The following is a 52,151-nucleotide window of genomic DNA, read 5'->3' as shown; positions in this document are numbered from 1 at the left end:
TCCCACGCTCTGGAGATGACAAGGGGGACAGCAGCCAAGCAGTCTGGGATGAAGAAGGGCAGCAACTGAGTGACAATAGGTTATCTATGCCATGTGTACAGTCCTGCATGGAGAAATCAGGGATAATTTTGCTGGCCCTGGGCAAGAAGGGATCATAATGAACATGTTATAATTTTTGTGCAAGATAAAGCCTCATATGACAGCAAAAGTCTCTTTCCCCTCCAGTTCTGCCAGTTGCCTCCCTCACCTTCCCTGCCAGAATAAGAGGCAGCTCCTGGCTCCTCCACTTTTAGTTCTCTCCTATTTCAACTTGTCTCTCAGCCCTGTCAGGAGCTCCTTGCTGTAGTCAGCTGCATGGCTGCTGTTGCCATTCTTAGTGAAGTGTCTGACTTGATGCTTATGTAACCGCCACCGGACGGGTTTGAATCTGGGACATTGGGAGCTGACTTTAGGAGCCTCTGCCCTCTGAGCTAAAAGCCAGCTGGCTGCCAGCCCATGCTGAAGCGTCTCTTGATCTCAACTGTTGTTGTGGTCTAGGTGCCACTTGCATTGCTCAGTAACCACAGTAGGTGTATGGGTTACATACTTCCCCTAGGTGAGGAAGCACATCCAGAGCTTCCAAGACCCAGTTGAGATCCCGGACGAGCCCCCACTCATAACCGCCACCAAGGCAGATTTGAACCTGGGACCTCAGGGAGTTCGAAGTAAACCCCTTAACTAGAATTAGCTGTTAAATGTCATTCCACTAAGAGTCACAGCTAATTCGAGTTAGGGGTTTACTTCAAACTCCCGTTTCACTGCCGCATGTAGACGTGGGCAGTTATTCCGGGCTAGTCAGTTTCCAAAATAGCGACCGTCCGGGAACATGCTAATGAAGCACGGGATAGTTAAATCCTGTGCTTCATTTGCAATTTCGGTCGCCCTCATTAGCCTCCCTAGTGCGAACTAGGGGGCTAGTGTAGACGTACCCTTTAGTCTTTAGGGTGCCACAGGACTCCAACTTCTCTGCAATTACTCTTTATTCTGTGCTTCTGCTTGATGCATGAAACACAGGCATATGCATTATTAGACACTGAACTGTACCACTGCTACCACAAGCTAGGGCAGAGAAAATTAAATAATGACAAAGAGGCCTCAGTACAGTTCCTAATGGGAATGTGTCCACATACCATAGTTTGCAATATCATTTAGATATAATATCAGAGAGAATGTTCATTCAAAGTCCAAAATTCCTGTTGGCCCATAGCTGATAAGAGATACATATTGCATTATGAGGCAATAAGAAACCAAAGAGACAGACAGTGCTAGTACACATTAATAAAACAATAGCAAGAAGTCAACATTTTTTGCATTTATTTTCCATAGAATTTTTTTCTTTTTAGTTATTATTATGATAAATTCAATGTCAGCATCAAGGAGTTTTATACCTAGTAACAATAAAACCCACCTAACAAGGCACATCAAACAGGTAAGAGGAAAAAAGCAATTGTGAGGTAGAGAGCTCAAAAATGGAACTTTTCTCTAATACACACTAGAGTCAAATCCAGTTCCCATTGAAGTCAAGAGGAGTTTCACGATTGTTTTTAATGGAAGGTTTAGCCCTCATTGACAGGGGAAAATATTCATTTATTAATCTACCTGTTTAAAATGCACATATATTTATATGGCTACAGAACATTCAGTTATCACAGGGGTGGGCAATAATTTTTGAGCGGGGTCATGTCCAAATTTTTTGAAGTGGTCATGGACCACCCTGGAAGGGGCAGGGCCTCAAATGGAAGGGGAGTTGTTGGATGTCTGGTAATTGGTGATGGGAGAGATCACATGAGGATTACCTGTTGTGTTCACTCCCTCTGGGGCATCTAGTATTGGCCATTGTCAGCAGACAGGATACTGGGCTAGATGGACCTTTGGTCTGACCCAGTGTGGCTATTCTTATGTTCTTATGAGTTAATTGAAAATAACTCCCTAGTGTAGGCATGCTCTAAGTGCACATTCTTTCTGATGCCATAGGTGGGCTTTGTTACCACTCAAGATATGAACATGACACTAGAGTAGCTGGCAAATGGTTTTCTTATTCAAAGAACATTTTTCAAGATTTTAAAATATTTTCACATTCTGAATTGGGACAAAAAGTAAAAAAAAAATCTCAAAAACTGTGAATCAACAAACTGCAAAAAAAGTTTTGGTTTGGGCCAGTTTAAATGTTTTGTTTTAATTTTGACCTTTGCATGTATTTTTATTATAATTAACGTATATTGCTAAATGAAAAGTTGGTCTGAACAGACAAAACCCAGATTGTTTTCATTTTGAAAATGTCACAATGTCCCTTTTTGAACAGTTTCAGAACTTCGTTTTCCAAAATAGGAAATTCATTGAAATTAATCCTTTCCCACAAATAGTTTTTGGGGGTGAGTCTACACAGTGCCATAACTTGAAATAAGATACACAATTTGAGCTATGCAAATTGCGTATCTTATTTTGATGCTATTTTGAAATAGCTTATTTAGTCATTTGGTGCTGTATATACGGTGACGAATTTCAAAATAAAGTGCTATTCTGAAATATCCCTTACTCCTCGTAGAAAGAGGCTTACAGGAATGTTGCAATAGCGAGCCTGAAATAACAGGCTTGCTGCGAAGATGCGGTATGCCAAAATAGCATTGCAATGTAGGCATAGCCCTAGTGACCCAAATGCAAATCTCTTTCTTTTCAGATAACTATATTGGGGAGAGAAGTCCTAAATTGCAAGAGTGTTTTCCATCAAATTATAGAGCAAATGATAAGCCTAATAAGGAATATCCAGCAAAGTGCTTCATTATGAAGGTCAAACGGTAATAAGGACATTTTTTTCCCTACTGATGTGATGGGCAGTTCCAATAAAAAATTCTGTTTTGCAATTTCAGTACTTCTAGTGACATTGCTGAAGACCAGAACCAAATGATTTATAGTCTCCTAATCCCCAGTCCAGATGCATCCATGGAAAACAGAGTACTAGAACTGTGCCACCTGAACAGGTTCTGAAGTCCTAAGGTCTGTACATATTCTAAGGGACAAAATTTTGTCCTCGTAGATGGTTCTATACAGCTCCTTAACCTGTTCCCTTGCCTAGGGAGATAGACACAAACTCTGTCCTGCGCATATGCACTAAAACACACAGACTATGTCTAGACTGGCATAATTTTCCGCAAATGCTTTTAACAGAAAAGTTTTCCGTTAAAAGCATTTTCCGAACAGAGCGTCTAGATTGGCACGGACACTTTTCCGCAAAAGGACTTTTTGCGGAAAAGCGTCCGTGCCGATCTAGATGCGCTTTTCCACAAAAAAGCCCCGATCACCATTTTTGCGATCGGGGCTTTTTTGCGCAAAACAAATCTGAGCTGTCTACACTGGCCCTTTTTGCGCAAAAGCTTTGCACAAAAGGAACTTTTGCCCAAAAGGGAGCAGCATAGTATTTCCGCAAGAAGCACTGATTTCAGACAGTAGGAAGTCAGTGTTCTTGCGGAAGTTCAAATGGCCAGTGTAGACAGCTGGCAAGTTTTTCCGCAATAGCAGCTGCTTTTGCGGAAAAACTTGCCAGTCTAGACACAGCCACAGGGTATGTCTACACTGCACAGTTATTTCCGAATAAGCTATTCCGGAATAGTTATTCTGAAATAGATTTTTTTGAAATAGCATGTCAACTCTGAAGGGAAGCTTCAAAATTCATCCGAGGCAGGCTTCCCTAATATAGACGTGCTATCTTGATTTAGAGCCCCAGAGGAATAACTTAGAATGGCCCTGGTGAGGGGCTATTTTGAAATAGCAGCAGTAGAGCATCTACAGATGCCTTATTTTGAAATAGCTATTTCAGAATAGTAGATGCTCATACAGTTATTTCAGAATAACAGCCATTTTTCCTAAATAACTTTGTTGTGTAGACACACCCACAGTGTCTTCCTGACTCAACATAGAGGAACATTCTTTCCCAGAGGAAAGGCAGTTAGCCAGCGAGACTGAAAGGAGCTGTTAAGCCAGAGCTGTCATCTAGGAGAAGAGTCCAGGGCCGCCTAGGCCAGACCTTCAATGTGATCAAGTGAGACATAACCATAAAGAAATTCCTCCAACATCTACTATGATTATTTGGAGTCATAGTGGGGAGTCCATTTTTGAGCACATCTTTACCTCACAGTAAATGTGAAGAGATGAAGGTACTAGAGTTATAATTCTTTTAACCATCACTGGTGAAGACTGATGGACCGGGATCCAGGGGAGGTCTGATTGTTGCAGATAACATAATACTGTGAGGGAACAAAGGTGTCTCATTGGCACAAACACATTTCCCTCTATATGGCTTTGTACCTTGTTCAAGAGAGCAAGAGCAAACTCCTTCACTCCCCTACATGTACAAGGCCTCAGGATAGGTCGAGACCAGTGGAGAATCATTATAAACTGTGGTAAAGGGTTAGTACAAACTCCCACTCAAATCAATGGCAAAATTCCCTGAGTAAGCATTTCCAATATTTGGTCCCTAGTTTACACTTTTGCTTTTAACCATAACATTTATGTTTAATTTAAAAGTAAAGAATGTGTCTGCAGGGCTGGCCTTGCCATGAAGCAAACTGAGGCAGCTGCCTCAGGTGCCAGACAGTGGGGAGGGGGGACATGACTAGGATCCAGAGTGTAGAAAATTGTGTCTGCTGCTGGTGGATATGTATTCTCTCTGCTCTAGATGCACAGAGTTGGTGGCGTGCTGTGCTGGAGGAAGGAGGGCACAAGAGACATAACAGGCATGCAGGAGAAAAGGGGGTCCGGGGGTGTCATTTGAGCTCCCTGCCTCAGGTGCCAAAATGTTGTGGGCCGGCCCTGTGTGTCTGGTGCTGCACTCACTGTTCTGTACAGATTTAACCAGCAAATGTGAATAGTGTCAAAATGAGGTAGTTCTCTAATTCAGGGGCAGATAGTTCAAAGTTCTCAATGCTCTTCTCTGAACATTCTGAAAAGTTCTGAATGGCAGCGTAAACTGACAGCTCAAAGTTATATTTTGCACTAGTTTTAACCCATAGGCATCAACATTCTCTCTATTAGCTGAGCAGAAGCCCATCTGCATTGTACTTTCTGAAATTGTGGCCAACTGGACTTAGAGTTACTGATCAACCCTGATCACACTTTGCTCTCTATAGAGCATTTCTGAATTTTATATGTGCTTCATTTAATTGTATTTTAGTGCATATATCTGGAGTTTAGGTAGTGATCTGTAGCCTCTAATCAAGCTTTGGTCAGAAAAGCCAAATTCTCCTCCCAGTCACACCGGTTTTACCCCATTCATACCTCATGACACTGCACTGATGTAGCTGAGAGCAGAATTGTCTCAGTGTCTTTAAGGAAGTGATGTAAGTAAGGCAAATTGCCTTTCATTTCACTACCTAAATAATTCCATTCTATGGCAGGTTGCTTGAAGAAAAAACAACAGCTGCAAACAGGCAAAGGTCATATCAGATAGTTGGGCCCGCTTCTCAGCTGGTGTAAATCAGTATCGTGCCATTAGTGGTGTTTAAAGGGTAGAGCTCACCAAGTTGAACTCTTTGTTTTCTACAAAAACAATGAGGAATCCTGTCACACATTAAAGACTCACAGATTTATTAGGGCATAAACTTTAATGGGAAAAACCCACTTCATCAGATGGATTCAAAATAATGGCTTGCTGTATAGACACACTTAGTTATTTCAGAATAATGTCAGGTATTCTGAAATAATGCTGCTGTGTAGACATAGGCTAGGTCTAGACTGAAGTCCTTTGTTGGAAAAGCTACACAAATTGCACTTCACAATTTGCATTGCTTTTTTCGATCTCTTTTCTGGAAGAGGCTTTTCTACCATTTGGCCCCATCTAAATGGGACCAAATGAAGGAAAAGCCTCCTCTTTCAGAGGAGCCCTTATTCCTCATAGAATGAGGTATACAGGGCTCCTCAAAAGAGCATGTTGCTCTTCTACAAAAAATGTGGAAAAACAAACACATTCTTTGGACGCGGCAGAGTTTTTCCAGTCTAGACGTAGCCATAGCCTAAGTAAATTTCACCCAGACTGTATAACTGCCTCTTTTCATGAGCATTTCCCATTTGCTCTTGTGCTAATATGCCATTTCCCAAAGGGCCACATCACAGATGTCGCAGTTCCAGTTATTCAGCACAGATCACATCATAGTTCACTCCTAGCGATACAGAGCACGGCACCTATGAAGGCAGCCAGCTACCCACGTAGGCAACAAAATAATACTAGGCTTAATCCTTAATTCTTAAAATAAGCCAATGCCTGAGTTAAGGACCTCGGGATGGGGGCAGGTAATATTTTGTACTTCTGCATCTTCTATCCAAAGATCTCAAAGTGGTCTTCTAATTCAGATGAACTAAACCTAGCAGCATCCCCGTGACACACAGAGATGATCATTCATTTCCATTTTTTAAATTTGTTTATTTTTTCAATCTCTTGCCCAAGCTTATCCTAGGACCCTCACGGCACATAGTAAAGGCACAGTCCTTGCCCTAAAGAGCTTACAGTCTAAATGGATGTGACATATAACAGATGTGGGAAGCAAGCAGAGATACAAGCAAAACTGAGGCCATCCTAGGCATATGTCTTGTTAGGGCCATGATTTTAATTGTATTAATTGCCTTCTTCCTTCCTTCACTCTTCTCCTGTGTCTCAATGCCCCATTTTCCTTGTTATGCCCATTGTTCCCTCTATCTTCTACCTTTCTCAGCCCATGCCTAAGATTTAGGGATGAGAGGGTGAGACCAAAAAGGAAAACAGTCATTGAAGATGGTGTTAGGCTCCTGGAGTCAAGGACCCACAGAGCCAGTCCAGACCTTGGAGTCCTTGCCAGCTCTTACCACTTTACATCAGCTCCTGTTGTAGATAAAGAGTTTGAAAATATGTTGTGAAACACTGGTACTTAATAATGGTTTAAATGTTCTTTTGAAATGAGAAATGATAATTGTAGTGACACTGGCCAAATTCTATCCTCAAGTGTAACTGTGTTTCACAAAGGAGTTGTGAGGGTGGGACAGGATATTGAAGAAGGCAGATGTTTATGCAGTCATGTAGATATAATTCTTCAGCTTAACATACTCAGAGCTTCTTTTAACTATATCATTCTACTCTGCTTAGGGCCCAATTCTTTTCCACTAAAATCAATGGGATCTTTACTATGGATTTCTATGGGAGCAGGTTAAAGTCCTTAATATTGATGTCTGCCATGGATTATGTGTGAATTGCTCCAAGTAAAGTCATTCAAGGGCAGAATTTACGGCTTAATGCGCTGAGGCCCCCTCAACTCCCATTCATGTCAATGGGAGATTCAGAAATATGAATTGTTCATAAGCAGGGACAATTATGATGATCTAGTCCAGGGCTATTCAACTTTGGGAGCCCCGGGGGCCACAGTGATACTCACAGCACATGCCAAGGGCCACAACTTACGTGGGGTTGCGTGTACATGCAAATATATATGCAAATAGATTCTTTCACACTGATGGGTATGAATACAAAGATTAAGGCAAGACTACACAGCACGCAGGCCCCATTTAAGTCAGTTCTGTTGTAATTAATAAAATGCAATATTTACCTGATTTCCACCCATATCACAGCACTTTCAATGAGCAATGACAGCCCAGGAATGTAACTACTAAAATGCATATCCACAGAAGACCATTATATTGACTTGCCATTGTGGAGCATGTTCCCTGTTGAGGCCATGTTCAAAGGATCCCACCCACGGACTGTGTGTTGAGCCCCGTGTAAACCCAAACCACACTGAGGGCCATGGACCACATGTTGAGTAGCCCTGATCTAGTCTGATATCCTGCATAACATCAGTAAATGAAAACACCTCATATGAATTTCAAGGCACACTGCATTTCTGCATGCTGAGTCCATTTGCAGGGAAATATTAATCTCTAAGATGAGCGCCAGCAAAATGTGTGTAACCCCCAAGGAGATTACTTGGATTCCCGGGGCCTTGTCTGCTGGCAGCTCAGGGAGAGGCACTCTGAGTTTGCCTTGGCTCCCCCTCCCTACCAGGGCCAGAGTCTGCCCGGCAACCCATGGGGAGTGAGATGCCCTTCCCAGGGGGAAGGAGAGACCATTGTTGAGGGGAGTCTGGAGCCAGCCAGGAAAAGGGGAGGACTGAGTGTGTGGGAGCTAGTAAGCCCCAGGCCTGCAGGCAGGGTTCCCCCTGAGAACTGGCCTCTAGGGACCTGAAGGCAGGATCCCTCAGCTGGGTTTATGTCTCCACTGTTGATTCCCAGTTGTGGAGTTTGCTGGGAGGCTTCCCCAGCCAGGCGGAGTTGGCTCCAGCTCCCTGGGTGAGGGAGTCACTGCATGGTCAGCTGGGCTCTAGCAGCAAGTTCAGGGCTGCTGCCTGCTGTGTGGGTCTGGAGGCTGGGCTGGGAGGCTATAGTTTTGAATTTTGGTGCAGTTGTGTGGTCTGCATCTTGAGCCCTGCACCCCTTTGCGGTGAGGGGAAATTCTGGGACCGAAGCAGCCTGGTTCCTGCTTAAAGAGGATCCCTGTAAGAAGAGAGCAGCCCCTCTGCAGTGACTGAGTCATCTCTCAACCTGAGGTTCATTCATGGAGTGTGTGAGTGCACCAATTTTTAGTTAGTCAGGCAGGGAATTTGTTTGGGGATTTTATTACCTGCAGCCTATTAAACTGTGGAGGGATTTACTGCCTTCTCCCATTTGTGAGTCCTTTGGGCTGTACTGGACCTAGTCAGCCCCACTGCTAAACCACTGCAGAGAAGGATTGTGTGGTCAACAGTCATCAAGGGCCCCAACAAAGTACGCGTACCAACGGGACACTAACCTCACAGTTGCTGGGCACCGGTGACCCTAAAAATAGTGTTTTACCCTGTTCTGTTATAATTGTCTCTTGTTTAATATAATTGTGTTTATTATAGAGTATGTGTTTGTGTTATTTTCTGGGAGTCTCCAACTATCTGGCAAATACGTGGGGATTGTCCTGGGCTAGAATTTTCCTCCCAAGCTGCCCTGGTGACCCTGCTAGGAAGGAGTGAGGGGGGTGGAGGCACCGCCAAGTACATCAATCAGAAAGAATAAAATTGAGTAGGTGGCGGGATCCAGAAGAACCCAGACCTATCCATCCGAACCTGAAAGGAGATTGGCTTTAAAAGAAGGTAACCAGGTGGAGAGGGGGCGCTACATGTGGTAGTGACAAATGCTCTCATGGAACACTTATAAATAATTTGATTCACATTTATTACAGTAATAGAAAAGAGAGGGTTATTCATCCTGTGCAGTAACTGAAGTTCTTTGTGATGTGTGTCCCTATAGGTACTCTATTGTAGGTGCGGCAGCATCTCTTGTGCCTGGGATTCGTGATTTTCTTCAGCAGTGGATCGCATATGCACACCTTCTCCTTTTGCACAGTGAGAGGGATGTATATATTGCAGTGCGGTCCGACCACCCCCTTTCCTTCTCTGCCAGAGAGCTTACGGGTTTGGCTCTGAAGCAAAGGGGGAGATGACAAGTACCAGAGCACCCATAAGGGAACACATCTCAAAGAACCTCAGTTACTGCACAGGGTTAGTAACCCTCTCTTCTTTGAGTCATGTCCCTATTGGTGCTCTACTGTGGATGACTTTAAAGCAGGGCTCCTGGATGGGGCTTTGGAAGGACATGTATTGCCAAGGAGAGGACAGCATGACCTAGGAGTGGGTCTGTTGAGGCATAGTGTGTAATACCATAGTGCCAGGCAAAAAGTGTCTTTTGTGAGGGTGTCCATGTGACAGCCTTACAAATGTCATCAATGGGGACATTGTTAGGAAAGACAATTGAGGAAGCTAATAAACATGGAATGTGTTCTTATAGAGGTGGAAAGTTGTCTATCATAGACTTTGTAAGATACAGAATAGTGATAGAAATGTAGCCGTGTTAGTCTGGTGTAGCTGAAACAAAAAACAGGACTATGTAGCACTTTAAAGACTAACAAGATGGTTTAATAGGTGATGAGCTTTCATGGGCCAGACCTACTTCCTCAGATCAAATAGTGGAAGAAAATTGTCACAACCATATATACCAAAGGATACAATTAAAAACTTTCATATGTGTTCCTTTTTTTAAATTGTATCCCTTGGTATATATGGTTGTGACAATTTTCTTCCACTATCTGATCTGAGGAAGTGTGTCTGGCCTTCGAAAGCTCATCACCTAATAAACCATCTTGTTAGTCGTTAAAGTGCTACATAGTCCTATTTTTTGTAAGATACACTGTGAGATCCTCTTACCGAAGCATTGGTTAGATATGGCAGAGCCTCTGGATCATTGGTGGTGGACAGGAATAATTGTGGCGATTTCTAGAAGGGCTTAGTACTGTCCAAGTAGAAGGCAAGTGCATGCCTCATGTCGAGGGTATGAAGAGCTGCCTCCCGTTCATTACTGTGCGACTTTAGGAAGAAGCAATGGTGGTGAAACGAGAGATTGAGATGAAAAGATGTTGGGACCTCAGGTAAGAATCTTGGGTGTGGGCACAGTGAAACTTTATCTTTTATAAAGATAAAGTTTGGCGGATCCACTGTGTTTGGTGGATCCGTGCTATGAGGGCCGCAGTTTTATCCACCTGCCTAGCAGAAGTGATGGAGACAAAAAAGATTGTTTCCATTGATGGGGTACATGAGAATAGGTTGTCATTGGTTCAAATGGGGATAGCCTGGGATCCCAGACTGGAGTAGGGTTTCATATATATGGACAAAGATTTTGAATACCTCTCAAGAAGCACTTTGTGAGGGGATGTGCAAAAACAGAGTGGTCATTGATGGGGAAGTGAAAGGTAATGATTGCTGCCAAGTGTACCCTTGCAGAGCTAACTGTTCCAGGTATAGAATCTAGTGAAGAATAAGTGGCAATGCAGCATGTGCTGTGTCAACCTGCTGTGAGGTGCACCAGCAGTGAAATCTGGTCCATTTGTGAATGTAAGTGTGTCTGGTCATGTCCTGCCTGCCATTCAAATGTATCTGTCTGACCATGTCTGAGCAGATTATTTCCAGACCCCAGAACCATCGAAGAGCCAGGCTTTGTGGTAGAGCTTCTGTGGATTGGGACGGAGAATGTGTCTTATGAGAGAAACCACGGAGTTAGATGGAGAGAGATCAGTCAGCATACCATCATGCATAGAAGGTAAACAAACCAGAGCTGTCATGGCCATGATGGAGCTATTAATATGACATGGGCTTGGTCCTCTGAATTTTGTAAAGTACTCAGAGGAAGAAGGGAAAAGGAGGGGAGGCACAAAGGAATGGTGCATCCCAGGTTATGAGGAATGTATCTCCTTGTAATCCATACCCAGTCCTCCTCTGGATTGGAACTGAAAGCAATGGGCATTATGTTGAGTGGTAAAGAGCTCTATGGTGGGAAGATCCCATTAGTTGAATATAGGTTGAACGGCTCTCATATCCAGCCCACTTTGGTAAGAGCCTGCCCTGCTCAATGTATCCATGGTGGTCTTCTGGTGTCCTAAGAGGTATGCGGCTGAAATGGAAATACTGCACTGGATAGACCAGTTCCACAATTTGATCACCTCTGTGCTTAAAGAGCAGGATCTCTGTCTGCTCTGCCTATTAATGTAATACATGCAGGTGAGATTGTCCGGCATCACTCTCGTGTTATGATGTTTGAGAAGAGGAAGGAAATGTTGGCAGGCACTGAGAACAGCTTGTAGTTCTAGGATGTTGATGTGTAAGGTGGATTGGTTCATGTAGATTGGTGGAGTGTTCATGTAGATGCGACCCCCCCCCCAACTGTTTAGGGAGGCACTGATGGTTAGGATCACAGCTAATGATGGTTGCAGGAAAGGAACTCTAACACAGATGTTGCTGAGCTGCATCCACCACAGAAATAAGTCCTTGACTCACCGCCGCATGGATAAAAGTTGGGGAATAGTGTGTTTGTGGGGTCAGTATACAGTAAAGAGCTATGCTTGAGGACACAGCATGTGTAGTCTTGTGTGCCTGACCTCAAACAGGACCACGACCACATGGCCTACAACAGGGGTGGACAGCCTAACCCTGAGAAGGAGCCAGAATTTATCAATACACATTGCCAAAGAGCCACAGTTCTATGTTTCCAGCCCTGATATCTCCCCACCACCACTGTCAGCCCATCCCGTCCATCCCGTCCACTGGTGCAGCCCCACCAGTGAGCACCTCCTTTGCCTCTTCCTCCCGCCCACTGATAATCTCTTTCTCAGTGGGAGACACTGGAGGCGTGAAGCATGGGTGTGATAGACTCAGTGGAGAGAGCAGGAAGTGGCAGGATCCTAGGGGGAAAGGCTGGAGGGGGCAGTGCCTAAGGCAGAGCTGGGGGTTGAATAGTGACCACCCTTCAGCCCAGTGAAAAGTTGGCACCTTAGCTCCAGCCCTGGATTTGGTGCCTATGTAAGGAGCCGCATATTAACTTCTGAAGAGCTGCATGTGGCCTAGAGGGTAGAGGTAAATTCATGCACACATCTAGGGGCAGACACATGCAGCAGATACCAGATCCATTATAGCTGAGAACCTGGGAGATGGTAGAAAGTGTCTGGCTTGCATGGCATATAACTGCCCATCAATGAATTCTACCTGTGTACTGGCATTAGAGTGGACTTTTCTAGATTTACAAAGAGGCCGAGATTTGTGAACAGGTCCATTGTTACGTGGGTGGTTTGGAGAGAATCAATTTTGGATGGGTATCTTGAGGACACAGTCATCCGAGTATGGAAAAAATGATGATTGCTCTTCTCTTTAGTAGTTTACAACTATTGTGAGGACCTTGGAGGACTCCCAAGGTCCTGTGTGCACTGATAGTGGTCTATGTCTGTGGCAAAGCAGAGGAATCAGACATGGGCAGTATGACTAGAAATAAGAAAGCATGGCTGTGTCTAGACTGGCAAGTTTTTCTGCAAAAGCAATTGCTTTTGTGGAAAAATTTGCCAGCTGTCTACACTGGCCGCTTGAATTTCCGCAAGAACACTGACGATCTCATGTAAGAAATCAGTGCTTCTTGCAGAAATATTATGCTGCTCCTGTTCGGGCAAAAGTCCTTTTACGCAAAAGGGCCAGTGTAGACAGCTCAGATCGGGGCTTTGTTGCGCAAAAGCGCGTCTAGATTGGCTCGGACGCTTTTCCGCTAAAAGTGCTTTTGCAGAAAAGCGTCTGTGCCAATCTAGACGCTCTTTTCTGCAAATGCTTTTAACGGGAAACTTTTCTGTTAAAAGCATTTGTGGAAAATCATACCAGTCTAAACTGTGTTTCGGAGGTGGAGGGCAGAGCACCTCTCCTGCTTTTCCAGTGCTGGGATAATAGTGGAGAGAATATCCATCTTGAAACACTACAGTTTGATGATTTTTTTTTTTTAGATTGTAAAGGTCTAAAACAGGATACCCATCTCTGGTCTTCTTCTGAATCAGAAAACAGTGGGAGAATAAACCCTGTCCCATGTATTGGGAAGGGACCAGTTACAGAAGGGGATTTATTTCTCTCCATGGAATGGACTCATAAGAGGGGTCCTTCAGAAGGGTGAGGAAGGGGTGATGGTGGGACCAGGTAGGAAAAGGAAGAAGTATCTTTCATTGACTATCTGTAGAATTCACTTATCTGAGGCAATGAGACTCCAAGATGGGAAAAATGGAGCTAGTTGGTTGCCAGATTGTTGGAACATCAGAGATGATATGGGTGAATGGAACAAGGGAAGGCTTCTGGGGCCTTGACCATACTTTCAAAAATTGTTGCTTTGGTACCAGTACATGAGAGGTAGCCTCTTGAGAAGTGAGCAGTCTACATTTAGTTTGAGGCCTTTGTTATTAGGATTGGGTGTTGCAGTGCCATTGAAAGGCGTATTGCTGTTTGGGATTGCGGGGGTTGTTGATAATTCCCCAAGCATCTCTATGGTGCTTGTGAGCATATCCTGAGAAAATGAACTATAGCTTGGGAATCTTTAAGGCAATGCAAAGAGTTACATGTGCACTGAGCGAATTGTGACTTTCATAGGAAAGCCTGAGAAGTGGAACCATGATGTGCGCCTCATCGCCATAACAGAAACGAGGGATGAAGCAGCAGTGTCTGCAGAGTCTAAAAAGGCTTGTAGAGCTATACTGGCTAGGAACTGTCCCACTGAAATTAAGAACTGGAATTGCTACTTTTTAGTTGCTGGCAGATCATGGCAAAGTTTCTCCCATTTGGACTTGTTCAAATAATTAGACTTGGCCATTAGAGTGTCATAATTTGAAACCCCAGTTTGGAGTGTTGCTGAAGACTAGGTTCAGGCATTTCCAGTCCCTATCTGGATAACTATATTAAGATTGGTACTGATGGCCCCTCTCTTGGAAGGCACCATCAAAGAATCTGAGATTAGGTGCAAAAATAAAAATTCAGTATCCTTTGCCAGAATATAATATTTTCTGTTGGCACATTTGCAGGTAGGAAAGATGGACACCATGATATGCCACAGAACTTTTGCAGATTCAAGAAGAGCCTTGTTGATTGGTCGTGCAGTCTTTGAGGAAGAGGATGTGTGGAAGACCCCCAGCAGTTTGTATTGTTTGTTTTTAACTTCCTCCAAAGGGATCTGTAGGAAGTCTGCAATTCTTTGAATAAATCTTGGAAGTGCCTAAGTGTCTGAAGTCATCGGCAGATATAGGGGATGGAAGCATAATCACCCCATCAGGTGAAGAAAAGGAAAAATTAAAGTTGGGGGGAGCCTCCTGTTCCTCATGAATTGGTATCCCTGGTGGTTTGACTCCCTGAGGGTGAGACCCTGATGGAGGTCTTTGATATCTGAGATGGTTCCCAGATTGTGCCCTGTACTTGGCCCAAGAGTCCTGATATGGTTAGCTTGGTGGGAGTGGCACATTGGGCTGCATCCACAGTGGTCCCTATCTTCATCTACAGTGGTCTGGGGGCCAGACGTAGTTTGCATATAGTGAAGATAAGCTGGTGCAAACTGTTCAGTCATCAATGGCCCAAGAGAGCCCTCGTTCTCCTTTGGCTCTTTCTCACTGGGGAATGGAGGTGCTGTCCTTGGCAGAGAGGAAAAGGAATGTCATGAATCCAAAGGGGAGGGCAGAAATGGGGGGGAAGTCCCATCAAAGAAGCAGAGACTTGGGCGTGTCAGATACCAGAAGATCTTTGGGTTATCTGAAGTCTTGTGGATGGGGGAGAAAGCATCATTGGTGTCATTGTATCACATGGTGATGGAGAGAGAATATGTTCCTGAAGTTTCAGAAGACGGCACCAGAGATTTGGCTGGTGATAGTGACTTGCCCAGTACCAAAGACTTATCTCATGTCGAAGATTTTGACGTTGATGAATCAATTGGTGCTGGTGACTTGGCTAATGGAACAATTTTGATGGTGAAAAGGACTTAGTTGGTGCCAACAGCTTCATGGTTGCCAGAAATGGCATTGGTGCTGTAGTTCCTGCAAATGGGCCCAGAGCTGGGAAATGCCACTGAGGGTTGAAGGTGCCCGGATAAGGTGTTTAAATTGTTTATTTGTGTGAGTACTAGAGGTACCTGGATGAGCTCTGCAGCTATGGTTGAAGCCATAGACTTAGCCAGTGATAATGATCTGGAGGGCTGAGCTTCAGCGAGTGAGGAGGAAGAAGATCATTTCATGTCATCTGCATGATCACAGAATGATTTTCTCTTTATAGGACAATGAGAGTGGGGATCAGCAGGCAATCTGGCAGAGCATTAACATCTCTCTGAGCAAGAGTCTGGACCTGGGTACGGTTCTGAATATAACAATTTTTCCATGAGGAAATGTTTCAGTCTAATGTGCCAATCCTTTCTGCTCTTGGCTCCAGGCTGGGGCAGTGAGAACACTTCTGAGGGATGCGTTGCGCTCCCAAACAATAGCTACACTGTGTGTGGAAGTCCCTTGTGCTACGTCTATACGGCACCCGTCTTCCGCAAAGGCTTATGCAAATGAAGCATGGAGTAGAATATCACTGCACTTCATTTGCATAATTAATTAGGAGCTGTTTTTGTGCAAGAGGCTTTTGCACAAAAAGGAGCTGTGTAGTCGGCTCCTTTTTGCACAAAAAACCCCTCTTGCGCAAGAGCTGTTCTTCCTCATTTTTTCAGTATAGACGTAGCTTTACTGAGAAGGTGGCCTCACATAAATGCACCTCTTAAACCTGGGAGAGCTTTGTGAAGGAGAAAAGGCTTCCCAGTTGGGAAGGGCAGGAAATGGGAGAAACGGAAACCTGAGCTGTGAGAATAGTTTTAAAGTTAAAACAAAAATAAATATTCTAGATAGGAAGAAGTAGAAGAGGAAAATACTAACTACACTATCAGTTAAAGCTCTCTCTGTGAGAGAACAGGAGCAACAGGCTCTGCTACTGGCTACTGGCTTCCGGACCAGACCAAAGGAAGAGAGAAGGAACTGGGGCAGTTGGACAAAACCCCAGCACTATACATGTATCCTGTGCACAGTGTGACAGATGCAAGGTGTGCATGTGCATTCCTATTGACCTGTCTGGTGAAGAACTCTGATCCCAGGTACAGGGAACACTGCTGCACCTACAATTGAGCACCCACGAGGATGTCATAATTAATCATAATGATGTCTTTAAATAATCATTAATAACTAATATCTATTGTAAGACAGGCTTCAACCCCATTCCACCTCACACTTCTTGTAAATGTTTAATGAACAACAATTGCATGGATGTCATCACATTTGCTTTAGCTTTGTAATACCAATTTGTGTGTTTGTGTTTTATCAAGGAAAGTTTCTCTCAAGGAAAAATAACTGACAAGTCAAATTTTTCTTGCCTTGAGGTTTGATATTCATCAGTCATGACTAGATAAAAATTGTCACAGTTTCTCCTCAAGAAGCCAAAAAGAAACTGTAACATTTTATAATGGTGTGAACCGTTCATCATCTGCTGTATAGACTCCGTTGATCCGGCCTGTTTTTAAATCTAGTATATCACAGGGAATTCCATTTTCTGTAGTCACTGGTGTGTCACATTTGTCTTCTAAATCTCCGTTCTCTGCAGACTCATTATTATTTCTAAAAAGGAATAACAAAATTACATTACTGCAATAAAAGTGCACCATTCAGCAAAGACTGGACATAATAAAGGAGTTTAGCATGCACTTTTATAAAGAAGTTCACAATACATTATACACAGAGAGGCATAGTCTAGTGGTCTGAAGGGAGACAGAAACTCTTGAGTGAATTCTAATATCACTTTATGATACTGGTTCCTTTCTGTTGCCTCAATTAACTTCTATACTTCAATTTCCTCTTCTGGAAAATGGCTTGGATATGGTGCAAAATAGAAAAGACAACAAAGAATAAAATATACACTCATATATTTAATAGACCTAAGGCTATAAGAGCCCACCATTTTCATTTAGTCTGACCAACTGCATAATTTAGGGCATAGATTTCACTCAGTGATTCCTGCATCTAGTCCAATAACTTGTGTTTGAACTAGAATAGTTCTTAGCATCCAGCTATGACTGAAAACCCAAATATTTGAAAATCTATGCACCACATCTCTTTGTAATCTGCTCCAATGGCAAGTTTCTTTCACCGTTCAAAACTTTTATCTTATGTGCACTTCAAACTTCTGATTTATGGTGACCTTGAGATCTGCTGATTCATAGTTGAACCTGCTGTACTTCACAAACTACAGCATCAGCAACTTAGAATGATAAAGAACTCACAGGTTCGCTACAGTATTTCTTCCAGTATTATAATACATTCTGACAATATGACTCAGTACTTGTATATCAATAATATTAACAATAATAAAACTTTACTGGCCTGCAACAGATACTTGGACTTACAGACTTGCTAAAAATAAATGAGCATGAGCAATAAAATCCTCTCCTTGTGACTATGACAAGCTTTTAAAGGGAGAAGATGTCTCTACAGAACCACATCTTCTGGGGATCTCTCCTCTAATTTGGAAATGAGACAAGTCCGTTAGCAAAGAAGGAGATGACATGGTGATAGAGCTAACACACTGGAAACCAAATTTATGAAGATTCCAACAGAGAGGAACTGGAAATTATAATAAGAGGACCAGAAGCTAGAATTGGATAGTTCTTGAAGGTTATATGAGAGTAGTAGAGCTTGAATGTTCTTCCCTAAGGGCTTGATCAAGACAAGCATCCTTATTTGGGACAACATTGAAGCATGAGCTTTATTTCAGTGATATTTAATAAGTCCTACATAAGTTAGACACATGCATATATGCTGTCCTGAACATGGATGGATTTAACACATGCTTATATGCTTTACTGAATCAGGGTCTTACATTGCTCACTCTGTAAGGGCCTGATCCAAAGCCCATTGAAGTAAAAAAGGGCTGGACTTTCAAACTTTCCACACCTATCATGGAGACTAAGTTTTTAAAGTACTCAAAAGGAAGTAACTCCCAGTGTGACAGCTATGGCCTTTTTGTCAAAAGCACCCAACAACCTGAGCTCTTTTGAAAATCTGGTCCCAGGTATCTGTCTGGGTATGTCTACACTACCCCGCTAGTTCGAACTAGCGGGGTAATGTAGGCATACCGCACTTGCAAATGAAGCCCGGGATTTGAATTTCCCGGGCTTCATTTGCATAAACTGTGCACCACCATTTTTAAATCCCTGCTCGTTCGAACCCCGTGCCGCGCGGCTACACGCGGCACGAACTAGGTAGTTCGGACTAGGCTTCCTAGTTCGAACTACTATTACTCCTCATTCCATGAGGAGTAACGGTAGTTCGGACTAGGAAGCCTAGTCCAAACTACCTAGTTCATGCCGCGTGTAGCCGTGCGGCACGGGGTTCGAACGAGCAGGGATTTAAAAATGGCGGCGCCCAGTTTATGCAAATGAAGCCCGGGAAATTCAAATCCCGGGCTTCATTTGCAAGTGCGGTATGCCTACATTACCCTCCTAGTTCGAAGTAGGAGGGTAGTGTAGACATACCCTCTCTTCCTTTGGGAAGCAAAGTTGCCCAGAGCTTTCCTGTAACCTTCATACCCTCCAGCAGTAGACTGGAACAAAAAAAATTGTTTCCCCTTATTTTCAACTCCCTTCAATCACTGTTGGCTAGAAAGCATGAGAGAATTCAAACATGAGCCGAGTTTGTATTCTGCTAAAAAAAGTAGTAGGTGAAAGAAGAAAAGGTTAGCAGAGTGAAAAAGAATGTAATGAAAACACAAGGCCAAGAAATGGAGCAGAGACTGGGCAGGAGGAATAACAAATTTAGAGAGGCTAACAGGAGGAAGAAGCAGAGAAGAGAAAAATATTCTAAATTAGGGATATGAATAGGTACCTGAGTGCCCAGTAAGCTTCACCCTTACTGGGTGATGCTTATAGTAACTGGTTAACTGGCACCCAAGAGCTGAATCCAAAAAATAATTTAAAAGCCTCACCAAACCTCCAACTCTGCAAGGTGCACTCAACCCTAGCAGTGAATGCTATTTTTATTCAGTTGTTTTAACCTTTTCAATTAAAATGAGACATTTATTTTTCTGGGACAATCTCTGCACACAAAAATCCATTTACAATGGATTAGTTGTCTATTTTTCTTGCCACTGGACATTTGCTAATTGTTCAGGATCCAGCTGTCAACAAGAGTTTGTGCTTTCCCAATGCATCTCTGATTCCTGTTTGAGCCTGCAATGAAATCATAATGCTTGTGACAATATATCAATACCCATGATGATCAAAATCAAATAAGATATTCTCTCTCTTCATGGCATGATCAAACAGGTGAGTCTCAGAGGAGCTAAGAGATGTCCTTATTTAAGCTCAACTATCTGCAATAACACCAAGTAGTCCCCACCATCTCACTGGTTCACAGCAGTAAGTATCAAGCAGCCTCTACTGTGTCTACTATGCACTACACATTCAAGACTATGGCTGGTGCTGCAACATGAGCAGGATAGTAAGGACAGGAGAGACAACTGCTCCTTACTCTACTACTGCATAACTATGATGATAATCTAGTCTCACGATGAATCCAATCTGTAAGAGTATGTCTACACTACCCCGCTAGTTCGAACTAGGAGGGTAATGTATGCATACCGCACTTGCAAATGAAGCCCGGGATTTGAATTTCCTGGGCTTCATTTGCATAAGCGGGGAAATTCCTGGGCTTCATTTGCATAAGCGGGGAAATTCAAATCCCAGGCTTCATTTGCAAGTGCGGTATGCCTACATTACCCTCCTAGTTCGAACTAGCGGGGTAGTGTAGACATACCCAAACTGACCAGATAAGATGATGAGCTCCTAGACCTCCTCATGAAGTGAATGGGAGCTGAGGCCATACACTAACTTACAGGATAAGGCCCTTTAAAAAAATCAGTCAAATAGCCCTTTGGTCGTTGATCTGGTCTTCATGCAGTTTCTGAATCTGCACAATCAGGAGCACTGTTTTAAATATGCCAGTCTTAAAAATCAGTAGCTACAATCATTGCCAGCTTTTTCTCCTCTGACATGCCTTATGCCTGACAGGAGACATACCTTACAGTGCACTAAACTTCGAAGAGACTGGCAGGAAGTAATCTCCTTGTAAAGCAATCATCTTTATTAACAGGGCCACTAAGATCACATTCCTATCCTGAGTTAACAACACCTGCCCTCTGAAAGGACATAGATATCCTCAGCTGGGGAGCAAAGACTACTATTGTTTCTTTGTAGCCAACGTGAACTAGAGTGATCCAACTGTAGCACATTGAATTCACTTAATTCACTAACAGCTGGTGAAAACAAAACCACAACTTACTTTCTGCGTTGCCGGATTCCTGACAAAACAAGGAAAAGAATTCCCGCCCCAACGAGGCAAAGAACAACACTGAACACGATAAGCCAGACAGGCACAGTGGGTTCAATGGGTGGTGATAAAGTAGAAGAAATCTTCAAGAACTGCAGCGTGTTGTCTGTCAGTAGGAAGGCACTGTTGATTCTGTTTCTGTTCATCCTTTAAAAAAATACAAAAAGCAACACAAATTATATATATAAAATGATACAGGTAGTAGAGTGCATCTGCCTGTCTATCTATCTGCAAGTCCGTTTGTTCAAGAACTCCTAAACAGTAAAAGCTAGGGCCACTTGATTTGGTACACAGCATCCTCTTATCCTAATATAAAGCAAGGTCAGGGTTTAGTTGTGCCAGGAGAACCAGATGCCCCGGGAAAAGAACAGTTTTCCCTAACATACAAGGGAGTGGCCAGGAGGGCTGGGCTCTGCCCTCTTGCCTGCCAGCACAATAAGTAAGTAGCCCCCTTTCCCCAAACCCTTCCCCCCCCCCCCCCCACTCTTGGCTGCAGCCATCGGAGGAGGGAGGAGAAAAAAGGCCCCTGGCATCTGGGAGAGGGCTAGGAGTAGACAGAAAAAGGCCCCTGGAGGCTGGGGGCTGGGTAGGAGAGAAAAGGGCCCCTGGTGGACAGAGAGAAAGGGGGGAAGAGAAAATTGCCTCTGTGAGCTAGGGGCACCTGGGGGAGAGAAAAGGTCCCCTGGTAACTTGGGGGGCTGTGAGGAAGAGAAAGGGGGCCCCTTGTGGCTGCAGGGTCTGAAGGGGAGAGAAAAGGCTAATGCTGGATGGGACCTCCCACCCGGAACCCTCCTCACCCCCAACCCTCACTGCTCCCCTGGGCTCCTGCACTCCCCCCCCCCATCCTCAAGACCCTGCTCTGAGTCTAGCACCCTTCCCCCCCCCACACACACACTGCCTGCCCCCTGCCCTGAAGGACATAGGCAATGCCGGGTCAGTCTGCTAGTATATTTATAAACAAAAAGACAATGAGGAAAATAGAGCCCTGCTGTGGGCAGTACAATGTTGGCAGGGCAGAATGTGGCCCAGTATGATGTTTTTAGGCTGCATACATTGCATAGCCACTGCCACTAATCCCTCTGTAACCATTACAGGGGGTTAGTTACAAGACTCCGATGTGCAACTGTTTAGGAGCATTGGGGATAAAGATGCAACATTGCTATTGTCATAGTTTATATATTTATTATATTATTAATTGTTTCTTCTTTAGGCATGAGATGGAATATGTACAAAACAAATGGAATGGTCACTAAAAGAAATATTAGAGAAATTCATGTAACTATTATCAAAGGAGGAATCTTGTACTTGTGAGATGTTGATTGATTCATTAACACTGAATAGATTTTGCATGTACAATGTAGATTCTGAATATTACAGGTTGTACCTCCCTTAACCAGGGCTCCCAGGGCAACTTCTGTGGTCTGGCATGGACCATGGATGTTCCTGGGCCACAGAGTCCAGAGTGTATGTGCATGTGGGGGGAGGTTGGATGGAATGGCAGGGTGTTCTAGCCCCGGCGAAGCCCCCTGGCCCCAGCGGCTGGGGAGCCCTAGCCTGGCTGCAGCCGTGGACCTCTTGCCCCGGCCAGGGAACTCTGGCCCCGTCCCCAGGCGTGGAGCTCTGGCTGTGTTCTCATTCCAGAGGCTGGGGAACTCCAGCCTCAGCCCCAGCAGCAGACAGAGAGCTCTGGCTTGGGCCGCAGAGCTCCATCCCTGTCCCTCTGCCCCAGCCACAGAGCTCCAGCCCCAGCCGCTGAGTCAGGTGGCTGTAGAGCTCTGCCCTGGCTGTGGAGCTCTTGCTGTGGCGCTCCAGCCCTGCCATCAGCGCAGCTGGGAGAGCCCTGGATGGCTGAGGCTGCAGCAGGGGCAGGCTGGAGCCATAGCGTGGTGGCAGCACCGCCACAAGGGGAAGGACTTTCCCTGGTCCAACAAATCCCTTGTTCGGAAGCAGTCAGGTCCCCAGGGTGCTGGACCAGCGCGGTTTAACTTGTATAAGCAAAAGTAGCTGAGTACTAAGCCCAGGAGTTCTCATTCTCTGTGGGAATTTTGTTTCTTGTCTATAACCTGCTGACAGGAATTTAAACATTTTTGAAAGCATATTCTCTTCTGTAGTAGGGGAGAGACAACAGTTAAAAACCAAACATGCTATTACAGCATCCAATTCATTTGGCAAACAGTGCCAATAAAAGACTTACTGTAAATCAGCTTATGCTACCCAGTGAACAACATAAATGAATGCAAAATAAAAAGGTACATTCCAACACTCTTAGCAAGTTTCAGTGAATAAATAACCTCCTTTGCCCACCAATGCACTGAAGTTTGTGCTGGGTATCTCTGTAGGAAATAGTTTAATCTGCTCAGAAGCTTAAAGTTAATCTTTGCAAAAGAACGCATACTCATTCATCAGGAATTAGGTATTATGCCTTTGTAAAGATAACATGATTTTTAAAGACAAAGTGCAGTATATTTAAAAACAAAGGGGTCTGTTTTTCACTTGATACTTGGGAAACATATGTGGGTAACTGTTTATAGGGGTGACCCTTGCAAAGCCCTACTGAATACACAGTAAACTATTGAGGTTCGATAACCTATTTTTCTTCTTTTCCTGTGCAGCTCCACCTTATTGCCTTTCTAGCTTCAGAACATAATTTTTAATGGAGAAGTAGGACAACTTATGCTGCATTGTACTGTGTGTGCAAATCTACTACATCTACTACAGTGACAGGCTTCCCATAAAGACCTATGATAAAAAGTATGTGTGCGTTACATTATTTGTTTGGTCTTACAGTGCAATACGACACTAGAACAGCCAGGACTAAAAGCATGATCCTCCATCACTTGAACTGAAAATACTAAATCTACTGGCTGGGAGCTGTAGCAGACTTTGTGGATCAGCCATTAGAGAGGCATGTGCAATGCACCCTGAACAGTGGCCACAGTCAGAGCTCATCATGTCAAGACATCGTGAGAATTCATAGTTAAAAGAAGACCCCTTTCGAAGTTGCAATCAAACTCCCAGAGGCTCCCATGTTTCAAGAGCTCAAAAAGGTTGTTCTCCCTCCGCCATGTATAACTCCTTCTAATCTCTTACATGCATGTAAGAAGAAGAGTACAGACCCCGTTTTGTTTAACTATAAACTAATTAATATAATTAAATAAAAGACACAAAGTCTAATAATAAAAGTGCCTAATTCATACAGCCTGAAACATAGGCCCACACTAAGCAAGCCTCTTTGGTTAGCAAGGAAGAATCACAGGGAGGGACTATTACTTTACCTTATGGCTGCTTCTACTTCACTTCCAGGAACAGTTGTCACATTTTTGGAAGAGTCTGTGACCACAAACCAAAATGACACCCTCTCTGTCATATTGCAAAGCAGCACATTGGAAATTCTGTGAACATTTAAAACAACACAAATAATACAAAAGTAAGTACAAAATAAAAGTACATACAAAAGTGGTAGATGTTATCACTATATTCTGCAGTTATTTTGGTCTCAGGAGAAAAATCTTTTAGAAAAGGAAATTAGTAGCTTCTGTAAATATGACTAAGAAAGAAGTACTGATTATACCATTTCCTATCCTCCAATACTAGAACAAAACACCAGCAATATTCCTGTATTTATATAGGCTTTATTTTATTTTATTTTATTTTATTTTATTTTATTTTTAAAATACATTTTCTGACCATATAATCACTGTCATTTCACCATTAGAAAATGTGTTATTACAAGTTAGCCAAGTCTTACATCATATCATGTTGAAATTTAATCAGTGCATTTGTGGGGCCAACTTTTTGTCCTGTGTTTGTAAAGTACCCACCACAAATGGGGTCCTGGTCCAACACAGTGTTACTCAACTATTTGAGGCTGTGTTGGTCCCTTGTTCCCCCACTGGAAGCAAGAAGGCTGTGGAGACTTTGTCTGATTGCAAACCTCTTTTACAGATTTTCGGTCTTGAGCAGGAGTGGACAAATACTGACTAATGGGCTGGATCTGGTCCATAAGGATTAGTTCCTGGTGAGCCCTCACCTCTATGTTTACCTGTGCTTCCACAGTATTGGGTGAACACAACTCTCGTTGGCTGTGAATCACCGTTCATGGTGGGAAGCAGTGTCCTCAGTCCATGCTACTTCCCATTGGTCACGAACGGCGATCTGTGGCCAAGGACAGCTGCAATCGCCAAATACCTACAGCAGCACAGGTAAACATAGTGTCAGCAGCCTGCCAGGGCCATCACTTTTTTACTATCCACTCCTGATCTTCAGCCTCTCTGCGGCTATGTCTAGACTGCAAAGTTTTTCTGGGATACCAAAGCTCTGCCATGTCCAGGGAATGCGTCCGCTTTTTTGGAAGAGTTTCTGAAAAAGTGGGCGCGTTCTTTCGGCATCCCTGTATTCCTCTTGGTGAGAAGAATAAGGGATGTTCCAAAAGAGGAGGCTTTTCCAGAATTTGGCCCAGTGTAGATGGGCCAAATTTAGGAAAAGCCACTTCTGAAAAAAAGCAGAAAAAGATACGCAAATTGCGGTTTGCAATTTGCGTATCTTTTCCCAATCAAATTCTGCAGTCTGGATGTAGCCTGAGAGCTTTTATGCCTGAAAAAGCCACCCTCGCCCTGGGAACAAATCTAGTCAGTGGGAGTTGAGTAGATTGTGGAGACAATGAGTTAAGTTTTCTTGGGACTATTGAACCACACACCATTCTAAAACTGACCCATTGCCTTTCAGTTCTGTTAAGTTACATTTAACTATCTAGAGACAGAAACATTCAGATGGATGTGAAGCAGTTAATGGAAGCTGTATTTGCGATCAGATTTTCATGAGTTGCTACATAAAATTGAGTCTGAAAATACCTTTATAATTTTTTGATTCTTGTACACTTATAACTCATAAGGAAAATACCATTAGAAATATATGCACGAATAAAATCCTATAGGAATGTAAAGTATAACTGACAATAGCTGACTTTGTATTCTGAAACTAAAAGGTGGTCAGATTGCTGAGACTGCAGTATCTGAACAGTTTTTAGTTGAAATTTGTGTAAGCAGCTATTCTGAGCAAGTTACACTTGCAGATCAAACTCAGGAATTAGGGTCCAGACTTACTTCCACTGAATTTCCTGGGCTGATTATCACCTGCACTAATTCAGCAGAGCCCTGGCAAGTCTCCATGCTATGGGTACATCTACACATCAGCGTTATTTCGAAATAACAAAACTACAAACCTTTATTCTGAAATAATGATGAGCTGGAGCACTTCTTACTCCGACTCATAGTAATTCGCCTTTCAAGAGGAATAAGGGAAATTGAAGAGTGTTCTTTCTTTGACTTCCTGTTGTGTAGACAGCGCCAAAAGCCTAATGCTGAAGTTGTGTAGCTTAATTTGACTTTAGCCCTGCTGTGTAGATGTACCCTAAGCGTATGTCTACACTACAGAGTTTTTTTGGAAAAACAGCCATTTTTCTGAAAAAAACTTCAATTATGTCCACACTGCAATCACGTTCTTTCAAAAGAAAATCAAAAGAACAGAGGAGTTTTTCCGACATTGGAAAGAAGGAAGGCTACGAGGAAGAAGTCTTTTTCCAAAAGAGCTCTTTCGGAAAAAGGCGTGAGTGGACAGGGAAGAGGGAGTTCTTTTGCAAGAGGAGGAAAGAGGAAAAAGCACAGGTGCCCTGGTGGCCATTCTGTCCATGGTAATCACAGCTTACATGCGAGAGAGCGTCCATTCAGTGTGGACACTATCTTTCGAAAAAGCAGATGGCTTTTTCGATGCACTTTGGCAGTGAGGACGTGCTCTCTTTCGGAAGAAGTTTTTTCGGAAGGTCTCTTCTGGAAAAGCTTTTTCTGAAAGAATCCTGCCGTCTAGACATAGCCCTAGGTCACTGGCAAAGATCCCCACTGGGACACATGAATTCCTAAGCCTATACATGCAAGTAATTATAATGCCTAGTATTTATTATTATTATTATTATTCCATTGATTCCTCCTTATTTTTATGGTGCAGCCCATCCTTCTCAAAACATAAATGTTAACATATATTTTCTTCTGCCAACAGCTACCTTCGAGTACTGTAATGTTCTATAGTGACATCTGCTGGCTGATCAGAAACATAATTAAGTGACTTCTAGAAATCCTCGGGATTCCTGATAAATGCAACAGAAGGTTGGCACAAGGTAGGAGGTTATGTAGAAGAACAGTCATGGCCTATACAACTATAGCCTTGGTTTGGAAGGAAGTGGGCTAGGTTCTGAGGCAGAATAGAGATATGCTTGTTATGTTATGTTATTTATTTGATTGTTACCAGATATTGTTAAGAAATGCCACATTTATTGTATGTTTTAGTGATGTGAGGTTGCCTAATGCTTTAGATAGAAGAAGCCTTTCTGGTTTCAGAACCTGAAATACACTGTGTAGAGATATGCACTAGAATTACACCCTCTGTTATTTTTGGAAATTTGAACTATGTTGTTAACCTCCACCATGTCCATGATTGTAAGCGGTTTATAAATTTCAACAACACAGAAAGCATGCTTGAATAAAAGCCAAAGGCAGACCTCTGTGTTTTAAAATGTTTTGCTTCAGTTTGTTGACAATAGAAAACTACTAGTTCGTTTCATTTATAAGATAATTTAGTTGGAATTATCATACCACCTTCAAAGATGGATCTCAACTGAAAGTTTGGGTCCACATCTACTTACAATCTTTCCCAAAATGCTTAGTTGTAGTTCCATCTCTATTTATATAATTAACAGGCAAATGCTTTTATTAATATTTTAATAATTCGAACAGCAAGACTCAGGAAAATAGGTCAATTTTCCTTCCTTTCAGCTCCCTGTTGCATATAAAATCCTTGCACAATTATAATCATACAGAACTTGGCTTTCCTGCCATTCTTCATCAGCAGAATGTGAGAGTAGCAAATCCTAGGCTTTGAAAAGAATGATCTTGTTGTTCATGGGAATTTCAAGGAGGATGAGTAAACACCAAGATGAACTACCATGTAACACACAAGTTCACATATCTTTTCACAGTGTGGTTATCATTCAAAGTTACTCTTTTATATATACTAGGGATGTGAATGGGTAACCAGTTAACTGGTTCTCCAGAAGCAGCCCCCTGCCTGCAGCCTGCAGCCTGCAGCCTGGGGCTGGGAGCTGGCAGCAGCCTTGGCGCAGGGGCTGGGAGCCGGCAGGGAGGGCTGGAGCACTGAGATCCCACTAGTCCGTTAACGAATTAAACATTTGGTTAACCTAACGTTTAACTAGTTAACTGATTAACTGGGATTTTACATCCATAGAAACGTGTAGGTTTCTAAGAGAGCAAAGCATCTTTTCTAATGGGGGAAATACCAGATTGTCAAGAAATAAAAGAAAGTTCAGTGAGCCAAAGAGCAATGCAGAGACACATAGCTTCTGTGCAGACCCTGTCCTCTCCTGGATCATAGGAAGACCCCAGAATTTGGGTTCTTCTGATGCCCTTGGTCTGACATTTTGCAAGGCAGCAGATGCTTCTCCTCCTCATAGAACCTCCTATAACCAACAGGGCCAAAACATTCATCTTGACATAATCAGTTCAAATCTGAGAACACATGAAGATTTATAATTCCATTTCTAAATGATCAAAATACTTCAAATGCAGATGTAATCCTTGTGTAAAAGAGACAGAAAAAGTTTGGTTTTGTCTAGCAGGGCAGTGAAAGATAATGCAGATTTTTAAATATAGCATTGATAAAAGTTATGGCAACAACCGATTTCACTGTTAAATTAAAAGAAATTTTTTCACATTCTTTATGTGCTAAAGATTAACTTGTCTCCAACACAAAAGAGATGTACATTATTTAAAATGAGTCACAGATTAGGGAAACTAGGGTTACCAACACAAATTACAAAAGATCAGTTTTTTACACTGTGCAGTCAGAGACTGGTTCACATAGTTCATGAATGTCTGTCTTTCAAAGTGAATTACAAAACCCTAGTAAACAAAGAAATCAAGGATTTGTGCCTCTGCTGCAAAAGTTTAAATTTTACAATAAACACTCATTTCCTATTCATTATTGCAGAATACGCAAATGGGTAGTATAATTTGTTTCACACTACTTTGTCAATTTAATGTCTTTACAATGTTAAGCTCAAATCGGTGAGTTAGTTTTTTTAAATTCTAATTGGATAAATTTTTGGTTGAAATTTGAATATAAGGGAAACCTTCACTGACTTGCTGCTAGAAAATAGGGTCTGAACAGGACTTAGTAGTGACACAAGGGCAGTAATGGGTACCTACTGCTGGACTATTGCCATTTTCTATGCCAAAAGCTTGTCACTATGATGAAAAAATCCCCCTTATCCTTCCTCCAGGGGTCTAGCAAGGGGTCATTTTGAATCCTAGTAAGTAGGGTGTTCTGACTGTGATTATTTACCCACTATTCATCTCCCATGTCCTGGAAGACTTTGCATTACATGTGATGGTAAATGAAGCCCTGGAAATGCAATAGAGCTATGGAACATCTCTCCTGCTCCTCAGTGACCTTGTGGCAATGAGTCTTTCCTCTCCTAGACCATCATCCTCTCCACAGCCTATATACTTGCCAGGGGATCAAGGATCTGGACCTTCATACAAAAATGTACACCTTCAATCATTCTCTGTTCCTCTGATGTCATAATTTTTTTATCATTGGCATACAATGTCTCATATTGTTTAAATCTCAACTAGGGATGTAATAACCTTATAGGTTAGTGCTATAGACTACACACATTTCCTCCCCCACCCCTTGCCAGTAAATTTCTTAGCAGGCTGGCCAGCAGCCCAGCTCAGTCCCGATTTGCAGTGGGTCCAGGACCTACTCCTGCTGCAGCTCTGCATTTAAAGTGTAGTAGGAGTCAGGTGGGCAGACAGCCTGGCTCAGTCCTGGCTTGCATGGGGTCCAGGATGTACCTCTGCTGCGGCTCTGCATTTAAAGTATATTAGGAGCCAGGTGGGCAGGAGCTCATGCCAGTCCAGGAGCTCAGAACTTCCCCTTAACCCCCCGGACAGGGGCTGCTGCCACCCTGTATCACATGCAGCAGAGTGGGGTTAGGCAGCCAGTCTGTGAAGGGAGCTGATTTTAAAACTGGTTCCCCTTGCAGACCAGCTCCCGCCTGGCACTCCAAGCTGCTGCCTCTGATACAGAGGCAGCAACGTGGAGTGGCAAGCGGCTCCTCAGGAGTGGGGCCAGAGTGCACTGGCTGCCGGCCCCACCTCCAGGGACTATCAAATAGTCAAGTAACCAATAAAAATTCATGAGGTTAATCGACTATTCAATTAACCGATATTTAATATCCCTAATCTCGACCATTCCTTAATGATAATCAGATGGTTTTTCTTTTATGACAATGAATAATCCATGGTGAATCTTCTACATCCCTAATGAAAGTTCCTTGAAATTTTGCCAGTAAAATCACTGAGGCCATAAAATGGAATTTAAACAGGTTATCTAATCATATAATTTACTGGCTCATAGTTACATGGCTAGAAGTTTATCTGATAAAGAAAATGTAGGGGCAGAGACATTTCTCTGATTTCACACACAACATTTTAATTGGTCTAATATGACATATTACATTGATTTTCCTTTGACACTGTAGCACCAAAGAATTATCCCTTTTCCAATGACACACAAAACCTCGCCTCCAAGCAAACAACAACACTAGCACAAAATGTCACACAGAAGGGTGTAGGCAGTACAGCCTGATGATTGGAACAAGATTCTGGCCTACGGGTTGGAGCAGAGTTAAGGACAAAGCTAGAGGTACAGTCGGGAAAGAAGCCAATGGTCAGAGCCAGAATAGAAGCAATGGACAAAACTAGGGGTTTGATGAGGGAACACGACAACGGTTGGAGCCAGGAATTCTGAGGAATGAAGGGAGCAGGGCTGGAGCAGAGCAAACAGGGTTTGGAGCAAGGGCTAGTGCAGGAAGCAAGTGTGGTACAGCTGCGGCCATGGAACACAATATGCAGCCACTGTGCTATTGTTGCTGCATGGCTTAAATGATGATCTGTTGGCCCTGATATCCAATAAGGGAGCAGAGTCAATTAGTGAGGGTGTTATTGGACTCGGCCAAGCTCAATGGTTGCTAGGAGACCACACCTTTAGTGAGCTGATATCTTGACATGAAAGTATCAATTATTATAATTTTGAAAGGCCTTGATTCTTTTTTTTTTCACTTACACTGGTATAAACCAGCAATAATTCAGCTGAAGTGAATATGGAATTTGTGAGAGAATAACAACTGTACTACCAAGTATATAAATTAATCCATAGGATTTCATAGCAGAAATTTAATTCTGTATTAAACTGATAGGTTGGTTTAAAACTGATTATGGAAAAGATTTTTTTCCATGAGGGGAATTCTGTTAGTTGCAAAATGACCTAGTGAAAGAAGAAACTGCCAGGCTGTGTCTACATTGGCACCCCTTTCCGGAAAAGGGATGCTAATGAGACCAGACAGAATTGCAAATGCCGCGGGGGATTTAAATATCCCCCGCGGCATTTCCATGAACATGACTGCAGCTTTTTTCCGGCTCGGGGTTTGCCGGAGAAAAGCGCCAGTCTAGACCGGATCTTGCAGAAAATAAGCCCTTTTCCGAAAGATCCCTTATTCCTACTTTCAAGGGAAGAAGGAATCTTCCAGAAAAGGGCTTATTTTCTGCAAGATCCCGTCTAGACTGGTGCTTTTCTACGGCAAAACCCCGAGCCGGAAAAAAGCAGCAGCCATGTTCATGCAAATGCCGCGGGGGATATTTAAATCCCCCGTTATATTTGCAATTCCGACTGGTCTCATTAGCATCCCTTTTCTGGAAAGGGGTGCCAATATAGAGACAGCCCCACAGTATTTTCCTACAGACCAACTGATAGGCATAATGAGTGATGTTCTGCAGAGTTCAGTTCTGGGTCTAATTCATTTCAATATCTTCAGCAATGGTTTAGATAATGAGATAGAGAGAACACTTACAAAGTTTGCAAATTATACTAAGCTGGTAGGGGCTGCTTTGAAGGATAGGATTAAAATTCAAAATGATCTGAACAAACTGAGAAGTGGTCTGAAGAAAATAGGATGAAATTTAATAAGGGCAAATGCAAAGTACTCCATTTAGAAAGGAACAATTAGTTGTACACATACAAAATGGGAAACAACTGATCCCGCGGTTTTACTTTCGAAATAGCGCTTTTTCAAAAGAGCACCATAACGTGATTATGCAAATGAAGCGCAGGAAATTCAAATCCCGGCTTTATTTGCAATTTTGAAGTGCCTAATTTACATCCTTCTATCGAAAGAGGGATGTAATCTAAACACAGCCAAAATTATTAAAGGTTTAAAAACATGAACTATCAGCAAAGACTGAAAAATCTGAGTTTGTTTAGTCTGGAAGAAGACATGATCACAGTTGTCAAGTACATACAAGATTGTTGCAAGAGAAAGGAGAAAAATTGTTTGCTTTAACCTCTGAGGATAGGATAAGAAGCAATGGGCATAAACTGTAGCAAAGGCAGTATAGGTTGTACATCAGGAAAAACTTTCTAACCGTAACAATGGATAAATTGCCTAGGGAAGAGCAGGTTGGATAAACACCTGTCAAGGATGGTTTAGATCAATGTTTCTCAAAGTGAGCCATGACCCTGCTTTGGGAAAACTGCTAGCAGGCCTGTGCCATTTGTTTACCTAAGGCTCTGTAGCCATGGAGCCTTGTGGCTCCTATAGGCTCCAGTTCACCATTTCCAGCCAAGGGGAGCTGCAGGAAGTGGCTGCCGAGACCACACTACTTTCTGTGGTTCCCCTTGGCTGGAAGTGGTAAACCAGAGCCAATGGAAACCACAAGGCTCCATGGCTACTGGGCCTTTAGGTAAACAAAGTGGTGTGGGCCAGTGCTCTCTCTAAGTTGCATGGCAGCACAGCTTCACAGGTGATAAATCAGGCCCACCCAGTCAGTCAGCTAGCAGCTTTCCCAAAGCGGGTCCACAGAACACTTTGAGAAACACTGGTCTAGATAATACATAGGCCTCTCGAGTACAGGGGACCTCTCAAGGTCCCTTCCAGTCCTAAACTTCTATGATTATCTTTGAGCTGTAGGTTCTATAAATTCCCAAGGCAGATAACCTATTTAGTATTAAAAACAACAAGTAGTCCTGTGGCACCTTAGAGACTAACAAAAATATATATAGTATTATGAGCTTTCCTGGGCACAGCCCTCTTCTTCAGATGAGTCTCTAAGGTGCCACAGAACTACTTGTCATTTTTAAAGTGACAGACTAACATAGCTACTCTCTGAGACTAGTTAATATTAAAAATGTAAGCCCGTTTGATATCAGCATCATTATTTTTTTGCTTCCAAGTCAACTTACTGTTATTTCTATTGCTATTATCATAGCATGAAAGTAGCAGTGATGCCAACAAGTAATATAGATTAAGTGCCTCTCCCTTGTTCTTTCCCAGGTGGGTGTAATTGCCACAAATTTGAAGAAAAACAGGCTTTGTATCACAAATAAGTAAGACGTGAATGTTCATGGACCATAAATTTCATAAGCTGCAAAAGTGTACAATCTTGAAAAAGCTTTTCAGGCCACCTTTAATGATTTGTTTACTTTAATTCATTTTCTCTGAGTAGCACTCATGTTGTTTGCAATGATACAAAATAATAGAAGCATGCTGTCTCCTGACTTGTTCCTGTGGAGCCTGAGGAAAGTGATATTGGTACATACCAGATACGGCTCTCTAGCTTAAAGGAGAGCTTCTTACAAATCAGAATGAAATGGTAATGAGCCAACATCTTGGTTATGGATGGGATTGTTCTATTTAAAACCCACTACTGTAGCTGCAATCAAATATCATGTGACTCAGATTAGCTAATCTCTTTGCAAATATGGAAAATGCTTCATCAGACTCAGTGCCAGCCGGAGCCAGTTTTGCTTAAAAGTAAATCTAAAGCCTGGCCTCAGTAATGTACTAGAACTGTAGACATTTCTGTTTATACTCATAAGCAAAAATATAGGCTACTGAAATATGTTTATATAATTTTCATCTCTAAGGAGGAGGTGAATAAAGACATAGGAACTGCCATACTGATCAAAGACCTATATAGTATAGTAGCCTGTTTTGTAAAGGAGCCAATACCAGACATTTGAGAAAGTATAATAACAATATAGGGAGATTTTCTCCTGACTCCAGCTAGTAATCAGCTTATGCCCTGAAGTGTGAAATCTGAAGCTTTTTCCTGACAAAAGTGTAAGGAAATTAGTCAGTTGTACTCTTAGGCTATGTCTGGACAGCGACGCTATTTCGGGATACTGAAAGTATCTCGAAATAGCTATTCCACATCTTTAAACATGCCCATTATATCGAAATAGATTTCAAAATAACGGGCGCATTATTTCGGCATCCCTGTAACCCTTGTTCCATAAGGGTTAAGGGACATTTAGAATAGTGCATTATTTAGAAATTAGATCGAAAAAAGATACTCAATTTGTGTAGCTCAAATCGCATATCTTATATTGACCCACGGGTACAGTGTAGATGCATCCTCAGGGACAGATAACCCTCCATATTCTGATAAGTATGTCATTGTATATCACTTTTGTCTCCTTTTCTCATAAGCATCTTTGGGTACATCGACACTACAGGACAAGGTTGAATTAAGAGACACAACTTCAGCTAATTTAATTGTGTAGCTGAAGTCGAAGTACGTTAACTTGACTTTTGGCACTGTCCATACTGCAGGAAGTTGAAGAGAGAACACTCCTCCTTCCATTTCCCTTACTCTTCATGGAAGCAGGACTACTAGTATCGACCAGAGCACCCCCTCAGTTCAAATTAGCATGTCTTCACTAGACCTGCTAATTCGAACCCTGGAAGATCGACAGCAGCCACTGTTGATCTTCTCTGTAGTGTAGATGTACCCTTCATGTCTTCCTGCATGCTGGCCTTTGCGTCATCTCGTCTGTGAGATACAAAACAGATCAAAGGTAACCAAGAAGACAAAGATTTAAAAAAGAGAACTGGGCCACCTTCATTATGTCTACCTGAGAATAATTTCTCATTATTGTCCTCTTTTCTTTTCTTTTCTTTTCTTTTCTTTTCTTTTCTTTTCTTTTCTTTTCTTTTCTTTTCTTTTCTTTTCTTTTCTTCCAACTCTTGTTTGTTCTGAACCTTCACTTATGGAGTCATGTAACATTTAAGGCCAAATTCTCTGCTGTTTTAAACAGGCACAGCTCCTGTGAAGCCAAGTAACTAATTTACGGCAATAGAGAATTTGGCCTAGAGGATGAAACTGGCAGTGATCAAACTCACAAGCCACCTAGCACATATCAGGATGGCAGAAAATATATTAATGGCATTGCAGTATGCTAGTTCTACCTAGTGTTTATTTCTATAACTTCTCTATATTAAAATATGTTCCATCTTAAGCATTACTGAGAATATCTCTCTTGAAGGACTGAGTATTCACTTACTGAGTTGTTTCTTTGTTGGAATATCTTCTCATGGCAAAAGCTACCATTGCCTTGAACAGGTATTCTTCACTTGCATCCCAGGCATACTGTGAAGAAAGAAAATTAACAATTCTAGCACTAGTACCAACAGAGAGGGGGTTGCATGGAGTGCTTATCCGGAAGTAGTCTATCATTCAAAAAAAAAAACCTTCCTAATAAAGATATGAAAATAACTTATTGAATACCATTTGTTGCGCATGATTCTAAGTGCTTCAAAATGGATTCCTTGAGGATCCCCTCCATGATTTTTCCGGCGACTGCGGTAAGGCTGACTGGTCTGTATTTCCCTGGATTGTCCCTCTTCCCTTTTTAGAAGATGGGTACTACATTTGCCTTTTTCCAATCATCCGGGATTTTTCCCGATCTCCACGAGTTTTCAAAGATAATGACCCTAGGCTAAGTTATTTCAAAATAATGTTGCTGTGTACACGTACCCATATTGTCATCCTGACCTTATCTTTTAGGAGAGGTTAGTGTGTTCCTATTATTCTTGGGGAATGTTTTTGTATTGTTTTGTATATTGAGATGTTTTGGTATCACTTGATATCGGGATGTGCTTGTGTGAGTACCTTGTACTTAGTGCTTCAAAGGAATGTGAATTTTTGCAATATTAGCTCTGTTCTTGATAAATTCTATAAATGGCCAAGCAGGCAGGGTTTGATGTTTGCTTACAGCCTAACTTTTACTAGCTTTGCTTTATATTAGCAAAGCTTGGCCACTACTTTAGTTCCGGCCTCATGCCAGGCCTCTGACACAAGGGCTTATATCTCAAGTTCTACACACGGCTCAGGAACTTTGGGGAAGAAGTGCTAGTTGGGATTCTAGTTTCTGGGATATGGAGTTCTGTAGAGCATGAAATGAACTCATTTCACACAGGCTAATGAACAATAATCAGACAATAGCAACTTTCAGTGAAAACAGACCGAGGCCAGGTAGTGACATAGAAATAAAGGACGAGTGTACATACCTTGTTTTCAATTAATACATTGCTATCAATGTGTGTGTGACGTGTGTGTGTATGCATACACACATATGCACACTCTTGTTATATTCTTTGGCACAGGTAAGTATAATTCTAAATTACGTTGAATGGTATTGCACCCGTTTATGTAAGGGCTGAGTTTAACCCATTGTCTTAACACCTGACAGAAGACTGCATTTAGCAAAGGGGTGGGCAATAATTTTTGATGGGGGGGCCACCCCAAGATTTTGGAAAGTGGTTGAGGGCCACACTCTTCCATGATATTAATGGAGGAAATGCGAGGTCTGGGATGGAGGTTGGGTGCAGAAGAGAGCTTGGGGTAAGGGATTGGGGTTCAGAAGGGAGACTGGAGTCTGGGAGGGAGTTTGGGTGAAGGAGGCATTTGTGACTTAGGGCAGGGGTTTGGAGTGCAGGGGTTTGGGATGTGATCTAGAGTAGGAGGGGATTGTGATCTGGGGCAGGAGATTGGGGTGCCAGATCTGGGAGTGGATATGGGTGCAAGAGGGGGACAGAGGGTTTGGGTATGTTGAATAGGGGGGAGCAGAGGGTTGGGGCAGGGAGGCGCTGGGGTGCCAAATGCAGGCTGTGTCCAGGAGACTTACCACTTACCAGCCAGCAGCCAAACCAGCCTGCCTGCCTGCAGAGCTAAGGCTTGAAGACCTTAAAACCTTTCCCAGCCAGCCAGCCTGCCTGCTTGCCTGGCCATGTGCTTAAGTGAATAACTGAGCCGAGGAGATGGGGTGTGGTTCTTCTTGGCTGCCTGTTATTCAAACAAGCAGTTCCCATTGGCCGGTTTCTGGCCAGGAACAGGCCAATGGGATTGTGCTGGGGCTGAGGGGCAGTTCCTGAAGTTTCCCCCATCCCCTCCAGTTTTGAAACAGAAACGGAGCCTGGCAACTGTTTCTGAACGGTGTGAGGGGCTGCCGGGCAAGCAGAGGAGCCTGCCTGGGGTTCCCTGCTGCCTCCACAGGCTGGATCCAGTGGTGTGGTGGGACGGATTTGGCCTGTGGGCTATATTTTGCCCAAGCCTGAATTAGCATCATTAATATTCTAAGAGCTACTAAAAATATTCCTGAATCCATATTAAGCTATCATTGTAACAATGTTCTTTGAAACTGTAGGGCAAACAGGCTAAAAGTGCAATTACATTTCAAAAAATGACTTTGTAAAAATCTGTGAGAGTCCGTGTTTATTATTTCTAAATAACTTCATATTCTATTCGTTCTGTTAGTAGAAAGATTTTTTCTCTAGTGCCCACTTCTGCATATTTATTCTAAGATATGAAAGTCTTGCTCTGTGTTATTTTTGTTCACAAATTAACAAGTTATAGATTCTGCCACTGGATTCTGCCACAGGGTCTCAGCTAGGGTAAAGCGGTATACCTCTACTGACTTTCCTGGAGCTCTGCCCAACTTACACCAGCTGCAAATCTGAGCCTTTTTTTATTAATTATTGATTGTGTTGCACACAGAAAGGAATTCAGCTAACTCTTCCATTGGAGAATGGGCTGAATAGTGGTTAAGGGCATAAAAAGTAGTAACGATTAACTTTTTCAGAGACACTGTGAGTAAGAAGATGTCATTTTAAAAATCAGTTTGCTGATCATAACTACACTTTGAAATGATTGCAGAATTAAAGTTAAAGCAAAGGAAATGTTAGGACAGATTAGGATATTCAGTTTAGGAATATATTTTAAACCTCTGGGTATGTTATTTTCTATTTCAAGATAGTCAGACAGTAATCACAAGTACATTCCTAGACCCGAGGTGAAATCCTAACCCCATTAAATCCCAGTGTTTTCAGTGGTATTGTACAATTTCTGCCCCGGGAGGTGAGGGGGGATGTTGGGTGCTGTCCTGGGTAGTGGAAGAGTCTGGCTGGAGGGAGTTGAATGATGCCTTCCATGAGTGGGAGGCATGGGGAGTTGAAGGATGAGCTCATCCTGCATTCATCCACAGCATTGGTCCTGTATCACAGGTCTGGGCCTGGCTCCCTGTCCCCTAATGGGGTTGTGACTTTGACAAATTTAAATGGCACTGCAGTGGATAATAGATTTCCCCAGACCTGGTCAGCAATGTGACCCAGTGTGCTAGGACCTAGGTCGCAATGCCTAGAGTGGGGAGCTGTGCCCAGCCAGCCCCTTGGTACAGGAGCCACTTCATCCAGGACAGGCGGCTTCAGGGTCAAAATCGGACAATCGCAGGCAATCTAGGGCTGTTGGGAGGTATGCAGTGGGAGGTATGCTAATTACTTAATTGGGGCCAGGATTTTAGCAAGGTTTTCAATATGCAGGCAGAGAAACATATTGGCATGACACAACACACATATGTTTTTATTCACAACTACATGCAGAATAAGAGTCGTAGGAATAATAGTAGATCAATGTGGTGAACAGCTTTCAGAATATGCTCTGAAAATACTGTTTTGCTTTCTGTGCATGTGTGAGTCTACCCAGCTGGGCTTAACTCAAAATAAGCTACGCAAATTGAGCTACGTCAATTGCATATCTTATTTTGAAACAGTTTATTTCAAAATAGGGAGCGTCTACACAGCACTTATTTTGAAATAGAGCACTCTTCTTCTGACTGCCCTTATTCTTCATACAATGAGGGTTACAGGTGCTTTGTCGACAGAACTCCGTAGTCTGGACGCAATGTTACAGGCAATAACACCTTCTGTCGACAGAGTTCTGCCGACAGAAGGTGTTATGCCTCGTAAAATGAGGTATACCAGCGTCGACAAAACTGCTGAGTTCTGTCGACGTTATGTCAACAGAACTCAGCGGTAGTGTAGACGCTGGTATAGTTTTGTCGACAAAAGTCCACTTTTGTCGACAAAACTAGGTAGTCTAGACACACCCCATGTGTGTACAGGGCCAGCCAGGTGGAGGCACCTCCATTATATGTTATATATGAGTAAGGGACAGCAGCAAGGGGGTGGATAGGGTTTCCCCAACAAAACAACATCACCACTGGGGTACGCAGGATCTCCTTTTATGTTAAAACCATCAGGCGCCCAGGCACACCTGTGAGTGTGACCTACTCCTGAGTAACCTGGGGAGGAAAAAGGGGGTTACACAGGAGTTTAGAGTAAGAGGTCCTCTAGCTTGACAGTATTTTGACATTATTTCCAAATAAAGCGAAGTTACTCACCTCGGTGCAGTAACTGTCGTTCTTAGAGATGTGTGTCCCGTGGGTGCTCCACTGTAGCTGCTGGGCTTGCTCCGGTGTCGCAGAACAGAGATTTTTCCAGTAGCAGTACTCGGCTGCACCGCGCATGCACGGTGGTGTCTCGCAGCATTCATGCTCTTTTGTGTGAGTGCGCAGTCTGGCACCCGCCAGTTTCTCAAGGCCGCCTCGGAATCTGGAAGATATAAAGGAGAAAGACTCTGAAGTGGGGAGGAGGGCGGGTAGTGGAGTACCCACGGGGACCCACATCTCGAAGAATGACAGTTACTGCAACGAGGTGAGTAACTTTGCTTTCTTCTTCAAGTGATGTCCCCGTGGGTGCTCCATTGTAGGTGACTGAGCAGCAGAACTCCACTAGGTGTCCAGCAGGAAGGTGGGAAAAAATGGAGTCCCTATTTGCTGAAGAGAGCACCGCTGATGCCACCTCAGTATCTGAAAACCTCCTCTGATGTATAGCGTAATGTTTTACAAAAGTGTCATGCGAGGACCAGGTGGCTGCTCTGCATATGTATTTAAGGGAAACACCCTTGAGGAAGGCTGTTGAGCCTGCCAATTCTCTCATGGAATGGGCTCGAGGTTGTGTCGGAAGTGGTATACGCTTGGATGCGTAGGCCTCAGTTATGCATGTGGTTATGAGTTTTGAGATGCACTGAGATGATATTGGGTGTCCTTTCGATCTCTCGGCCAGAGACACAATCAGTCGGTCAATTTTTCTGAAATGTCTCATGCGTTCTATATAAAATGCAAGGGCTCTGAGAATATCAAGTGAATGAAGGGATGCTTCACGCAATGAGGCGTGAGGTTTCGGGTAAAAAGATGGAAGGACAAGTGGTTCATTGATGTGAAAAGTTGACAAAACTTTAGGGATAAATGTTGGGTGAAGCCTTAGGACTATGCCATCCTTATTGAAAATGGTATACGGGGGTGTTGCTATAAGGGCCGATAACTCATCAACTCTACGTGCTGATGTAATGGCAAGAAGGAAAACCACTTTCATAGTTAATGTCTGAAGTGGTATAGTCGCCAACGGTTCGAATGGTGGAGTAGTTAGAGTTCCAAGTACGACATCTAAGTTGCACACTGGAGGAACAGGCTGCAAGGGGGGCTTAGGTTCATAAGGCCCTTCTTGAATCTCTTGCTAGTTGGGTGGGTGGATAGGGAGGTGCCTTCTATCGGCTGTCTGAACACCGAAATGGCCACTAGATGAACTCTGATAGAGGCTAATGACAGCACTGTGTGTTTTAGGTGTAGCAAGTAGTTGAGGATGAGGTGAAGTGGAGTCGACTGAGGAAACAGTTGCTGTGTGGAACACCAGGAAACGAACCTGTGCCATTTTGAGAGGTAAGTGGATTTGGTTGTTTGTCTTCTGCTGTGGATTAGTATTTCTCTGACTTGTGTAGAGCAAAGGGACTCAGAGGGATTCAGCCAGTTAGGAACCATGCGGTGAGCTTCAAAGTGTGTATCTGGGAGTGTCGTAATGAGCCTCGGTTCTGGGTGAGAAGGTTCGGCAGGACTGGAAGTGGATACTATCTGCATGGTGACGTGTCAGAGGAAGGGAAACCAGTGCTGACGTGCCCATGCTGGTGCTATTAGTATGACCGTGGCCCTGTCTGTTCTGACCTTCTGCAGAACTTTGGGAATGAGAACTGTAGGTGGAAAGGCATACAAGAGAGGTCCCTTCCAATTGACAAGGAATGCATCTCTTAGACAGCCGGGGGCGAGTCTGGCTCTGGAGCAGTACTTTTGGCATTTTTTGTTGTGATGAGTGGCAAAGAGATCTATTAGGGGAGTGCCCCAGCATTGGAAGGGAATATGGAGTACCCCATCATGCAATTCCCACTCGTGATCCGGAGCAAATTGGCTGCTAAGAAAATCCACCATGACATTCGTGGTGCCAGGTAAGTAAGATGCCACAGGTGGGATTCTGTAGTGAATGCACCAGTTCCAAAACTGGATTGCCTCCACACAGAGGGAGTGGGATTGAGCTCCGCCTTGATGGTTTACATAATAGATTGCTGCGACATTGTCTGTGAGGATTCTCACTGTGGTATTGCAGATGTGGCCGTGAAAGTATCTGCAGGCATTGAAGATCACCAGAAGTTCCAGAAGGTTTATGTGGAGTCGTGTCTCTGATGGTGACCATCGGCCCTGGGCAGATATGGTGCTCATATGTGCGCCCCCGCCCTAGAAGGGAGGCGTCGGTGGTGATGTGATGCGAGGGTTGCTGTTGGCAGAAGGGTACGCCGGTAAGAAGGTAAGCACGATTCGTCCACCAGCGGAGTGACTGGAGAACAGATTGTGGAGGTGTCACTGATCTGTAAAGATTGTGTTTCATGTGATTGTATACTAGTGCTAGCCAATACTGGAGGCTGCGAAAATGTAGTCTGGTGAAGTGTACCATGTAAGTTGTGGCAGCCATGTGACCCATGAGCTTTAAACAAATGATTATCTGAACGGTTGGACTGCCTCAAATGATTTGTATCAAGTCTTGAATGGCCTGAAACCTCTGGAGGGGTAAGTATGCTCTGTCAATGTTCGCATCTAACCAGGCACCGATGAATTCTAGCTCTTGAGTAGAGTGAAAAGTGGACTTTTGGTTGTTGATAAGAAGCCCGAGGGTGTAGAAAGTTCTCATTGTGGTGTGGACCATATTGAGCACTTCGGTATGCAAGTGACCCTTCAGTAGGGAGTCTAGGTAAGGAAATATGATTATTCCTTCTTGACTGAGGTAAGCTGTGACTACTGCCAAGATTTTTGAGAATACCCTGGGGGCGGATGAGAGGCGAAAGGGCAGGACTTTGTACTGGTAATGATCTATGCTGACTGGAAAACATGAATCTTCTGTGTACTGGATGGATTGACACATGAAAATATGCATCCTGGAGGTCAAGGGCAGCAAACCACTCGTCATGATCCAATGAGGGTATTATAGCAGCAAGTGTCAGCATCTTGAATAGTTGTTTTCATAGAAATCTGTTCAAACACCAGAGATCTAATCTTGGTCGCCATCCTCCCAACTTTTTTTGAGTGCTGTTTCTTGTTCAGTGGGGTCTGTGTACAGTTGCCCAATTTTCGACGCCTCTGGGGTCTTTGGTACGGACACTGCTGATCGAAGGTCCGTTATTATTGCTGCCACTGCTGCCTGACATATGGGTAATCGTAATACCATTGGTAAGGATTATAACGACATCTCATATATGGTGGGATATACATACTCAATGTCCGAAGGGTTGTGCGTGAGTCTTTGGACGAATGTAACGCGCTGTCCATCTTTTTGGCAAATAATTTGTCTCTGTCGAATGGTAAGTCTTTGAGTTTATTTTGTAGGTCTTTTGGGACTCCCACTGCCTAGAGGTAGGATGCTCACCTCATGACTACCACCATAGCTGTGGACCAGGCTGCTGTATCCGCCACGTCCATTGATATCTGGAGCGCTGTCCTCGCCGAAGTGTAGCTTTCTTGCACAACTGATTTTAATATAGTCCTTTTGGACTCTGGTAGATGGTCCGGCAGTGACGTCAGCTTTGTGAAAGTATCAAAAATGTGATTGGAGAGTTGTGCGGTGTAATTGGCTACTCTAAGTGTGAGTGTTGTGGATTTGTAAACTTTTCTGCCCAATAAATCGAGTCTTTTTGTGACTTTGTCTGAAGAGGCGTGTTTGTATTGCGGCATTTTTGACCTTTGATGGGCTGCATCCACAACTAAGGAGTTGGGCTGGGGATAGGTAAAGAGGATTTCCATGCCTTTAGGAGGTACAAAGTACTTCCTGTCAGTTTTCTTGCTGGTCGGTGGTATGGAGGTCGGAGTTTGCCAGATTTCTTCGGCGACTTCCAATATGGCATCATTCAGGGGTATAGCTATCCTCGATCTATGTTGAGGCTGATGATTTTTGAGAAGATGCTGCTGCTTGTCCTTTATTTCGTCCAACGGTATCTCCTGGCTTACTGCCACCCGCTTGAAGAGCTCTTGGAACTGCCAAAGGTCATCCGGCAGGGAAACATCTCCAGGGATGACGGCTTCATCTAGAGAAGAAGAATGATCAGTAGAGGACACTTCCGGTGGGTGCTTCTTGGTGATGGAAAGGTAGGTATCATCTGGCTCTGATGCAAGTTGTTGTGGAGATGGAGGTTGTCCCATTGGGGTGGGAGGAGCTGGAGTTGGGGAGTGTCTGGGAGATATACAGTCCCAGTATGACTGTCCATGAGATCTGGACCTATAGTGGTACGAGTATCTATTGGGTGAATAATGGTGGTAACGGTCATCATGGTGGTAAAGTCTGTCAAGTGATGAGTGCCTGTCAGAATAAGTAAGTTGGCCGTGCTCCCAATGGCATATGTGAGGAGAATGGGGAGAGTGGGAGGGGATGTACTATGCTCTAGAGGAAGCCAGAGAAATGGAGAAGTGTTGATGATGGTATTGACGGTGGTCCCTGTAAGCTGCTAAAAATGGGGAGGGCAGCTTCTGGTGTGGAGAATATGGTTATCGGCGGCGGCCTGCGCTGTAAGATCTCGGGGAGCTCGGTGCCGATGGGGAAGGCAATAGTGCTGGTGAAAATACCGGTGATCAGGAACGACTCCGGTGTGGAGGAGTACTCGGTACCGAGACATGTGGTTCGGTGCCACCCGTATGCAGAGTTGGTGCCTCTGGTGCCGTAGATCTCAATGCCGACCCCCACTCTGAAACAGTGGTGGGCGCTGGTGCCGAAGTTGCCACTGCCAGTGCCAATGATGACCTCGGCATGGAGGAGTCCTTCGGTACCGGAGGTTTAGTAGTGGGCAGTGCCAAGGCAACCCTTGGTGCCGTTGTCAGTGCCACTCCTGCCGGTCTTTTGGCTTTTGGTGCTACAGAGGTCTTTAGACGCGGCTTTGCAGTACCTGAAATACTGGGCTTATCTCCCATCCTAACTCTGCTGACCGAGGTGGCCGGTAAAGACCTGGAAGGTGACACCTGCTATCTTTTGGGTGAATCAGCTGTAGGAGATGAAGTCCTATGTTTTGGGGGCTGCTCTGCTGAGGCTGACTCCTGGAGGGCTTTATCAAACAAAATCATCCACAGCCTCATTTCCCTGTCCCGTCGGGCCCCTGCGGTCAATTTTGTGCAGTGTGGGCACTTCTGTGGGAAATGAGCTTCCCCGAGGCACCGGATACATGAGGAATGCCCATCAGAGGTGTCGCACTTCTTAAAGCCGGGTGAGGACGGCATTTCTAATCTTTAAGTGGAAAAGATTTATTTGTTTTTGGTTGAACCAGAAATTTTCTCTATCTTATATATATAACTATGTACAACACCACATAGGGGATCCTAGGAAAAACGGACGTAGGAATGAGAGGAAAAACTTTAGGATATTTTTTTTTTGAAAACTAGGAGGAATGATAGGAATACGTAAAAGCAGGAAGAATAGTAACTTTTAACAAGAACAATCTCACAGTAAGGAGGGAAGTTGAAGACACCAATTCACTCCGTCTGCAGCCTGAGGCGGTTGAGAGGAACTGGCGAGGGCCGGACCGCGCACTCACACAAAAGAGCACGAATGCCGTGAGACACAACCGCGCATGTGCAATCCAGCCAAGTACTGCTACTGGAAAAATCTCTGTTCTGCGGCGCTGGGGCAAGCCCAGCACCTACTGTGGAGCACCCACAGGGACATCACTCAAAGAAGAACTGCCAGCTGTGTAGACGTGGACTAAGTTATTTCGGAATAGCGCTAGTTATTTTGAATAGTATTGAAGTGTAGACATACCCTAAGATTGGTATGTGGATTCTTTATTACAATTTAATGATGCTTCTTACTGGGTGCTTTAGTGGCTGAGGCCAGAACACTGACAAGCCTGCGCAGGGTGTTTTGGGTCTTATGGGCACTCGTGGCATTTTCTAAAAGGACTATAAGCAATTGCTGTGGGCTGGCAATACTTAGTTAAAAGTGGTGAAGAAAGAGGCAGGACTGGAACATGGTTAAGGACATGTCTGCTAGTATTCTCAAAAGGCCTCACTGGGATATTATACCCTAACACAAGGCCTACTGGTCTAGACATGCCTCAGGCATGACATTCTTAACACTCATCACACACATCCTTTGGAATAGGCATATGCAGCACGCTTGAGACTTTCACACTCACTATCTCCTGGTTACAAAATGCATCAAATGCACTGCAAATTATTACTGCACATAGGGAGGAACAAAAAAGAGACACACTCAGGCTGTTTCAGTAAGTGCAAATGCAACCAAAATATAGGCTCCATTTGATTTATTTGATCTCATCCTCTGCTCTCTTGATGAGAAAATGTTTTCACAATTTCACATTGTTTAGGAAGCTTCATAAGCCCAATGGTTTTTATTTTTGTATTTAATTCTAATCAATCATAGAGATTGTATGTATTACCCTTTCAATGACAGGCTGGTTTAACCCCTTTCCAGCAGTTTGCAAACATTAATAATTTGCTGGAACCATAAGAATGGAAGTCAGAGACTGCTTTTTACACCCAATTTATAGATTTCAGTATAAAATGAGCTGTTAAACAATCCCCATTATAATTTTCTAAATTATAGAAAAGTAGCCCAGCAGAAAAAATACTTAGCTCTGTGACACAATTTGGAACTGTTTTTTGTTTGTTTCTTTGTTTGTTTGTTGTAGGCAGTTTCAGCAAAAACATAAATCATTACATAGATCCAAATATAATGCTGAAAATGTCAACTTTTGATTTTTAAACCCACTACTGTCCCATGAGCAGAAGAGTAGGTATCTCTGTGAAAAGATTTCACTCTTGCACATAAATGAGGCTATGAACCATGTGCATAATACAATCCTCACCTCTCTTAGAACCTCCCTTAGGAGTTGGGATCCACACCGGAGAAGAGGCAGGGACTAGATTGGCTATATGCTTAGTATAAACTACTCATCACCAAGTGAGGAGATCATAAATGGACCATTTGAAATAACACTGAACTTGGACATGGAATCTGTAACAACTCAGAACCTGAGTAATGTGCAGATTCTGGTCCACATCTGAACTTTCACATTGGGGCCCATCTCTAGTTGCTAGGACACAAGAATGGTGCTAGTAGACTGTGATGATGCATGCCAACATAAAAACATAGGAAGAATAGTAGTCTAAACAAAAGATTCTCTCCCAATGCCTAAACTTTCTTCCTCCAGAACTGATGAAGGTGTAAAACAGAAACAACAAAAATACTGAGATTTAAAAATAAAAGATAAAGTATGAAAGCTCACTGAATGCAGATGAGAACCATAATCTTATTTTTCGTCATTTAAAGGACATCCTTATTCAAACAAAACACCACTATTTACAGAGCTAAAATAAAAGATCTGCTCTTATTTGTTCATGGAATTACTGACTTACTCACCACACACACACTTACACTTTTTCAGAACAGCTCTAAGGGGAAAAAAATCCCTGCCGTGTTAATCATTATACCTCTTTGCCCAGCTCTCAAAAGACCCACATGAGGTGCCATGAAAATAGATGACTTATGTAAGCTCTATTGCTTGCAAATATAGATAATAAATGCAATACAGCATTACCAAATACATTGGCTTTTAAATAGCTGAGTACAGATTTGGCTTGTTGTAAAGTAGCAGAGTTATACAGATCACTCTAGCATTCTGTGTTATGCTTTTGCAGTCTGACGCTATAGGTCAAACTGAGACAAGACATCAGAAGGCACAAGCATAATTAACTTTAAATACATATTTTATGTATTTATACCATGGACAATATGGTCCTATTAATTTAACTCTACCATTCTAAATACCAATGTGACTGGCAGTCAGCAACACAATCTTAGTAGTACCAGAGTTCTCAAATTATTTTATCATGTAAAAACCATTTCAAAAGATTATCTTGCAGACTCTCCTTCATTGTATAGTCACATGGATCACACTTCCTTCACTGGTGGTCAAATAATACCTTTGTGTATTGTGACAGCTACGGCAGTTTCTTACATGGAAAAGAAAATATTAGTAAAGCATTTATTGTATTTTCAGCTCAACTTCAGTATGATTTACTAGCTAGAAATACAAAGGTTACATAGTGCAACATGAGCAGAGACTCTTGGGAATCACCAAAGGACCAGATAACAGAGTTTAGTAAACTCAGTAGTAACCTATTATGATCTGAAGTAAAGGTATTGATATTATCATAAGTATATTGCAGTAGCAGCAATACGCCAGCCAGGTCCGGACTCTGTTGTGTGAGTTGCTGTATAAACTTAGTAAATGACAGACCCTGTACCAAAGTATTGACAGTTTCATTCCTGGACATGATGAAAAATGGTGTCTGTCTTTACAAAATAGGTGACATTCAGTGATTAAATTATTCTCTAGTCTCTATTATTTGTTAGCTCTACTGACCTATATGCTAAATCCCTGGAGGTGTACATCTTTATGGGTGATCCTGTCATCCAAGATTCAAAATGCCAGTCTTGTATCGCTATACACTAAAAAATTCATTTGAAAATGAATACAAGAGAATTAAGTAGCAGACCATCTAATCAATGCAACAGGGGACTATATACTTTACACCTAAAACTTATGTAATTGTACTGTCTCTCTCTCTCTCTCCTCTGTATTAAAAAGGGAAGATAGCATTGTGCCCCAAATTATGAAGACTATATTTATTTTAGAGTACATTGATATCTATTTAATTTATTTGCAGACAGCTTTAGAGGTGCTGTAAAAAGGTGGCGTAAGAGGTGGTTTCCATTCCTTGTGCATCTAGAGAAGCAATTACTGATGCTATGTTGACACTTTTGTATATCAACTAACTACTCTCAGCAAGTTGGTTATGTACAAACTACCCTAAATTACATTGTTGCAGATTTCAGCTTTATTCAGACTTCTCATACTGTGTGAAATAAACTACAGTTTATGCTGTGTAAAAACAACTAAAGGAATACTTTATTGTAACAAAAGTGAGGATAAGGGGTGCCTTTGTGATGCAGAACTTAGTAAAATACTAAATGGTAGATGAAACTGAAAAAAATTGACTATAATCAGAGAGATGATGTTATTGTTAAGGGAGAAAACACTGAACTGTTACTTTCATTCTTAGCTCAGAATGGAAACAGTTGTAATTAAGGTGTCTGGTAGGATCTCATCATATTTTCTGTTGCAGGATTATATTATTTTATATACATTTTAAAACAATCCAACTTAAACTGTTTTCATTAAACCTTCTTAGCCACGGAGAGCTGATTTAAATGTTGAAAGACAAATACATTAACATAAATTCTGTGAATCTATTCTATATTTGTTCTGGTTGTTGCACTTTCTACCACAATGAGGTCCCTGCTAACACAGATTTAAAATATCTAACAATTCACTTTTATTTGGGATTAGCTTCCTGTGTCATAAAAAGAGCTTGAGTATCTCCAACAAATACCTTTTACTTCATGTTACAGTGGAAATTTATTTTCCACGCTTCTAGCATAACAGGGCTCATATCTCCCTATAAAGAAAATGATCAAGACATTTCATACCTAATTCAATGCTGAATCCTGTAACATGCAGGAAATATACTGTAAGTATTCAAAACTGGGGACGAATTAATGGGGTCTGTCTATTGGCTTGAAAATCTGAACTAAAACCAAAGCTAAGGAATATTTAACAATTTTTACCTGATTATCTGTCACAACTTGCTTGACTTTACATTAGCCTTCTTAAACAGACATGCTTTAGCCAAACCAAGAGATAACAGAATTAGTATTTACATAGCACTTTTCATATTGAAGGTAGATTCCAAAATAATGTACACAGAACATCTCTTTATAAAGAGGTAAACTTTTATACCATTTAAAAGAAAGCTTGTTTTAGACCAATGCTATTCATACCTCAAAAAACTTATACCTGATATATGTCTTGGTGGGCAGTTTATTTACAATAAAGACATCAGTGAAAATTACACATATTCTCTCAGAGATTTTATCATTTAAATTAGCTCTAATGTGCCAGTTATTCAATCAGAAAGAATGCATGAAGATACTTTACTTACTGCATTATCTCCCAAAGCTGTTTTGATACTAAGCCTTACTTTGAAAGCATTTTGTGCATCTGATACAAAGAGAGAAAAAGAAAGCAATAAACATAAAATAATCTTGGGAAATTGTTTTTAAATTATTTCCTTTTCCAGTTGTATTACAGATCAGAGCATAGTCATAAAAGCTTCTAAATGTATCATAACTTATCACATATGATTACTTATTATTATTAGGAGAATATAATGTCATTAATGACCAAGCTTGCACACCATGGATTCCTAATATGGCTCAAAGAATACATCCTCAAACTCAATACAGAAGTCTTACAAATATATGTCTAAAAAGAGGTCAGCTTTGAAAGTGTTCACCAAACTGAAACTTTCAACTGATAAAGGATGAGGCTCAATTGCAAAACTTACCTGGCCTGCACAGCTCAGCATGAGCTAGGGTAACCAAGGAGAAAGCAAGCAGCAAAACCCCTAACATCCTTTCAGAGTGGAAAACTTTGGTCAAAAGAAAAATGTCACCTCGGTAAAGCAGTCTTAAACTTTCTGTGACCCAGGATTAAAGCATCAGCAGAAAAAATGAGCAACTAAGTCAAAGGTTTAATAATTAACCCTCCGTTATTTTGGCTAAAACTATCATTGGAAAGAATCAATTTTGACTATTTTTTTCTTTTAAGCAAAGAAAGAAATAAGATACATTTAATATTCTTCCTCCAGGCTATTTCCTAAAACAATCAAAATCTTTTGTATGCTACCCATAACTATACCATATGAGCTAGTTGGTCATGATTTCTGAAACACATACCAACAATGTCTGAGATCATAAGGTACTTAATTCAGGGCCAACCTGCAGATTTAGTAGCTGTGTGATGTGTTCTCACTCACAGGATGTGAAGTTGTACTGTGCCACCACTGTGTCTATTTATTGAAATGAGGTTTACCAAAGCAGTCGACAAAGGCTTCCCTTGTTGACCACGCTGCGTCTAGACTGTCGCACTGTGCCAGATCAGCTGATCGTCAGCACAACGTGGCGGCCATTTTTATTTTAATGAAGCGGGGATTATTTAAATCCCCGCTTCTTTGACTATGCCAAGTAAACTATTTTACATGGCTCCATCGACGGAGCCATGTAATCTAGACGTACCCTTCATGACTGCTTACTTTGCTTAAGACCCTTTGGTGAGGGACCTTGTCAAAGGCTGTCTGAAAGTCCAAATACATTATACCCCCAAATTACTCATGTGGCACTCTCAGCCAGCCCCTTTCACTTGCCTGGTGATTGTCTTTTTTGTATAGTTTTAGGAGAAGAAATCCCATTCCATAGAATCACAGAATCATAGGGCTGGAAGAGACCTCAGGGGGTCATCAAATCCAGCCTCCTGCCCAAAGTGGGAGCAACCCCAACTAAATCATCCCAGCCAGGACTTTGTCAACCTGAGACTTAAAAACCTCTAGGGATGGAGATTCCACCAACTCTTTAGGTAATCCAGTGCTTCACCACCCTCCTAGTAAAATAGTTTTTCCTAATGTCCAACCTAGGCTTCCCCCACTACCACTGGAGACCATTGCTACTCATTCTGTCATCTGTCACTACTGAGAACAGCCTCTCTCCATCCTCTTTGGAACCTCCCTTCAAGTAATGAAAGGCTGCTAGCAAATCTCCCCTCACACTTCTCCGCTGCAGACTAAACAAGCCCAAATCCCTCAGCCTCTCTTTGTAAGATACGTGCACCAGCCCCCTAATCATTTCCATTGCCCTCTGCTGGACCCTGTCCAATGCATCCACATCCTTTCTGTAATGGAGGGCCCAGAACTGGATGCAATACCCCAGATGTGGCCTCACCAGTGCCGAATAAAGGGGAAGAATCTAGATCTGCTGACAATGCTCCTCCTAATGCAACCTAATATGCCATTAGCCTTCTTGGCTACAAGGGCACACTGTTGACTCATATCCAGCTTCTCATCCACTGTAATTTTTAGGTCCTTTCTCAAGGACCTGGAAATTATAGGTCCAAACTGCTGCTTACTCAGTAGGTCCCCAGCCTGTAACAGTGCTGTTCCAGGCACAGCCCATTTTTCTGGCAGATTTTCCTCCTTTAAATGATGATAAGAGGAAGCTGTATACCAAATGTGCTGGTCCTAACTCCTTCCGTTTAGGAGGAGTTCTTGAACAGACAGACAAACTCTCTCAAATATATGGTAGATGAGCACTACAGACAGACACTCATAAATTAAACTGCACAGCAACATCAACAAAATTTGCAGTCCCAAACTTTCCCCAGAAATATATGTTTTGTACTGCCTTGTTCTCTCCTGGACAACACAAGCTCATTTAAAGCCTGTCATTTAATTAATAGAAAATGGTATGTATAAATCCTGTTATCCCAAATGGAATTCCCCAAACACTTCCATCCAAAATACATTGATTAAGGTGAATCAATAAAACTAGCTTATTAACTACATAAAGATACATTTTCATTGATTACAGGTAATGAGGCATAGACGTCAGAATTGGTTTCAAGAAGATAAGAATAAAATGCAACTAATACCTATCCTATCAGGCTAAGTGAATTCAAAGCAAAGGTCTCTTACATAAATTATACTTAATTTATATTTTTAAACTTGTGGAGGCAATTAAGATGGATTTAGCAAAGTACTA

At 42.7% G+C, this 52,151-nt stretch overlaps 1 protein-coding gene across 4 annotated transcripts; it reads right to left on the bottom strand.

The window, feature by feature from the left end:
* Nucleotides 1-16,651: 16,651 nt before the first annotated feature.
* On the bottom strand, nt 16,652-50,033 carry CLTRN (collectrin, amino acid transport regulator). 4 transcript variants are annotated; one of them, XM_075914278.2, is made up of 7 exons: nt 49,907-49,968; nt 49,502-49,560; nt 39,458-39,668; nt 35,285-35,370; nt 24,088-24,204; nt 20,765-20,959; nt 16,652-17,047 (listed from the first exon to the last, which is right to left on the bottom strand). In XM_075914278.2, the coding sequence occupies exons 2-7, from the start codon at nt 49,504-49,506 to the stop codon at nt 16,891-16,893; spliced, it is 771 nt and encodes a 256-aa protein (XP_075770393.2). In that variant the 5' UTR covers nt 49,507-49,560; nt 49,907-49,968; the 3' UTR covers nt 16,652-16,890. The 4 variants fall into 4 exon arrangements, with proteins under 4 accessions (XP_075770393.2, XP_006122892.3, XP_025040287.3 ...); XM_006122830.5 differs by lacking the exon at nt 39,458-39,668 and having other exon boundaries at nt 49,907-50,033; XM_025184502.3 differs by lacking the exons at nt 49,502-49,560; nt 49,907-49,968 and adding an exon at nt 47,863-47,906.
* Nucleotides 50,034-52,151: the final 2,118 nt, after the last annotated feature.

The sequence above is a fragment of the Pelodiscus sinensis genome, chromosome 1 (genome assembly GCF_052426305.1).
Source record: "Pelodiscus sinensis isolate ZL-2025 chromosome 1, ASM5242630v1, whole genome shotgun sequence".
NCBI classification, from domain to species: domain Eukaryota; kingdom Metazoa; phylum Chordata; order Testudines; family Trionychidae; genus Pelodiscus; species Pelodiscus sinensis.
Note: the sequence above shows the minus strand (reverse complement) of the source record. Positions and strands in the feature narration are given on the sequence as shown.

Bases quoted from the DNA above. Each gene is read 5' to 3' on its own strand.
- CLTRN (XM_025184502.3), bottom strand. From the start codon at position 47,891: ATGTACACCTCCAGGGATTTAGCATATAG. The intron at 39,669-47,862 runs GTCAGTAGAGCT...TATATCTTCCAG, and splicing joins TCCAGGGATTTAGCATATAG to ATTCCGAGGCGGCCTTGAGA. The intron at 35,371-39,457 runs GTGAGTAACTTC...CTTTCTTCACAG, and splicing joins ACGACAGTTACTGCACCGAG to TATGCCTGGGATGCAAGTGA.